Source organism: Cupressus sempervirens, chromosome 5 (genome assembly GCF_028749045.1).
Source record: "Cupressus sempervirens isolate cs-2001-9-10 chromosome 5, ASM2874904v1, whole genome shotgun sequence".
Classification (NCBI taxonomy): domain Eukaryota; kingdom Viridiplantae; phylum Streptophyta; class Pinopsida; order Cupressales; family Cupressaceae; genus Cupressus; species Cupressus sempervirens.
The window spans coordinates 833666649-833738737 of NC_143122.1; the positions used below are offsets into that span (position 1 = coordinate 833666649).

General features: G+C 32.6%; 1 pseudogene; it reads right to left on the reverse strand.

Moving 5' to 3' along the window:
* Positions 1–5716: 5716 nt before the first annotated feature.
* Positions 5717–53666, reverse strand: LOC149558469 (aldehyde dehydrogenase family 2 member B4, mitochondrial-like; annotated as a pseudogene).
* Positions 53667–72089: the final 18423 nt, after the last annotated feature.

The window sequence follows — 72089 nt, forward strand, 5'->3', positions numbered from 1 at the left end:
GCTAACCTATCACCATAGGATTTTTATTCTAATACAATTGCTAGAGAGTATTAGATACAATGAACCTGATAGACTACAATCCTTGAATTTTGAATGAAAGCTCCTTTTCTGCCTTCTCCTGATCTTGATCCTTTGTGATCTGATAACTCTTGCTTCTGAAAATAGATTTGCTAATGCACCCTTGTATGTCCTTCCATATATATATTTACAAAGAAATTTCATCTTCTTTATAAAAACTTCAAAGATTTAGGGTTTGATTTGGATCTATGATCCATATTGATTCTCAATTTCTCGTTCAATACTTATCTTTTACTGATTGGTTGCATGCCTTTATCATTTTTCTTATTGGTTGCATGCAAATTGCATGGAAAAATAAAAGATTCGATTATATCATTAAATCCCTCAAAGTTTACCTTCTGTGCACTGCAAAAACTGTTTGCATCATAATTTGTGCAATTTCAAACTTTTATGTTGATCTACTGAGTTACTCAGCTCTTGAAGTATTTTTGATACTTGACACATGTTGTTTTCTAGAAAGCTCAGCACCTGAACAAAACTGTATTACTCGGTACATGTTGTACTCGGCACTTGTTAACACTCGACACCTATTGTACTTGGCACTTGTTCACACTCGACAGTTGTTGTACTCGGCACTTGTTATCACTCGACACCTGTTACACTTGGCACTTGTTATCACTCAACACCTTATCTTACTCGACACTTACTCTTGATCTTGGTTAAGTGTATTGACACTCAGTTGTCAAATTTATTCTTTAAGCTAACAGAGCCACATGTCCTAAATTTAGAGAAAAAACTCTAGCACACACACCTGATGTTATGGTAACAGATATTGTAGATGAACTCTGACAAGCAAGGAATGAGTGGGATTCATTACCAGAATATGTACAGGATGGATGGACATTTGACATGTACCTGAATTATAGAGCTGCCAAGCAGAAGCAAGTAGATAAACACAGTGAGTTGCAACAGGTCACGAACAAGTTGGTATTACCCACATTTGATGGCAGTGGAAAAATGATTGCTCATGCTTGGATTCATAAGGCGGATACTTTCCTATCTCTAAAGACTATGATAGAAATTGAAGCACTCAAGTATGCCACTTTACACTTAGATGGGGTAGCACATGATTGGTGGACACATGGGATGATCATATTGCAACACAATCAGGTAACCACTTATCAAGAGTTTGTGGATAGATTAATAGAAAGGTTTGATAAAAAAAATCTTGAAGTTTATTTTTGGGAGTTAGCCCAATTGAGACAATCAGGAGGCTTAGAAATATTTATCAATGACTTCCAAAAGCTTGCAGTGATGGTGCCTGCCATTTCAGAAAGGAGGCTAGTCATTTTATTCACAGAGGGAATAACTAAACCACTCAAGGGGTGGGTAAAGGCCTTTGTTCCTCCTACATTATAGGAAGCCATGAAGAAAGCCCACAGTATGGAACTTGCAGCTTCAGCAAACCGGTTTAGTTCAAAGGGTTCTTCATCATTTAGAGATAACAAAGGGGAATTCAGCAAGGGTAAAGAGAAGGTTAGTGACACAAAAGACAAGCTAGCTGCACCTTGGGATAAGGAAACACTTAATGACTTGCGTAGGAAGAAGCTATGCTTCTTTTGCAAAGGTCCTATGTGTTTGGTCATGATTGTCCTATGAAGCCTAAGGGGAAGGCTAACTGGGCGATGTGGGCTTATTATGAAAGTTTAGATTTAGACATCTTAGAGCACCACGATAAGGATCTTGATGAGGTAGAGGGTCAACAAGAAGTAGATAGTGCTGAGAAAAAAGAGGCTCCAGTGATACATTTATAGGAGGCATGTCTATCTAGTATTCAAAGAGAGGGATCTTTCAGATTTCGAAGAGTCTTGGTAGGACAAAAGATTATTACTCTATTGGATATACGTGCCACACATATTTCATTGATACACGATTTGTGGAGAGCCGTGGACTCATTACTAAGTAGTTCAAGGGACTAAGAGTTAAGGTAGCTGATGGATATACTCTTCATTGTGATAGGATGGTATGAGATCTACCTTTGCGTCTAAACAACTATGATTTTAAGGCGGACTATCATGTGGTCAACATGGGTGACATGGACATAGTACTTGGGATGCAATGGCTACATTCTTTGAAGGAGATTACCCTAATATTGGAGGATATGGAGATACGATTCATGGTGGATGGTAGGACTCATGTGCTGAAGGCTATCCGTAATGGTGATGTTAGGACTATCTCATTTAGGCAGTTGGAGAGATTAGCTAGGCATAACAGCATAGAGTGGGCAACAATATGTGCCTTGATGCCTACCCAGAGGGAGTAACATAAGACTGAATATCATCCAGATATTCAAAAATTGAGTATCAAGTATGGGAAGGTATTCAGTGAGATTCCACCAGGAAAACCACCAGACAGAGGTATTGAGCACATGATCGAGTTGGAGGAAGGTGCTAACCCTATCATGATCACACTATACTGACACCCAAAATGACTCAAAGATGAGATCAAGAGGACCATCAAAAAGTTTCTAGCAAGGGGACACATTAGACCAAGTAAGTCACCTTTTGCATCTTCTGTTGTTTTGGTAAAAACGAAGGATTGAACTCTACGAAAGCGTATTGATTATAGGGTGTTGAATAAGAGAACTATAAAGAAAAAGTATCCCATCCCACGCATTGATGAGTTGATAGATGAATTGCATGGGTCTTGTTATTTCACAAAAATTGATTTGAGAACAAGCTATCACCAGATTAGAGTTCGAGAGCAGGATATTGAAAAAAATGCTTTCAGATGTCATTATGGGCATTTCGAGTTTGTAGTCATGCCTTTTGGTTTGACTAATGCACTTGCCACTTTTTAGTCCACTATGAACAAGGTCTCCCACCATCAGTTGAGGAAGTTTGTGCTAGTGTTCTTTGATGATGTTTTGATCTATAGCAGGACATGGCAGGAACATTTAGAGAACTTGGAGATAGTATTAAGCATTTTACAGAGCAAGTCCTTGTATGCCAATGAGTCCAAATGTGATTTGGGGATGACAGAATTGTTGTATCTTGGACACATCATTAGCGCAGAAGAAGTGTGAATGGATCTTGAAAAGATCTGTGTTATTGTTGATTGGCCACCACCAGAGAACCTTACACAATTAAGAGGGTTCCTTGGTCTATGTGGATTCTATCACAGGTTTGTTAGTGGCTACTCACAACATGCAGCGCCCATGACAAATTTTCTTAAGAAAGGGGCATTTGTGTGGACTTGGGAGGCACATGAGTGTTTTAAGTGATTCAAGGAAATAATGACTACATGCCCAGTATTAGCATTAACTAATTTCGCAAAGCCATTTGAGCTTCAATGTGATGCTTTTGGAGAGGGAGTTGGTGCTGTAGTCATGCAGGACATGCATCCCATAGCCTATCAGAGTAGAAAACTTAGAGGGGCTAAGAGATCATTTAGCATATATGATAAGGAGATGCTGGCCATCACGCATGCCTTGGCCAAATTCAGACAGTATCTTGTGGGTAGAAAATTTTGTATTAAAATTGATCATAATAGTTTGAGGCACTTTTTGGGACAGCAAGACTTGAATGATCATCAACAAAAGTGGGTGAGTAAGTTATAGGCATATGATTTTGATATCACATATGTTAAGGGGACATAAAATATTGTTGCAAATGCTTTATCCCGTAGGCCACACCTCACTTCTATGATTCAAATATCAGAAGATTGCGACACTTGATTGTAGCATAATATGCCAAAGACACGTGGGCCTCTACTATAGTGGAGGGAACAACAATTGACACCAGATAAACTTTCATAGATAATTTGATCATTCAAAAGAACAAGATTCACTTAGTCCCAGGATCAAAAGTGAAGCAATTGATTTTTAGAGCATTCCATAATTCACCTACAGCAAGCCATCCTAGATATTTCAAGATTTACAGGTTAGTATAGGAATGATTCACTTGGAAGGGACTTAAGGCTGATGTTTTGCAGTATGTGTGTGAGTTTCATGTTTGCCAGCAAAACAAACAAGAGCACACTTATCCAGCAGGGCTCCTTCAACCACTTCCTATTTCTGATAGGAAGTGGGAGTGCATCTCTATGGATTTTATTATGGGCTGGCCTAGGGCCCAGGGGCATGATTGTATCTATGTGGTGGTGGATAGGCTAAACAAATATGCTCACTTCTTCCCTATCACTATTACATACTCGGCAACTCGGGTGGTAGAGGTATTCTTTAGGGAGATTTTTACATTACATGACTTGCTTCAGAGCATTGTGAGTGATAGGGACAACTGCTTCATGAGTCACTTTTGGCAGGAGATATTTTGACTGTGTGGTACTAAGCTTACACCTAGTACCAGTTATCACCCATAGACTAATGGTCAAACAAATATTGTAAACAAATGGGTGGAAGGGTATTTGAAGAATTATGTGACAGATCAACAGCGAGCTTGGGTCAGAGGGATATATCTCTGTGAGTATTGTTACAATACTACATATCGTATGACTATACAAATGACACCCTTCATGGCACTTTATGGTTATGAGGCACCTAGTTTCTTAGATTTTTTGTTGGGAGACAGTCGACTACCCCGTGCAGGTGAACTATTACATGAAAGTAAAGATATAGTTGCTACTCTCAGAGACAACATTGCTAGAGCTCAGAACCAGAAAAAATAGTATGCAAGAAAGAAGAGGATTGAGCGTAGTTTTGAGGTAAATGATATGGTTTACCTCATGTTGCAACCATATAAGCAGTCCACTCTCAAGAAGAGTGGTACAGAGAAACTCAAGCCACACTATTATGGACCATTCAAGATCATCAAACGAGTTGGTGAGGTGGCTTATGAGTTGGAGCTTCCCATAGATAGTCGAGTGCACAATGTGTTTCATGTATCATGCCTCAAAAAGGCGTTGGGTCAGCAGATTCTTGTATTGGAAGTAGAGGGGCCTGGAGGAGGTGGGCCTAGAGGTAGAGAGAGAACTAGGAGTCCCCCACTGAGATAGTTAGAGGGGCAGGATGAGCATGAAGGTGAGTCAATACACCAGAGAAGACCCCCACTTGATAGACCTCCTAGACATATAGGAGATGACATCAAAGAATTGATTTGACTTGGGCCACCATTATTTATGAGTTCCACTAAGGGTACAATAGCAGAGACATGGTTGTAGAGCCTACAGTGGTGCCTTGGATTATGACCCTATGGAAGTAATCTAAAGGCATGCCTAGCAGTTCATCAGTTGAGAGGGGATGCCTCCAATTGGTGGCATCAGGAGGAGATCACAGGTGGAGTGAGAATGGACACCCTCACATGGGAGTCTTTTCTAGAAAGATTCTAAGAGAGATACTTTTTAGAGCATTTCTGATAGAAATAGATAGAGGAGTTCCATTCTCTTTATTAGAGAGTTCTTACAATGGCTCAGCATGAGAGCAAGTTTCTCGAGCTCCTTCCTTATGTGGAATACATGAAGGATGAGAAAATACAGGTACATCATTTTATCATCGGTTTGAATTTCTCACTTCAGGGTCCAGTTCGGATGGCCTTCCCTACCACCTTTAGACAGGTAGTGGAGATAGCACTAGTGGCAGAGGATACTCGGGGTAGACAGGAATCATGGGATCGGTCTTAGAATCAAAAATCTACTCGACAGAAACCCCCTTGGAAAGGGAATAAGAACTATACACTAGGGTCCTCTAAGGGCCAACAGTCTCAACAGTAGTAGGAACTCTCATAGGGTTACCAGGGCTACAAGCCCAAGCAGTGGCAGTTACAGTAGGATCAAAAAGTACATACCCCACAATCACAGTCAGTGCAGACTGAATAGTCTTCCATGGGTAGATACAGTGGGTCTAGTAGGTCAGCAGGCCCACAATAGTCTAGAGCACAGGATACACAATCTTATACCCGAGGACCATGCTACACTTGTGGTGGCATGGGTCACATAGCTAGAGAGTGTTCATAGGGACAGTCATCCAGTGGTCAGCGAGGGGCTTTTTCAGAGCCGACAGTTGGAGACATGGGTAGGTCCCACATAGTTTTCGCAGTGGTTGAAAACTGCTAGATTGAGCATCAGGCTATAGTTATTGAGGCTACAGGTGGATTTGGTCAACCAGTTAGTGCTAGAGATGATCCATATTTATTTCTCGACAGACCCTAGCTCCTCGAGGTCAAGAGCTGGACTAAGTTAGGGTCTAGTGGGAATGTTACGATGAGGTCACGAATTCTTGGGAGGATGCCACATGGATGTGATCTCAATACCCGTGTCTTTTAATGAACTCTAGGAGGAAGTTCATGGCTAGTGGAGGAGGATGTGAGGCCTCGCCCCGACCCTTCATAGCCTTAGTTGTTACTTTATCATTTTGATACTCACGACTCGAGATGTCGAGACATTATCTAATGCTTTGAACATACTATATTATTTCATGTTTTGTGATGTTACTTTAAGATATATTTGATGTTGTCATTTAATGTTTCATGTATATGTATGTTGATGAAATCAGTAAATGTAGGATTGATACTTTGATTTAAGAGTTTTTAAATGGTTAAGAATTAAGTAGGATGAAGAAACCCTTATTAATGTATGTTTCAATTTATGAGAATTTCTGATACGTATATATATATATACATGTGATTTTATGGGACTACTGATGTGTGCAATGAGCGTGCAGATATTTTAGTCGAGAAACCTTACGGAAGAACAGAACTGATCTCTATGTGCTAATTTTGGAAACCTTCTTGTTCGTAATTCTAGTATTTTAACTGTGAGATGTATGTATTTTGTTTCTGTGTTCAGTGAATGTTAATGTTCGTAACTATGTTCTTTTAGTGTCACTTGACACTCGTGAATTATTTGTGCTCTTTAGCATGCTAGTTAGGGTTAGCTGTGTAACCCATGGACCTAAGTCAGATTAAGTTAGTATCTTTTTCTAATTAGGTTCTTAATCAAGTTTAGTCACCCTTAATCCAAATTAGTGCTTAATCTACTTTTTAGAGTCGATAGTTGGTTCTATTTAATTCCTAGCTTTTGTTTGGCTCTAAACCTATTCCTGAGACTTTTAAACATGAAATATTTATACCCAAAGGGTATGGGTATGGGTTGGGGGTCTTTTCCAACCCCTAAGCCCCTTTTATTGACTTTTGAGGCCACTCAAAAAGTCTCATTTTACCTTTGTACGAAAATTGCAAGTGGTTACCATGAGTTGCCTTACCTCACCTCCATTTAGTGTTTAACCATAGTGTGAGTTGAGTTAGGAGATTCTAGATTTGTAGGTGGATGGGAGTAGTTATTGATCCCTTTGGTGGTTGAGTTTGAGGCTTATTTAGAGGCCCTTCTTGGACTAGTGGAGGTTGTTACCCAATCTCTACTTTAGAGAGGAGTCTTGAAAGGTTGAAGGCAAGGAAGGAAGGAAAAGCTCTACTCAAATTTGTTCATTTACCATTACCTCTTTGTGAAGGTAGGAGTTCTTCATCTCCCTTGTTAGATTATTCATGCTTGTTTCATGCATATGCTATTTTTGTTGTTGTTTGGATGCTTGTATGTATGTATGTTGGGTATGTTGGGAAGGATTGAAAACCATGTTCTTGAATGCTTTTCTTTCATGTTTTTGTTTGAATTTCAAAGTTTTCTTGTATGGGTTTTTTGGCATTACTCACCCTTGGAGAGGGCAGAAGTGGCCAATTTCGAGAAAGGTCCTTTTAGTTAGACTCCAATAGTGTAGAGTCTCTTCTTAGGACAAGAAGAGGGAGAGAGGGTAGGGTGTTATGGGCCCCTACCTGTCAGCAAAAACCACTTATGAGTTTTGGCATGTAAGAATGGAAGAATGAAAGTTTTGATTTATAGCCCCAATTGGGCACCTGGTTTGGTGTTGTGTTTGACATCTCTTGTTGAAAAAATCCACCTTTCCCTAGTTTTGATGCATTGTGAATCCTATTGTGAAAACCTTGGATGAATATGCATGTTTGAATTGTCTCTTGGTCATGCTTGTTGACACCTGATCAGATTTTGTTCTCTCTACGGTTCTTAGAAATGTGTTGCAGAAATTGATATAAGAACCCTTGATGAGGGTCATGAAGAAAATTATATTAAATTGTTGAATTTTGGGATTGATATCCTATGCAATTTGCATTGCAAACTTTGTTGTAATGGCAACAAAGCCAAGTTTTCTTCCTGGTTCTTTCCCGACTAAGCCTTTGAATCAGGTTTGCCAATAAATGGTGATTGAGTATTGTTGTTTCTCATGAGATTTAATTATAATTTTTTGTTAATATGGATGCACATCAAAAATAGGATGAAAACGATATTGATTCAATTAGGCAAAATTTCAAGTTTCCTTATATGTTGAAAGCAAAAATAATTATATTATGAATGAAGATTTAGTTTTCGTGATTATTGGAATGAAAACAATTCTTGCATTGTGGTTTCAATGGATAATTAAATCTCTTGGTTTATTTAGTTGCAAGAAGTCCTATTAGATTTACTAAAAAAAAAAAAAAAAAATCCCCTCTTGGTTAATAAATCAACTTCAAAATTTATCCTTAAAAAAATAAAGACAAAAAAAATTGTTTCAAGAGTATGGAGAACAAATTTACTTCCCCTCTTAGTAATAGAGAATCTTTAAAAGATTCCCTTTTAATATCTTGATTGAATAATATAATTTAATTATTCAAATTATAAATAAATACAACAATTCAAAAAAAAAAAAAACTTTTAAACATATTATACTATCCTAAATATCTTTCCTACCAAATAAACTCTTTGCATTTAACCTCCAACTTGACGTTAGTTTTGGATCATGTATTAAAAAGTTGTTTGTTTTACAAAGTAAAAAAAAACATGCTTTGGATGACATCACCCACTGCATCCACATAAATTCTGCAGTCCTGAAGACCCACGTGACATGACAATGGCTCTTCAAATGAGCTTGTATGAATTAATAAATTGCAGATTTCTTTTTAAAAGTTTTTAAAAACTTTTTGGTTTACACTTTTTACCTCCCTGCGTACATCATTAATATTTGTTTTGGGCTGTGTTTTCTTTACTTGGGTAGCATGAGGGGAGGATTAGAAATAAAGTAATAGGTTAGTTGTTAGTATTATTGTGTAAAGTTTTTAAAGTTAGAAAGTTTTAGTTGTTTTAAAATTTAGTTAAGGTACTGTAAGAGAACTTTATTGATACTTTTTTTAAAAATAGAAATAAAGTAGTATTTTGTTTTGTTTTGATATAAAGTTTGTGTATTAGTATGCATAAATTGTTAGTTTAGAATTCTAGTAATTGTTAAGTTCATATTTTACAATTTAGTTTTAGTTTAAGTTAGTTATTAATTAGTATGTGTTTCAATATTAGTTAATTATTATTATTATTATTATTAATTTAATTTATATATTTTTAATTTTTGTTTAGTAAGTATGATACATAAAGTTTTCTTTTAAAGTTTTATGTTAGGTAAGTTAATTAGTATATTTTTAAATGTTAGCAATTATAATTGTTTTAAAATTGTAGTTAGTATCATTTTAATTTATTAAAATATTTTTTAGGGTAGTTTATATCTTAATTAAAGTTTCAAAGTTAGATAGTTTTGTGTATGTAGTTAGTTTTAGATGTGTTAAACATTAGTCTTAGTATGTGTTAATTTATACAAAGTTTTAAATTTGAGTTAGTATTAGATTATTAAATAGTACTAGTTAAGGAGTAAATTAATTTAGTTAAGTATGTTTTAAATAGTTTTTTTTGTATTTAATACGTTTTAGTATTAAGATGTATATGTTTATATTAAGGGATCATATTTTATTTTTATTTTAAATGGAAGGTTGATATTGTTTTTTAGTATTTTTAGATTAATAAAAGTTTCTGTTTGAAACTATTAAGATGTAGAAAATATTTGATTAGTAGATAATGCTAATACGTTTTGTTTCTAATAAATGATAGAGTTAAAAGAAGTTGTTGTTTAGATTAAAGTCTAAAATTATTATGTTGTTTAAAGATAAAGGTTAGTAGTTAGTTATTTAAAATAACTTTTAAATTTAGTCTTGTGTACTTAATTATTTTTTTATAATTGTATCTTAAATTTGAATGTTTTATAAACATTGAATAAATCATTGTTGCAAATTATTTTATAAGTTAGAAATGAAATAATCAAACAAATGTCTATATCAAATTAATAATGAGAGTCAATTTAACGTTTTATTCCTCCTCAAAGATTTTAAAACTTAAGATGTTATGTATAGAACCTATACATAAACTGTCATCACAACCATATCAAACTTAGAGCATTCTAATTATTAAAAAAAATTGTGTGTTTTTGCCCTCGTAGTTTGGGCATGACATTTTTGTATTAGAGCTCGTGTTTCAACACTAGGAACCTTAAACCCTTACGTTTCTGAAAACTTAAAACGGAACATTTAATTGGGTAGGATCCCTCCTGTTACTCGTAGCAACCGACGAGGCAGAGGTCGTAGGGTGAGAGGTGGTAGAGTGGGACAGGAGGATGGACCACCTCCACCACCACCACTTCCACCTCCACCACAACCTAACCTAAATCAGGACATTTTGGATGCACTTCAGACATTGATCGGTGTAGTTCAACAGAGAGTAGTAATTGTGGTTCATCCAGGCCAGCAAATTCCTATAGTGGAAGCAAAGGGGCCCGAAGGAGGTGGGCCTAGAGGCAAAGAGAGGACTAGGAGTCCCCCACCGAGACAGTTAGAGGGGCAGGATGAGTATGAAGGTGAGTCAATACACCAGAGAAGACCCCCACTTGACAGACCTCCTAGACATATAGGAGATGACATTAGGGAATTGATTCGACTCAGGGAATAAATTATTGTTGGAAATTATTTTATAAGTTAAAAATGAAATAATGAAACAAATGTCTATATCAAATTAATAATGAGAACCAATTTAACGTTTTATTCCTCCTCAAAGATTTTAAAACTTAAGATGTTATGTATAGAACTTATACTTAAACTGTGATCACAACCATTAGATATTATAGGCATCTTCTTAGAATTACTTGAAGACCATTAAAATTTTTTTAAAGAAGTGTAATCACTTATCCTTTTCTATAGATGTCAAATATAAAATATAAAAATTGAAAATACTTTATCAAATAGAAGTTTTGTATGATAAGAATAAGAATGAAGCATCTATGCAACTGTACATGATTTTTTTGGAAAAACAAAATTGTTAGCCAAGTAGTAGTGCATATAACATTTTTGGGAGACATCTCTGGTATCCCTATATTGGCCATAAATTTAATATAAAATATAAAATGTAGTAGAAAATATAATATGTGATATTAATCTTACAAACAACCTATTCAACAAATGTCCATTTGAAAAATTTGCACACACAATTGATTCTTACATAGAAATACATAAAATTGGGTAGAAAATTGAAGACAATAGATATATACTTTATTATTGTGGAAGAGGTCAAAGTAAAACTCTATCTTTATCTCCTACCTTCATATTCTCCTTGAAATGAGGAAAGCTTCTTTAGTCTCTATGCTTTTTCTTAGATTTAAGCTAAAAAATTTTTACCACATTGTATATGTGCTTATTTATTATTATTTTTAAAGGAAAGATTGAACATAGCCTTTGAATATGTTCCACAGGGAAAGAGCTAGTAGTTTTCTCATCCAAATACTTAAAGAAGGATGCAACACTGGAACTTCCCCAAGCATAAGTTGAGATTGCTATTGCGTTAACTTGTATTTGGTCTCATATTTAAAGGTAATATGAGCTTCTTTGACTTATTTGAATGCTTTGCAGTCATAGCTTCAATTTCAATTTTTTTAAATGTATTATTTTCTTATTAATGACATTTCTAAATCTATATGCATAGTTAGTGACATATTTATATGTTTATGATAAGAGTATGATTAGAAGCAACATTAACAAATGTTTCTCATATCAATAGTCGATGGTCATTGCCTACCTCCTCTACTCCTCTATTTTTTCTATCAAAAAAGATTAGTCTCCACAATGCTAGAAGATTTAGTTGAGAGAAGACTATTATTGATTCGTCTCGTTGACTGGAACAAGGGGAGATAAGAGAAAAGCTTGTATACTTTGATAACCCTATGATTTTCACAATAGATTATCAACTAATAATTTAACTTAAATATATATTTTCTATTTTTCCTTTCTTAATTTAAGCCTAAGTTATTTTGTAAAAATTTAAACTAGATGCATACAAAATACAAAACATAGTAATACCTAGAAATATCATAGTGATAAAGATTAATTTTATTCTATTTTTCTACTAAAGATGCATTTATAATTAAATTCACAAATCTCTATTAAAAAAATGTTTGAAATCATTTACAACTTGATTTATTATACTTATTTATTCTTTCATAAAGTGGGACTCTAGCTCTACAAAGCTCTCGTTAATTTAATTGAAATGAATTAAATATTTATAATTCAATTTTAATTTATTTGAATGAAGTGATTTATTTGTGGCTGAATATATATTATATTTTGGTTAGAGTGATTTTGATTTAAATTCTTTATTGCATTTTCCCAAACTCAAACCTTCACAACTATCAATCTGAACAATAGTGATTGGTAGAAATTCTCTTGTACATCTACCTCTATATATCTCCAATTGCTCTCAAGCAGTGTAACTCTGAATACTTCTGATGATAAATTTGAATTAATTTGTTAAGAAAATCAAGACTACCCTATGCTTCCACATTTTTCATTCACTCCCCCTACGGTAAGAAGAAAACTTTACTAATAGAACATTCAAGCTTGTTTAACCACCTAAGCATTGTTGAACAACACTGGTGACTCCTTGCAAATTACAGTTGCTCTAAATTTTATAAATTTTCTAACCACATAAGTCTAGTGGAATGAATCAATGCATTATATGACCTTCCCTTGTGACATTCTATCAAACAACTCTCATGCTTGGTCTATGCTACCACAATTATCACTTGATTCAATTGGCAACTGTATCTCATTCAATAATATCTACTTGAGGCATTTTGTCAAATAGTTCAAATGTCACTGGCTATTATTTTACATAGTTGATTAATTTATGAAACCACAGGCATGTCATTTACAATATGCTCCATGAGACGTGGGTTTGATGTGTTGAAGAAGGAGATTGTTGAAACTAGATTGATATAAGTATGATAAATGTGTTTCAATCATCATTTTGTCATTGATTTCAAACCTACTATTTTGGTGGTAAGACAATTGCTTATATGATTTAAGTACTATTACCTATTTGATTAATGAAGAGGATTTGATCCAAAGATGTAACAATAGCACCTAGAGGAAAGGTTTAGTTATGATATAAAAAGGAGTATAGAAATCAGCTAAGACAGTGATATCATAGTGCATTGACAATATACTTAAGGTTGCAAAGGTTGGTTACACTAAGAAAGTTTAGAAGAATAAGTTAAACAATGTTTGTCTGTGAAGTTTGATAGAATGGATAGTAGGTTCCAAACAAAGTCAGTGCAAACCAAGTAGAAAATCAATTGGAGATGAGTAAAAGTTCATTTTAGTGTATGCTGAGAGAAACAATGGATAGCGAGAAAAGTTTAGTTGATGCTAACCATGAGTAAACTTAAGTTCGTCCCGAGTGATTTTTGAGAGCATGCTGAGAAATGTAGTGTGTGCTGAGCATCAAAAGCTAGTTAATACTAAGTGTTAGCATTATTAGAAAGATTGTTAATTTGATGGATCTTAGCTAACAAGCTTATTTTCTTGGATTGTGTGAACCAGGTGGAAGATAAGATTAATGAGATGGTGGCACAAAATTCATGGTAAACCATTTTGAGGAAAATTCAAAGAACGTTGAAGGAGACATTTCTAGAAGTCATATGGAATGAGGGGTAGATTCGTTGAATTATACCAAATCCATCCTAAGCCTAAATTAGATGATAGAAAATGAATGACAAAATATCTCAATTCTCTATTTATAAGGATGGTTGGTCAAAAACAAGTCTTGTAATGTGTGAGAACTCAAGGAAGAAAAGGAGTCTAGGGTTTTTCTTTATCAACTGACCTAAGTGAAGAATCTACATTGGCAAGTTAAGTAGGAAGGCTTAAGGGTATGGATGATTGAAGGGTGAACAAGATATCAGTGCTAAAATGTGTGGAAGCCAAGCAGAATGGTGGACTGAAAGAGAGATTTATAATCTACAAATGGAGTTGTAAGTTTTTATCAGACCAAGCCATATTCTTACCCTCTAATAATTGTATTAGTCCAGGGTAAATCCTTTGGATTAACAATTAAAATCAAGAAGTATTGTATCAAATCAAGAGGGAAAAATCAAACTCTTTTCTTTGCTCCTAATCATCAAGGTAAGAAGAGGAATTTTAAAGGAAAGAAACATGACTATAAGAAAAAATAAAAATTCAACAAAACTAATTTCTCCAAAGTTAAATTAATAAGTGTGAAAAATTCAAAAATATCTTTAGTAAATGTCATGAAATGGAAAAAATATGCAGCACCATGACTTCTCCAAGCATAAGTTGAGATTGTTACTGTATTAACTTGTATTTGGTCTCATCTTTAAAGGTAATATGAGCTATTCTAACTTATGTGAATGATTTTTAGTCATAGTTTCAATTTTAATTTTTTTAAATGTATTATTTTCTTGTTAATGACATTTCTTATTCTATATGCATAGTGAGTGATATATTCATATGTCTATGATAAGAGTATGAATAGAAGCAATATTAACACATGTTTATCATATCAAAAGTTGATGGTCATCACTTGCCTCCTCTACTCTCATATTTGTTCTATAAAAAATTATCAATCTCCACAATGCTAGAAGATCTAGTGGAGAGAAGACTATTATTGATTCATGTCATTATGTGGAACAAGGGGAGATAAAATGAAAGCATGTATACTTTGATAGCCCTATCACTAGTAAATTTGAACTCAATTTTCAATGAATTTTGTTCAAAATTTTGACCTAAGTTGGTCAAAATTTTGACCAAGTAGTTCATTTGAATTTTTCTTCTCCAAATTTTAACCAACTTGAAGGTTGGTTAAAATTTTGATAAATACATTCATCGAAATTTTTTTGTCTCTGCTAACTTTGATTTGTCATTTTTGGTCAAAATTTTGACCAATTCTTGGTGGAAAGCTTTCAAGAATGCTCAAAATTTTGACCAATATTTGGTCAAGAATTGGTCAAAATTTCAATCACTTCTTTATAGAAAAATTTGAACAATAGGTTGAAATTTCCACCAATTGTAGGTCGAGATTTTTTAAGAGATGGTTGAGATATCAACCAAACTAAGTTGTTTTTAAAAATATATAGTTGCTAAATCCCCCAATGAATGCCAAGTAATGGTTCTTTTAATAAATTGATACATATTTCTTCTAAAGTGATGTCGTTGGCATGTGTAAGATGACTCATCATATACTGTGATAAAATAAATATAGAGTTTGGAAGATGTTGATTTGGGAATACATCCGTAGTGAATGCTCATAGAGGCAAATAGATTTATACACTATGACAATAATAAAGACAAGCAACAATGATATACATGGAGCCATGTAAGATTTAGGACAACATCTAGTTTAGTTAAAAACATAAAATTGAATAGAGTGGGCGCAATGATATAAGGACACAATATGATGTTGTTTGTCACAAGAAATATCAACTTCATATGCAGACGTCATTAGGAGTTAGAGTTTGATGAGAACAAATAAATTTATCAACCTCTTAGAGCCATGTAGAAGAATTAATGACATAAATATACACATATAATTTAAGGTATAAAAAATAATTATTAAATGGATCAAGATTTGGTATAAATGATAGTAAGAGAATATTGAAATACAAATCAAGATGTTATAAAAAATGTATAGGTATGATCCACTAAGAATAATTAAATTGGTAAGACATGATCAAAATAAAGTTTTCCTAAATTACTAGTATTATTTTAATTAAGAAAAGACATGACTATTAATTTTAAAATATCTCTACTACTGGATCTAAAAACTAGGTGCAACAATATTTAGATGGTATTATGGAAGGAGTGTTTCTAGTGATATTTCCTCCTTGCTTTCATGTAGAAGAGTTTCTTTTTGAAGAGGTTAGTCATTGCATCAAACTTCAAAGTTTTAAATTGATGGCTCTAGCTAGGCAATATGAAGAACCTAGATGCACATCACTTATTCTAGTTTTAGTTTGTTCATTACTAAGGTGGCAAACATATTGTTCTTTCTTTAGGCTAACCCATAACATTTTCTATTTGATATCATTAAAAGCAGGATAATAAGCCAATCCCTGATATATTAACATTTTTATATTTGATTCAACTGCATTGCCAACTCTTTTCCCGTACTTTGTATCATTGATGTTCATTCCTTTGTTTGTCCAATATTTCTAGTACTAGGTTTTAGATTTCAATATTTACAATCAACATCTACCTTTAATAGGCATGCTTTATTCTTTCTCCATTTGAGCAAAGAAATTTCATGTTATCCTCTTTGGTCTTGACATTCTAATGGATGATACAAGAGAAATAGTTTTGTATCCAAAAGGGCATCAGATTTAATCTTTTTATATTGGCTTATTTATTGTTGAAGACCTTTGAGCTACAAAGGAAGTTTCTAAATTTGGATGCCAAGCTACTTTGCTTTGCTAGAAGCATATAACCAAGTATGTATATTGCATAGGCTCCAAGGAAAAAGATCCATAGAAGACAATAAGCTCTTACAAGAAATTAAGAAGCAAAGAGCTCATAAAATAACAATACCTTTAGATCCTACAACTTTTTATTCTTCAATTAGTTATGATGAAGGTATTAATAAATTGAGTTCTAGAGGTTCTATATTGCTCATGGGGTCGAGATACTATAGGAAGGATATGCTAAAAACACAAAAATAAGGTACTGGGAAGGATATGCTGGTGGGCACTTGCAAATCCAAACATACTCTATATCGATTCCCAAAATGGACCTGCTTCAATGAAAAAGGGGTTTTTCATCTTCAAACTTGGTAATAAAGATAGAAGGAGTTTTGACCTTCGATTACTGGGACACCAAGGGTTCTTGTCTTTGAATACATTGAAACTCTAAATTGAAAGGTGAGTGAAATTCTTGGTTTTGTTCTCTTGCCTCCTTTTTATGCTTGCATTTTCCCTAGACCTTCCATTTATTTATTTATTTAATTTTTCTCCAAGTGTTTATAACTAATTTTAAAATTAAAATTATTTTTAAATCTATTTCTAATTACCTAGGACTTCTTTTCTTATTAAGTGATTCATCCCAATTTTATTATTGTTTAATTCTAAAAATAAAGACATGAGAGTTTCACCTCTTTTAGAATTTTTTTTTCCTCAACAATTGAAAGCCTAGACATGCAAGTCTCACAATGCCAATGTGATGGGTCACGATGTAACAATTTCTATGGAACCTAGATCTTGTAGTTGTTAGAAGATGCATATCTAGCCAAAGATCATGATGCAGATCTTAATGTTGGAATGCCATCATGCCGATGTCTTGAATTAGATTGACATCTTCACGTTGCCTAGATTTTTTACTTTTCCATATCTAATTTGTATCAAACAAAAGGCAACCAATTCTCCATAACCTTTTTAAGATAACTAAAACTATTCAAAAATTCTCACAAGACCTATGGATGATGTATGGATTTTCCATGATATTTATCTACACCTATTTGACATAAAATTGAGTGTGATGATGATTACTCGAGCTCTAATGGATCCTACCAATGTAGCTGCAACAATCTAAATCTACTCTAAGTAAAAGTCAAAACAAAAAGAAGTAGTTAAAATTTATTTTTTGCTGCTCTAATGGTTGAAACCTTTTATAGGCAGTATGTTGCACTAAAGATTTCTACAAATCTGCAAATAGTAGCTGAACATGACTCACAATAACAGTCTAAAATTTAACATCCAGAATATCAGAAGAATTAAAATGGTACAATATTGTAAATCCCTTGCAAAAATCAGCAACATAGAGGCCAAAAACATCATACCATGATAGGGGACTCTACAATAACAACAACATTTTGATTTTCCCTCAATCCTAGAAGTGAATAGATGCATATGGCTGCAAATGGTGGAGCATGTGTTTGGGTAATGGTAATGTTATAAAGTACAAGTTTTCCACTAAATTGACAACAATATTTATCATCGTCTTTGTGCAACATAATTGAATAATGTGATTACTAATTCTTCTTTTTATACCTTGTTTATATACTATTGAAAACAAATCTAAATTTGAGTGTCTTCCATCAAACTCATTGACATCATTAAAGTGCCTTTATATTATATCAACATCTTTCTCTAGATGAAAGATATCTTAGAAACAATATCTCCTTTTCCTTGGGCTATACCCAAGGCATGCATAAAACTTGCCTCCTTTCTCATAGATCTCTACTTCATTAAATATTTTGCTGATGGATCTCATGACATTTCCTTTAAATAATTCTAGTCACTGATGAATTTTTGTAATGTCCCTAGTTATGGATATCTAGATATTACTTCAATTTCTTATACTTGCACTATCTCTCTCAACTTACAATTAAACTAGTTTAGAGAGATCACAATATCTTAATGGAGGGATTGGCTTTGTAATGTTAACATTTTTGGTATCATGGACGAGTTGGATTCCCTGTCAATACTTATATACTTACAAAATGATAATGAGTTCCTTCAATCAACCAATGTTGATTGTATATTTAAATTATGTAGAATGATAAATGTATGTAAAACTCTCTTGAATATTAAATGTCAGGTCTAAAATCAAGATATATTCAAGACGCTCTATAAATTGAGTGTAATTTAATTATTACTGATTTATGACTAAATGAGGCTATGAAACTTGGTATTATACAAGAGCCAAGGAATGGATTGTATTGGTGTATAAATATATTGATAAAGTCATTGTTTTCTATAGAGCTCAAATGCTTACAAACTTAACTATGTCACAATTTTTAGACTTGCCTTTAGTCCATACAATCATAATATTATTCCTGATCTATAATGTTTAACTTGTAATCAAAGAGCTGCAATAGCTATTCTTCTTGGGAAAATCTTGTATGGAATTGGATAAGATGTGTTTGACTAATAAAGGTTCTCAGTATCTCCAATTAGTAAAAGAGGATTTTAGTTCTTGAAAAAGCTAACATAAAAGTGCATTGAATATTTGATGAAAGAAAAGCTATGTACAAAATCCAAATCAAAAGAAACTCAAGTATGAAGGAGGTCAAATAAATACGTTTTATATTTAATAAAATATAGTTTGCAAATAGAGATCAAATCAAAAGTAATTCAACTATGAAGCCCATCAATAGACACAATGTACAAATCTAAAATACAAAAAAATGACATACTTTTATGAGTATCTTGGAATCCCAAAGGCTGAAAAAAAAAATTATTTCTCATGTTTTCCCCACCAAGTTGAAGCTTTAAAAGCCATAATACCTCAATTGAATATAAGAAAAAATTTCTAGTTTATTCAAGCACAACTATTGACACTTTAAGAGCCATAATACCTCAATTGCATAAACATAAAAAGAAAACAAATGACAAAACTAGGTATCTTTTCAAGCTACAAGGTTGAATAGTTCTTGTGTGTACTGATTTTTATTTTACTTTCACATTAAAATCATTCATCCACTTGAGTTGACTATTAGAGAAGCAATCAAGATCAAACAATATAGACATAATAAGTAACAACTACTATGTATTCTTTATGATACAATATCACAAAGAATACCTTCAATCAAGTTATTAAATATTGCTCAATCTATTTCATGTCTTGTGAGCTCAATGTATCCTTTCAAATCCATCCATAGAGTTTCTCTAGACAAATCATTTGTTAGAAGGTTTTCTAAAGTGTGGAAAATTTTTGCCTATGGATAAAGTGATAACTAATTCTTCTCCATGTTTCTTTCAATAGCTACTCACCAGTAGCCATAGGCTTAATATTTATTTTTGTTGGTCTCACCCAAGAATGATAATTAAGGAATGATCCTAATATTTCCAATACTACTTCATTTATGCAATCATATAGGAGATGGCATTCTGACTTGCTTCTGTGAGCCTTTATTCCAATGGATGCACTTACCTTAACAAACTCAATGTCAAAAGAAAATAAATATACTCTAGTAATGATATCAAATGAAGGCTACCTTTAAACATCGCATACTCACATGCTACTTTATCTCCTATCATCTTTAATAGCAATACCAATTCTGAGCACCAAAAGTGAAAGAGGAGAAATCAATCTAATAAAGTTGGAATATGAAGATAAGATTACAAGTCTTTCCGTGGTATACAAAAACAAAGTAAATGGGTTACCTTGGTTTGAATGTAATAATGAAGGTTGCTCCAATTGTCCTCATTAACTATGGTTTGTGATTTCTTATGGGGTCGAGGTTGTTTAGAGAAACTATCAAATGACTACTACAAACTATAATACTAAGGAGGGCTATAATTATCTAATTACAAAATAGCTAAGACTAGAGACAAACATATATTGAAATTAAGGACTATTTGTATGGTGGCTTGTGGACTACAACACCATCTATTGTCATATAGGAGTTATGGTAGGAGAGAAATAAACACATTTAAAAAAAAAAAAAGGATAGGATAGGAACAACAACTATATATATTAAAGCATAGTAGACATACTCATTATACATATACATATACATATACATATACATATACATATACATATACATATACATATATATATACATATATATATATACATATATATATATATATATACATATATATATATATACATATATATATATATATATACATATATATATATATATATACATATATATATATATATATAATGAGTATAGACACTAAGATTTAATATATATACATAGTATAATAGCAAATATTTATATACAAGATTTAAGTTTTAATATTATACTATATTTATATTATATCTTAGTGTACACACACACACACACACACACAAGTTGTATGCTATGCATAACTTCCACACACAAAATATATTCTTTCTTTTTTCCTTTGTGTTTAGGTTAGCTAGCTTTGTTTTCTCAACTTAGTCCCTTGTTGTTTTTTCCTTATGTTTTTTTTAAATTTTTTAATCCCCTTCTATTGTTTGACTTTTTATCCCTCTTCCTCAGTTTGTGTACTCACCCTTTCCCTTCTTTATGCTTCTTCAGTAAGGCTAAATCTGCATTGTTACCATTCTATTTTGGCATTCTCTCATCCTGATGACGGATCACAGAGTGTGATCCGAAATGTTGATGCTAAAAATCACATACACAATCAAATCTAGAAAGATAATTTCAATGCAAAGAAAGTGGCTGAAGAGATAACTTGTTGGGATGAGAAGATGAGAGGTAGATGGATTGGGGTTTTGCAATTCCTTGGTATGGTAGTTTGAGCTTCACTTGATTTTGAGAATACTATAATATTCTCTACTTAACAAGGCCAACCACATGAAGGTGGAAGCTCATCTGGCCTCACCACCTTCCCCCTAACATCAGTCAAAATTACCCATTATTGTCTAATTACATACTTCATTCATTTAATCATGCATTTATGAACTATAACATTCAATCAATACAATCACATAACATTCATTAATATGATATAAAACTCATTAATACACAGTACTAATCAAAACTTCATTAACACATAACAATATCCATTAACATAAAATAAAAATTAATATTAATACACAACATTCATAGATAATTACTTAAAACAATGTTCTTTCATTATCCAACAAGGTTTATCAAAGAGCATTTTTAAAACATCATTTATTCTTTTTGTTTTTCTTAGCTCTGTTAAGGAAAAGGCTAATAGGAGCATCAACATCTTCCTCATTCTCCTCCTCTTCTGGCACATGTAATGTCAAATTACGATGGCTCCTCCTCTTTGGAGGAGTAGGAGGTTGCTGCACTAAAGGGGGCTCTATTGCAAGAACAAGTAAATGGGTTAAATTGGCACACTCTATTTCTTTTTCTTTGACTATTACAAGTCTATAATTAAGTAATAGTACAAGATAACATGAATTTTTCTTGCCTGAAAATGCCACATCATGTACATTAACATTTTGATTTGCAATCATCTCAACATGCTAAACACTTGGAACATGCTCTACTCCCTCACCATGATGTTCAACATGTTCTAAAATATTCAAAAAAAGGATACACGTCAAATTTCAATTGAAGATGTTAAATTGTATTCATAATTGCATAATTAATTTCCAATAGCAAATTAATACCTCCACCACTATAATGCACATCATGGCCTTCATCATGAGTAGGTTCTATGATAAGATATGAAGGCTGCAATAAAATGTTATGTGCATTGTTATGTAGTCAATTTATGTTCAAAAATAACACCAAAAAAGAATCTTTCAACTATTCAATTTCATTTAGTTTTCATCTAACCAATTTCCATGTATCTCATTTGGTGCACTAGATTATTGGGCAAGGCTTTCAGATTCTTGGTGTAGGCATGTAGCTACGACTTTATAGCCTTCCTTCAAGGCAATTTTTGTATCTTCATCTATGAGGTCCAGATTGAATTTTGCGCCTTGTATTTTTTTCTTAATATCGTCAGGTTTCCATGTATGATTTCATTAAAGAAAATTGTTTGCAACATTATACAAAAAAAAAAAATGAAATTCCATTGCTGCTACTTACAAGTTGAGACTGAAGATTCATATAGCCACTAGATCCAAGTTCGTGTAGACCAACCTTTTCTAGTCTAGCCTTTGTAGCCATAGATGTATCCTTCAGTTTATGAATAGTTTCAAAAATGTTAGATTATATATTTACAAAGATCACTAATTAGTGCATCATTACAATGTACTTAATACTATCATGACATACCTTCCTTTGCCCTGCACTATTTCATTTACTCTATTTTCACATAGGCTTTTCTCCTTTGCATCTTCTATTATTTCATTCCACTCCATCAGTGGAATCATAGGACGATTATAATACTTTTGGTTCTCCTTAAGACCCCTTTTATATTGATCCCTCATAGTCTTTATATGCCTCGATTCTCTTTTGAGAAGTAAGGCGGTGTCAAAAATGTTTTTTCCAAATATGTCCTTAAAACATGTAGTCAGCTGATGCTTTAGTTCAGAAGCTCGTAAATTCCACATTTAAAAAAAAATAAAAATTTGTTAGATAAATAACTTTAATATATTATAATAAATGGAAGAAAAGAAAAATTACGTAGCAATGATATGAAACTACGTAACTTTTATGTATGGTGGGTCCAAATAACCTCAATGTCATATAAAAAAGATGATCAAAGTAAACATTATTACCTACAAAAACATAAAAGGATTATCAGTCCAAAACAAGTTATGTATAAGAAAACTAAATTTACACTTTAAATAATAACAATTTTAAAGCACCTAGAAACTTTTGTAATTCTAATGGAAACATAGGTTTCTTGTTTAGCAACAATGTCCCTACAAATGAACCAATACTACTCACATAGATTGCTCTAGGAAATGGATCAACTTTAGTAGTATTGGTCTTTGTTGCTCTATCAACTGAAGATCTATCTATTAGTGCACAAAATAGGTACATGAGCACAAAATCCACCCAACAAAAAAATAATGCATGATTAACACATTACAAAATATAGCAAAGAAAAGCTTTGTTGGTTATAGTGGGCATAGATGAGGATGTATACTCCTTGTTGCTGAAAATGCACAAGGAAATATTGGATCATCGACCAAAGGAGGCATCTGCACTTCATCATGAGCTAAAGAATACAATATTGTTAACAAAGACATTTGTAATGGATATATTAAATGAGATACTAGCTAGAAGCATCCAAAAAAAAGTAAAGTGTTATAATGTTGATGAAAACAAACAAAGAAAGTTTTTCTTACACGAAAGTTGTGTGTTACAACCCTCACCATGTTCACCACAAGATGTCACAACTATCACATATTTTTGTACAAGAACACATAATAATTTAGATTACGATCCATAAGGTATTATAGAATATTAACATTTATTGAACTTCTAGTATTGCTTTAGATTAATTACTGCTTACCTTCAAAGATTGGACCCTACAGTCCAATTCTTTTTTAGTGCCTCTTGCTCCTTGCTTGTGTCACACTTGATGATAATGATATCAATTTCACTAGTGTATCTTTGTTTTAGCTTTTGGTCCATAAAAATAGGATTAGCACTATGGGCGATGTCATGTAGAAATGATGCCCATATTCTAGATCGCATTTGATTTGCTATCATTCTAGCTTTCTCCTATCATTTATGACATCAATATCAGTAAAATTTTATCAAAACAACTCCAAAGCCATAAAGAAAAGAACATAAGAATACAACATTTGTTTCTATATAACAAAAAAAATTACAATAATTAATGTTTACCTCTGCTAAAGGTGTGTGAGATGATGCATCCCCACTTGTGTGTGGTGGTCTACACATGTTGTCTTATGAAAAAGACTACTTATTCATAGAAATTGGTACTGAAAGGAAAGTATTTGACATGTTGTACTTAATGATTGTATCTACACATATGGTTTTGAAAGAATTTTTTTCTATAACTAATGTGTATATTTACAAAATTCAAAATCAGCAAAATTTCATCACAATAACTCCAAAACCATAATGAAAAGAACTTAATAATATGACATTTGTTTCTATATAAAAATTAAAATTACAATAATTAATGTTTACATCCGCTGAAGGTATGTGAGATGATGCATCTTCACCCATGTGTGGTGCTCTACCCATGTTGCACTATGAAAAATATTAGTAATTATTAGAAATCAACAGTGAAATGAAAGTATTTGACATGTTGTACTTTATGTTTGTATCTACACATATGGTTTTGAAAGAAAATTTTGGCATAACTAATGTGTATATTTGCAAAATTCAATATCAGTAAAATTCCATCAAAATAACTCTAAATCCATAATGAAAAGAACATAATAATATGACATTTATTTCTATACAATTTGAACAATTACAATAATTAAGGTTTACCTCCATTGAAGGTGTGTGAGATGGTGCATAGCCACTTGTGCAACGTGGTGGTCTATCCATGTCGCTCTGTGAAAAAGATTAGTAATTCTTAGAAATCAATAAGTAAATGAAAGTAATAGACTTATCAAAAAAAATATTAATAGTAAAGTAGATTGTATATTAAAATCATTTATCTTAAGTTTGCCAAAAATTTGGTGTAACTAATGCGTATATCTAAAAAAATATTTGACATGTTGTACTTAATGTCTTTATCTGCACATATAGTTTTGCAAGAAAAAATAGTTGAACATGACCCCATCATAGTCGACATTGATCATACCTAGACAGACATTTCTTTGATCATCATCTTCATCCATTTCATCATCATCATCACCATCATTGTACTTGTCACTTTGATCATCATCATCACCACCACCATCTTTATCACCATCATCATTGTCTTCTTCATCACCATCATCATCATGATCATCATTTCCATGATCATCTCATCTTCATCAGCATGATCATGATCATGATCATCACCATTATCATCAACATGACCAAAATCATCACCATCTTCTTCTTCTTCTTCATTATCATTGAGTAATAGTCATTCGTGATAATCATTTACTTCATCTTCTACTTCTTCAATATCTTCTTGTTCTATCATATTATACTGTACTAGCCTTCCTCTTGGATCATGTCTAACAACAAATGACCAACCTGGTTTGTGTGGAATTCCAAAGTAAAACACTCTCTCACATTGGCTTGGAAGAACATAGGGCTTATCTCTAACCGGCTCTAATGACCATGTATTAATCATTGCAAATCCACTATCATGTTCAATAATAGTCTTATCAGGATCATTTTGATTCAACCATAACCTATACCATTTATGATAAATAGAACTATTTTGAATGAAATAAAGTTGCACTCAAGCATATCATCCAAAATGTCATAGTATAAATTTTTAGATTGTTGGGGATATATGTTGGTTCTCGATGAAATATTGGTGATTGTGAAGACTGCACTTATCCTAGAATCACACATTTTCTTCTTTTTGTCTGACTTTTTTATGTGAAATTTATAGCCATGGTAGTGCATAGCTTTGTGGTGTTTGACCTACAATTATTTAAATATGTCAAGATTGTTTGTATCGATCTGTGAGTTGATATTAAACTTATGGCTTATGATTGGTAATCTTTTATGTACCTTTCACTAGTACATTTGCACTTGTTTTTCTACCAAAATTTTTGACCAAAGCTATGAATCCTTCTTTTTCTTTGTTTTCATTCCCGCATTAATTGAAAATCAAAATTGTATGCCTGCTTTGGTCAAAATTTTGACCAACTTAAGTTTTCCCAAGTTGGTCAAAATTTTCACCAGCTTGGGTCATAACAAGGGAAAATCAGGCTTACAGTCATATCATATCATGCAAAAGGAATTTTATTTCATTCCCATGTTGGTATAATGGAAATTCAAAGCTAATTTTAGGGCTCATTTTTGTCCTGTGTTGGGTATCATGGAAACTCATGGCTAGTGTTCAAGAGGAAGATTAAAGGTTTTAGCATCCATTACAGGTTAGTGTTCCTTTTGATGCAATGCAAGGTAGGAGAATCCCTAAAGGAGATGTCCTAGCCCCTAGCTATATAGCCACACAATAGAAACACAACAACAAGGAGCAACAACAATGCAAGATATGATACCAAATTACAATACTTGATTTATAAAATATAACTGATTACATGCAATATGTCAGGCTGTAAGGCCTTCCCAGTTATGGCCAAATAAAAAGCAAGTAATAATTATGCAAGATCCCTCAAAATCCAAAAAAAACACTACCTAGTCTAGATCCACACTCTGGTAGAAATCTCCAAGGAAGATCTCAACTTGTGCTTGTAAGCCTACCAAGCAATGTCCTTGTTTTCCAAGCCGCAACTACTAGCTCGTCTCCAAATTCACTCCTCTACCACTTCCTCTTCTCCATAATGGATGAATAATGGAAAAATACTTCTCCACAACCCCTACTTATACCAATAAAATCCACAAGTTTCCCTAGAACATAGATTAAATACAAATACATAAATTAAATGCCACAAGTCAGCCTGCAACTACAATTAAATGCCCAAAAATTGATATTCGAGTAAAATTGTGATATCTCTTAGCTCCAATTGAATTAGAACTCGTGCTTCAAATTGTAGGTATAAGTATAGTTCCTCTACAACCTCCTAAATTCAAAAAGTCCTATTACCCAAGGAAAAGTGTGAATCCATCATAAAATTCACACATAGTAGACTATCATGCAAAACTACCAGAAATTGATAATTTGAGAGAATTGCCATATATCTCAACCTATAATAAATTATGACTTGAACTCTTGACACAAGGAATTAATCAAAGCCCTATTCAACCTATAAATTTAGTAGCTTCTCATTCATTAAGGAAAATTAGTTACACACTCTGTAACAAGCACCAAGAAACTAGAAAACAAATGCAGTTCTAGTCGTAAGGTTCAAATAGTGCAAACTTCACCTAAATCCATCCAATCTCTATGAAGTCATGAGGAAAGGTTCTCTAATGTGTCTCCAACACATCTCTAACTATAAAAACATATATCCTCCAAAATCAAAGCTTGATGCTCCTCAACACTCAACCAAAATCCCTCCAACCATATAGGATTGCAGGAAAGCCTAGGATGCTCTTGCATCAGACACCCCAGGTTCAAAAATATGTTCTAGTAATTGGAACAAAATATTATAGGATTTAGCACATAAATCCAAAATTGGTTCTTCACATACACATCCTCTAATTCTTCAAATTCTACACTCTTTCCCTTGTTGTTGTTTTTGTTCTTCTTCACATCCACCATAGGTGTTCCATAAGTCTTCTTTCCATGCTGATCACCAACCTTCTCAGACTCTACCAACTCAACTCAACTGCTAATACTTAGGTTCCTCCTACCAAGCTATTCATTTTGCAAAGTAATTAGAGAAAAATTCCTAACACCTTTCTCAATAGTAAACACATTCCTAACACAATCATGAACAACCCTGCAATCATACTACCAAGGTGTGACAAGTAACACATGACAACTGTTCATATCCACAATATCACACAACACTTAATCCTTATACTTCCCATTCTAGAAATAAAAAAGGAATTTCTCCCTCACTTCCAAAGCATGCTCGCTTTGTAACTAGGAGATCTTATAAGGATAAGGATGTCTCACTCTCTTCAAACCAAGCTTTTGAACCATCTCTTCAGCAACAAGGTTCTGAGTACTATCACCATCCACAGTCACCTTGCAAAATTTACCACATGACTTATAACAAGTCCTATAAAAACTATTTTTTTGATAGCAATCCAAGGTCCTCTCACTAATCAGTACTTTCTGAGCCAACAAACTTTCTCTTTTCTTAGGCTGACTACCTTGGACTTCAACCTCATTCACAAAAGTAGTTGTCCTACCAATAAAACATTCAAAATATCTATGCCCCACTTGAAAAAATTACCTTTGAACACACCTCCACCTATCTTTTTCTATTCAATGGTTTTTGATTCAGCTTCTACTTTTGGTTTAGCTTGTGCCAAACTATCCTATTTCTCCTTCCCTCAAGAACTACCTTGTTCTTCCTTCTTAGCTTCTCTACTACTCTCAAAGCATATTGTTAAGCATCCTCAACTGATTAAATATTTAGTGTACCAACCTCATCCTAAATATTGAATCTCAAACCATTAATGTCACATGATACCTTCTCTTTTGATAATTCTCTATGCCCAGACCAAATAGTCAACTTGTAGAACTCCACTGTATATCTTTTACAATCATATCCTTCTGCTTTAGATTCTATAGCCTCTTTAATAACTCAAGTTCATAGTTAGTACGAATGAACTTAGTCTTCAATTTAGTCACCATCAATTTCTATCTAGTGATCTTCATTTCACCTTCCTCTTCTCTATCTCTTTGTAGTTCATTCCACCAAAGAGCAGCATGTCCCTACAACTTAGTTTGCGCCAACCTCACTCAAAGTGGATCCTCAATATCCTCAAGCTCAAAGTAGTATTTCAATTCACCAATCTAATCAATTAGGTCTTCAAGATTCAAAGTACCTAAAAAATTAGAAACCTCCATCTTATGCTTTAGTTTCAACTAAGATCTAGATCTAGCAAATTGACCAGCCCTAGTTCCAATAGGTCTTTCCACATGATTACTTCTATCCTCACCACTAGATCTAGAAAAATCAAAGTCTTAAAAAACTTCCTCATAATGATCTTTAATACCCATATTTTTAGGTACACCTAAAGCACTTACAATTTTAGCAATCATGTCACTCTTCATCAATGCAATCTCAAATCTGAACTCTATTCTCATCTTCTCTAAGATTCGTTCTTCTATAGCATCACTAAGATTAGAAATTTCCCTAGGGTCCAATATTCTTGGAGGCATAGTCCAAAATTTTTGCAAACCCTAAGCAAAAAATCCACCAACAGATCAAGATAAACTCTAATCTACTTATTTAACCCAAATTCTAGTGCAAACTACCTCAACTTTGATGATCTGTCAACACACTCAGGAACAAGCTTCGCTCTGATACCACCTGATGCAGCATAAGGCAAGAGAATCCCAAAATGTAATTTCTTAGCCCCTAGATATAAAACCACATAATGAAAGCATAATAGCAAGAAGTAACAATGCAAGATCTGATACCAAATTACAATACTTGATTTATAAAATATAACAACTGATTACATGCAATATGTCGAGCTGTAAGGCCTTCCTAATTATGGCCAAATGCAAATAAAGTAATAGTTCTACAAGATCCCTTAAGATAAAATCCAAACACTAGCTAGTCCAAATCCATAATATGGTAGAAATTCCTAAGAAAGATCTCAACTTATGCTTGCAAGCCCACCAAGCAATCTCATTGTTTTCCAATCCCTAGCTACTAGCTCTTCTCCATTTTCACTCCTCTGCCACCTTCTCTCCTCCATGATGGATGAATAATTAAAAAAGACTTCCTTGAAACCCCTAGTTATACCAATATAAGCCACAAGTCATCTCAGAACACAAATTAAATACAAATACATAAATTAAATGCCACAAGTTGGCCTACAACAACAATTAAATGCCCAAAAATTGATAGCCGAGTAAAATCATGATATCTCCTAGCTCTGATAGAACTAGAACTCGTGCTTCAAACAATAAGTAGAAATATAGGTCAAATACAACCCCTTAAATGTATGAAGGCTTATTACCCAAGAAAAAGCGTGTATTCATCCTAAAAGTCACACAAAATAGACTCTCATGCAAAACTATCAAAAATTGATACTTTGAGATAATTGCCATATCTCCCAACCTATAATGAATTAGGATTTTTTCTCTTGATAAAAGAAAGTAATATAGGCCCTCTTCAATACTTGAAGTGAATAGCTAGTCATTCATTAAAAAAAAATTATTTACACACTCTGTAACAGGCACCTTGAAACTAGAAGAAATGCAGTTCTAGAAGCAAGGTTCAAACAGTTCAAATTTTAACTCAATTCATCCAATCTCTATGAAATCATGAGGAAAGGTTCTCTAATGTGTCTCCAACACATCTCTAACCATAAAAGATAGCTCCACCAAAATCCAATCTCGATGCTTCTCAACACTCAACCAGAATCCCTCCAAACATGTAGGATTGTAGGAAAGCCTAGGATGCTCCTACATCATCTTCCAATCACATTCATGCTACTCCAATTGCATTTAAAAGATCACAGATTACATTCATGTTTCCAAAATAATTCCATCTCGTCTATAGTGCCTTCTCACTTTTCATCTAATAATTCTATCAATTTTGAGGCATGTCCATAGGGGAAAGTTGTTTGTATTGTATGTTTTATGTTGTTTCTCAGTTGTTTCATATATGTCAATGTATGCTTGGGAAAACTACCCTTGCTTCTATAGCTTATGGCTATGGGTATTGATCTTTTTTCTTATTAACCTGATCCCACTCCCATGAGCTTCTCTTGCTTGTACCTATACATATACTTATTCTGTTGCCTATGTCTTTTTCATTGTCCTTAGACAATTCTACTCTTAAACTCTAGAAATTTTTATTACGATAGTCAGAGTCCATCTATATAGAACTTTAAATAACTTGGAGACATGTTAATTTCTATATTTTGAAATGAGTTTTATGTACAACTAGGTTGAGCAAAAGGATATTAGTCATAACTCAAAAAGTATACACTTATCAGGGACAAAAAAGTAATCATAAATCCAAAAGAACTACAATGTAGTGCTTACTATGAATTTTCATTGACCTATATTTTTTTAGTAGTAATCTCTTTAATAAAAGTAAATGAATAGAAAACATAACATGACTAGATCAAATGGCCTATAAACTATGTGTGGATATTCTTAGATTGGTAATCTTTAATTGAAAGTGAACAACTGATATAATATTTTCAGTTTAAATTGCCCTAATTGGAAGATGATAGAAAATACAAAGAGAATTTTAGAACACTTAGTTATGACAAGCACTAAGAAAGCCTAATACGACAATGAAATACTAACGAAAAATATTGAACATCAAAGGCAGACTTAATAAGCTAAAAGTTGCATGGTATTCAGTGAACTCATTTTCTTACTTAGGCAAGTAGCTATGAACAAAAATTTCATAGCTAGGTGGCTAGTCCCTCAACTTGAAGCAACTAGAATTGTCATGGACTTTGTTGTCACCAAGATTTATACTTTTGGTTGATCTAGAAAATGCTACACTAAGATCGTGTAGTCATATCAAATATGGGTGTTGTTTAAATGCTGCTATGTTCTATCCCTTGTTCTAGTTGCTCATCAAAGTGGAATTTGAGTTCTAGCAATAGATAGTTTCCTTGCCTTAGCAATATCTACAACTCAATAAATCAATGAAAAATTGTTTCTTAAAGCACTTTAGAAGCTCAACAAGTAAAGAAATTCATATATACATCTTGACCTATAGAATCTTGATGGAAATGGTCTGCAATTACTACATCATTGATGGAATTTATTTATTTTGCTACTACTAATTCATTACCTTTGATAGAAATATCATGCTCTAACATATTTTGGGACATCTTGTATTTGGATTTGGCCTAGTTTACTTTTTTACCAAGTCTAAAATGGTTTTGAGAATTGGTCCCAAAACTATGTGAAATATCTAAGCTTGTTTGTTCTTTGGATGATTGGATGAATTAGTTTGTCTATCCATGGATCTATGAATGCTATATAGTTGAATTGTAAGTTTGTGTCCATTCTTCCTTGACACTACTAAAACTGTATCAAGAAATTTGGGTTTGTATCTGATGTTATACTATTAGATTTTCCATTACCTTTAGTGTAGGGTAGAGAATGTGTTATTCTAGAAATCCTATTAACAATAATAAAATCCATTATGTGTCCTCTATAATTTTAAAGAAGGTATGTATGTTAACGACAAATAAAAGACTAATGTTACATGAATGTTTTATTAGATAATAGATAATACTATTTTTTGCATAATCATGTTGATCTTCATGGGATTACCTATCATCATGCTTGTTTGGGAAATATTATATACAATTCATTATTCTTATTGTCCCACCTATGTCTAATGTCTTCTATTTGGCTAGAGCCATTTGAGTTGGGGTTTTGCAGTGGAACTGTAATGAGAAATGAAAGACTTGTGTTATGTGAATATTTTATTACATAATAGATAATCTTATTTTTTGTATAATCCTATTGATCTTCCAGGGATTACCTATCACCATGTTAATATTATATACAATCCATTATTCTACTTCTCCCACCTACTCCTAATGTCTTTTGGTATGATTTTATGATGATGCTCCACAGATTCATTTGAGTTCAATTTTTGTATTAACTTCATGTTGTTGGGATCATAAGTTTTTAATTAAAATTCTATCAAGTAAATAATTTTTGTTATATGTGGGCTTTAGATGCAAGGCTTCATCCACAAGTTTTTTATTGTGCATATTAGAGGTTCAAACTTAATATGCAAACATGTTGAAGATTTATGGAAACCTAATCATAAAAATAGAAGCAAAGAAGGTATCTTTGAAATAATAATTTTTTTCACATTCAACATCTTTTACTGTTTCTCAGTCTATATAGTAGGATAGACAGGGCTTTTGTGATTATGAAATGTATCTATCTATTTAGATGCTTCATTTGTCATGTCAATATGGCCATTACAAGTTCTCATCCTATATAATAGGATAGAGAAGGCTTTTGTGATTATGAAATCTATCTATCTATTTAAATGCTTCATTTATCATGTCAATGTCATCATTACAAGTTCTGATAGAATTGAACCATAATGCACACATTATACATTAGAAGGAATCCCATCTTCCCTAGGACCTCATGAGATCCGTTACACCTTTAAAGATTTGGAATTATCCACTTCTACAAATATCATGAAGAAAAAATATTAGTATAAATACCTTCAAGTAATTTCAAATATAGGAAAGCATAAATTCATTCAGAATGATCAACAATGTTCAAATAACTAATTAGTTTAGGTGACATCTATATTATTTAATTCAACCTCCTTATCCCTATTACTCTACTCCATTTTTATAAATCCTCATAAAAAAATCCCCTTGGGAACCTGAATCCAAAACCCTATTTCTACATTTACAAAGGCAAGTATACCTATCTCTATTTTCATATAGTTTATTGAATGTTTCTAACTACTTTAGACAAATGTTGGATAATTGTGGTATGGCTATTTTTTAGCCAATTTAATGCTTCAAGAATCACATTGAGGGGTTTCAGTGCATGTCATGTTCATTAGTGGGCTTAGATGTCAGGTATGGTGGTATTTATCATAACATTGTTAACAGGACCTACCTTGAACATATCCCTTTGACAAAAATGACTTTTGGGTAGGTATATTACTTCTGTATTGAAATATTTGAGTGGGATTCATTAGTTGTGAAAGCACTATTGGTACATAGCATCGTTGGTTTAGTTTCTAGTGGGCAATTTGGGATTGTACTTTCTTCCTTTGTGGCATGTGTATCTATTTTTTCATTCATTACTTATTAGAATTTGTCAAACTGAGGTCATTTAATAATGGTGAGTAGAAATATAATGTGTCAAATAAAGGAAATTCATAGATATACATTTTATTAGAAAGATGTTTTCAGTATGGATTTAGTTTTAAGTTTCTATAGATTTTGGGAGAGTAGACAACCATTTAAATTGGTTATTTGACTGCACAACACCTTCAATCGATTTTGTCCTCTCAGAGTTTGGTGTCCTCATTGTCTAAATCCAATCCATGGCTACTTCTTTGCACTATAGACTATTGTATGGCTTATTGCTTTTCCACAAACAAATGGATGAAGTTATCTCTTTCTTTCCTCCCAACTCCATTGTTGATTGCGTTGCTCAATGACTTTCATATTTTTGTTGCTAAAATAAATAATTTGAATCATTTTTATTGCATAGAGTGCTTCAAAACCTGAAACAAAAGATATCTTTCTATTTTAGGTAGTTATTAACTATTATTTCTAGTAAAGTTTTCATCTTCATCTTCCTTTTTACTCCTTTTATATAAATTTCTTTAAAAATTAAAAGCAGGTTCCCCTTAAAACAAGAGCATGGCTAGTCTTACAGACTATTGTTCAAAATTGTACTTTTGAAGCACTTAAGGGAGAATAATACCTTTGGTTAGTAGATTACCCATTTTTACATAAGTGCCTTGAAAAGGTTACTATAAAAGTCTATGATCTTTTCTTTATCCTCCAAACCATGTTAGTTTTAGTTCTATTTTAGTTTATGCTACGGGGGAGCATCACATAATAGTGTGATGACTATGTTCGTCATTGATGAAAACACAATAATAAGTTTGGAAAACACTAACAGAGAAGAAAACTAATATTTTTATATTGAGGGCAATATATTGTGTATCTACTTATGTGCATTTACTAGCATATACTACAACATGTATGTGACATGTGGGCAAGTGCAAAAAACCTGAATTGACAGTGTATGAAATATATTAATAATTTATAAAGAACCATAGGGAAATAGAGTATTAGGAAAACTTCTATTGTATGACTGATATAGCACATTATGTTTGGAATGAAGGATTGTGCAATTAACTAGAGGTAGCACACTAACTACTAATGACATCATCAACTGCATAGGTATTGAAGTCACATGAGTAGAAGGTTGTGTAAAACTGTGAGTTGATAGCATTAATTAAATGTGTATTTAATCTAATTAACTTATCATAAAGTATGGAGCTGACTCAAGGAGTTAATATTGACTATGGTATAAATAAAAGATGTTTTTCTACGTTTTAGGGAAAAGGGAGATTATGAAAAAGAGAAGACTTGCAAATTGCAAAGTAAAGGAGCAAAGCAATTTGCTATGCATGTAAGTGACCTCAAGGATTACTGTTGATGGATACATGTTTCCAGATCTGATTACATGATCTGACGGTGAAGTATTTTGACGTACTAGATAGAAGAAGAAGAAAAATACTATCACACATCTATTATTTTGAAAGGAATAGTACCAAGGTAAACTGGACAGTGTGTTGGTTGATTTGATCCTAAAGCTATTTGGATAGTGAGTTCAACTGCCTCCTTCAACTCCTAATAGGGTTGGAATCTCCTAACAAGGATTCAAAGTCTCCTAAGAGGTACTCTTTTCACTAAGCATTGTAATAGACTCCTAATAGGGTACATCCTCTAACAAGGAATATTCAAATTAGTACATTATCTTGTGGGCATCATTCCCACCGGGCTTTTCCCTCTAATCAAGGGTTTCCCTAGTCAACATATCTAGTGTAATTGTGTATGCACATTTCTTTATGGTTGCTATTTATTTTGATGATTAAGAATTGTTTTAGAACTTTAATATTTTAGATTGCTACATAATTGATTCACCCCCCCTCTTAGTTATACTAGTGAACTACTATTTCTAACAATTGGTATCATAGCTTTAGGTGCTTGAAGGAATGTTTAACAACTTTGGGAGATCCATGGTGAATCTATTCATGAAGGAAAGTCCTAGATTCAATGGAAAAAACTATGAAAATTGGAAGGATAAAATGAAGACTCACCTCTTATGCATGGGTCCAAGATATTGGCTTGTAACCGAAACATCAAAGAACATTCCAAAAGAAGACAATCTTGAAACTTGTACCTAGGAACAAAGAGAAGTGTTTATTTGTAACATAAGGGCAAGAGAAGTAATACTATTAGAATTACCTAAAAGTGACTACAGTTAGGTAAAACTACTCAAAAAATCTCATGAAATTTGGAAAAATTTAGAAGCTAATTATGAGGGTGATACACACGCAAAAAGGTGTAGATTGCAAAATTTGTATTGCACATTCCAAGATGCTAGAATCATGGAAGATGAATCTATACGAAGCTATGTTGGGAGAATATTTGAGATTGTTGAAGGAATCACATCTCATGATTGAAAGAAGTTTGATGATGAAGTGATATAGAGGATTTTGAAAAGTCTGACACCACCTTTCAAGATAGTAGCACACATGATTCAACTAATGATACATTGTACTACTAATTTCACCAAAGAAACATTGCTTGGTAGATGGAAGCTGTAGAATTTGATATAAAACAATCTAGAGAATTGGCAAAAGTTGAGACAGTATTTAGTTCACTAAACATCAAACTTACTTTAGTAAGGAACACAAAAATGTAAGGAGACATTACTAGTAGCAACAAGTTTATTGAAGAAAAGATCCAAGAGGGAGTAGCTCATTTTATGGAAAGAGAAAAGGATGGTAAGAATATCTTCAAATGTTGGACATGTAATGAATATGCTCATTATGCATCTAAGTGTCCTAAAAGAGAAAGAAACTTTAAGGGGAGGTCCAAGTCTAGAAGATCTAGAAGTTGTTTATATGCTAATGAAGAAGAAGAGAAATCTAATCAAAACATAAGTGAAGACAGATTAGGGTCCATAGCTATAAAGGAAAATGATCTTGATAGAGAAATAAAAGAAGAAAGTGCACTGATCTTACAAGTTGAAAAGAAAGATTGGATCATTGGTAGTGGTTGTTCACATCACCTGACTGGTGATATGAACAAGTTTGTCAAATTTAGAAGTCATGATGGAGCAATTGTCAGATAGGAAATAATATAGCCTACCATATTATAGGAATGGAATCTATCACACTTGATGGTGAAACATACACATATGATGTTTACTTTGTTGATGTACTGAAGCATAACTTGTTAAGCGTTGGAAAACTTATGGACAAAGAATACCAATTATAGTTTGGTAATAACACATGCATTATCAAGAAGAAGGAAAACTACTTGGTAGTGGCACTAAAGCTAGAGGTAATTTATTTTTGTTAAACTCCACTAAAATAACATGTTTGGTTGCAAATATTGACAACAGTTGGCTATGGCACAGAAGATTTTGTCATATTAACTTTGATAACATTGTGAAGGCCAGTAATACACTTGTTGTAAGATATTTACCTAAAATTATTGAGCCCACTAAAACTATTTTTAAGGAATGTATTTTGGCTAAGAAAAAGAGTCTTAATTCCAAGCAAGTAGTTTTGCACTACACAAAAGTTGGAATTGGTTCATATAGATCTGAGTGGTATTGCAAGAACAAGAGGATTCTATGGAGAAAGGTACTTTATGATTTTTGTTGACGATTTCACTAGAATGATGTGGGTAGATTTTCTTAAAGAAAAATCAGAGGCATTTGAAAAATTCAAGATATTTAAGAACAAAGTCAAAATCAAATGTTCTAGATCAGATAGAGGAGGAGAATTTAGATCTAGGGAATAAAATATCTATTATGAAGAGCACGACATCAAAAGATAGCTATCTTTACCCCATACACCTAAGCAGAATGGGATTTCTGAAAGAAGAAACAAATTAGCTATTGAAGTAACAAGAGATATGTTATTTGAGAATGATGTACCAAAGACTTTTTGGAGAGAAGTAGTCAATACAATAGTATACACACTAAACATAATGTAGATTAGGAAAGGTACAGACAAAACACCCTATGAATTATGGTTTGGTCACTCACCATGTATCAAGTACTTCAAGATATTTGAGAGATGATGATATCAGTAAGTTTGATCCAAGGAGTGATGAAGGTATGTTTCTTGGCTATTCATTAAAAAGAAAAGCCTACAGATGTTTCAACTATGGAAAAAAAACTATAGTAGAGTGCACAAATGTTAAAATTGATGAAAAGTTTGGCACCAAGAAAAAGATAGTGGATTATAACTCTGATGGAGATGATTACTCTGGAATGACTAATAGAAGTAATGAGTTATTTCTCAAGACTAACCATGATTTGTAGAACAGCGTGCAAATTGAAGATGGAAGGGAAGAATAGAGTATAGTGCCTAATATTAGAGTTGAAGCAACAACTCCTACCCCAAATAGGAACTTGGTAAGAAATCATCCTGCTGATTAGAAAATAGGAAGTAAAGAAAAGGGAGTAATGACAAGGAGTAGAATTAATGAATAACTATATATGATATCTCAAGTAGAACCAAGAAGTGTAGATGAAGCAATCAAAGATGATCATTAGATAAAAGAAATGAAGGAAAAAATATAGTATATAATTAAAAATGACACATGGGAATTAGTTCCTATACTCAAGGATAAAATTGTGATTGGCACAAAATGGGTATTCAGAAATAAAATGAATGAATAGTGAGAAGTGATAAGAAAAAAAGAAAGACTTGTATGCAAAGGCTACTCTCAAAAAGAAGGAATTGATTATGAAGAAACATATGCACCTATAGCAATGATGAAAGTAATTAGAATGTTCCTAACATATGCAGTAAATAAGAATTTTAAGGTATATCAGATGGATGTTAAGTAAGCATTCTTGAATGGAGAACTAGAAGAAGTATACATTGAACAACAAAAGGTTTTTCTTTTAACAAAAGAGAACGATATAGTTTGTAAACTAAGAAATCATTGTATGGATTAAAGAAAGCACCAATAATCTGGTATGCAAGGTTGGACAAATACTTCGCAATGCTTGGATCTGCTAAAGGAATAGTAGATAGTAACTTGTACTTGAAGAAAATAGGAGATAATTTACTAATAATCATTATATTTGTTGATGACATCATCTTTGGTGGAATTGATGAAGTTAGTAATAAATTCTCAAACATGAAGAATGAGTTTGAGATGAACATGATAGGAGAAATGAAATTCTTCTTAAGACTACAAATTATTCAAAAAAAGGAGGTATCTTTATCTATCAGACCAAGTACTTAAAAGATTTTCTGAAAAGATTTGGTTTAGAAAATTGTAAACCTTTTGGAACTCCTATGGTAACTGGTCATAAGTTATCAAGCAAAAATGAGACCCCCACTATTGAAAAAAAGAAGTACAAATCCATGATTGGAGGATTAGAATATCTCACTCATAATAGACCAAATATAGCTAATGCAGTTGCAATGGTGACAACATTTAAAGCTGATCCTAAAGAATATCACTATGCAATAGTAAAGAGGATATACAAATATCTAGAAGGAAAATAAAATTATGACATTGGGTATGATAGAAGAAATTACTTTACTCTTTATACTTATACATATGCTAATTGGGCTAGAGATAGGGATGATAGAAAAAGCACTAGTGGAGGAGCATTTTTCCTTGGAGGAAAACTAGTTTCATGGCTCAACAAGAAACAAGGTTGTACCTCATAGAGTACTGCAGAAGTATAATATGTTTTAGTAGCAAACAACTAAATCAAGTCATATGAATGGAGCAAATGATGAAGGATAATGGAATTATATCCACAGAACTTGTTATCATTTATTGTGATAGCATAAGTACTATTAATATATCTAAGAATCTTGTTTTAACCTCCAAAATTAAGCACATAGCAATAAAATATCATGTGCTAAAAGAGAAAGTCACAGAGAAAGAAATCGAACTAGAGTACATTAACACCAAGGAATAGGTTGCAGACATTTTTCCAAAAGCCTTACCAAAAGATACATTTGAGTACCTAAGAGGTATGCTTGGGCTTATGCCCCTACCTAGCTCAGAGTAGAAGATGCAAAAGTGCATCAGTCTAGGGTACGTTGCACCATTTTTACACTAGACTAAATGCTAATGCTTTCCTCTATGGGGGAGTATATGTAATGAACAAAGTCAGCAAGGACTCTTGGTGAATGATAATTGGTGTATAACAGTGTCTTTAGAAACTAGTTTTTTTTATAGAATTATATGCAACAAACCTACTTGTGGTTGTAATTTTAGATTGTTGAATGCTCAATTTCTTGTATTACCTTTGACATTGATGTCAATGGGGAAGAGAGAGTGACATGGAAAAATATCAGAGAGAGTTTTTTACTATGGGGGACAAGTGTTGCAATAAAGGATTTGCATAAAGCAAGATTTTAGTGATGAAGAAACTTGTTGGTATTTTTGGAACTAGATGTTTTTCATCTATGTTTCAATCAATGCCAAAGGGGGAGATTATTACCATGAATGCTGATGCTATTGGAAGAATAAAAAAATAGTGTTATGGCTACATTTTTCATTGATGACAACATGGTAATAATTTTGCAAAACACTAATAGAGAAGTAGAAAGAGATTATTGTATAGAGGGCAATACATTGCCTATCTACTCATGTGCAGTTACTAGCATACACTATAGCATATATGTGTGATGTGGACAAGTGTGCAGAACCTGAATCGACAGTGTATAAAGATATTAATGATTTACAAAGAACTACAGGGAAATAGAACATTAGGAAAACAACTTCTACTATATGATTGATATAGCACATTGTCTTTGGAATGAATAATTGCATAGTTAACTAGAGGTAGCACACTAACTACTAATGACATCAACAAGTGTGAAGGTATAGAAGTAACATGTGTGAAAGGTTGTGTATAACTGTGAGTCGATAATATTAATTAAATCTGTATTTCATTTAATTAAATTATGATAAAGTATGGAGCCAATTCAAGGAATTAATATTGAGTATGGTATAAAGAAAAGATGTTTTTATAAGTTCTAGGGACAAGGGTGTTTAAGAAGTAAAGAAGAATTTTGAATTAAAAAGTAGAGGAGCAAACCAATCTACTAATGCATGTTAGTGACCTCAAGGGTTGCTGTTGATGGATACATAGTTCCATATTTGATTGGATGATCTAGTGTAATAGTTTGATGTATTGGATAGAGGAAGAAGCAAAAGACTATTACACATCTATTATTCTAAAAGGAATACTATCAAGGAAAATTAGATAGTGTGTTCATTGATCTAATCCTAAAGCTATTTTGATAGTGGGTTTAGCTATATTCTTCAACTCCTAACAGGGCTAGAATCTCCTAACAAGGATTCAAAGTCTCCTACTAGGGACTCTTTGTATGAAGCATTGTAATAGACTCCTAATAGGGTCCATCCTCTAAAAAGGAATATTTAGATTAGTACATTATCTTGTGGGCATCATTCCCACTAGGGTTTTCCCTTTGATCAAATGATTACCTAGTCAACATATCTAGTGTAATTGTGTGTGAGCATTTCTTTATGGTTGTTGTTTGTTTTGATGATTAAGAGTTGTTTAAGAAGTCTAATATTTAAGATTGTTGCATAACTAATTCACACCCCCCCCCCCAAACACACCCCCAACACTCTCAGCTATACTGGTGAACTACTATTTCTAACAGCATCATGGGTTCAGTTTCCAATGGGCAATTTGGGATTGTGATTTCTACCTTTGTGGCATGTGTATCTATTTTCTCATTCATTACTTATTAGATTTTTTGAAAATGAGGTTGTTAGATAATGGTTAGTGGAAATATAATGTGTCAAATAAAGGAGATTCATAGATATACAATTTATTAGAAAGACTTTTTCAGTATGGATTTAGTTGTAAGTTTCTATAGATTTTGGGAGAGTGGACAACCATTTAAAGTGGTTATTTGACTCCACAATACCTTCAATCCAATTTTTCCTCTTGTAGTTTGGTGTCCTCATTGTCTAAATCCAATCCATGGCTGCTTAAATGCACTACAGAATATTCTATGGCTTATTGCTTTTCCACAAACAAATGGATGAAGTTATATCTTTGTTTCCTCCCAACTCCACTATTTATTGCATTACTCAATGAATTTCATATTTTTATTGCTAAAATAAATAAGTTCACTCATTTTTATTTCATAGAGTACTTCCAAACCTGAACCAAAATATATCTTTCAGTTTCAAGTAGTTATTAACTGCTATTGCTAGTAAAGTTTTCATCTTCATCTTCCTTTTTAGTCCAATTATTATATAAATTTCTTTAAATAAATAAAAAGTAGGCTCCCCTTATAACAAGGGCATGGCTAGTCTTACACACTATTGTTCAAAATTGTACTTTTGAAGCACTTAAGGGAGAATAATGTCCATACCTTTGGTTAGTATATTACCCATTTTACATAAGTGCCTTGAAAGGGTTATCATAAAAGTATGTGATCTTTTTTTAATCCTCCAAGCTCTATCAGTTTTAGTTCTAGGATGAACGCCTTAATGCCTCCTTCTTGTTGGACATGTTAATGCCAACCAATTGATAAGTTAATGAAAATTTCCTATGACATAAGTACCTTTAAAGGTTTACCACAAAATTTTGTGGTCTTTTTTAATCCTCCAAGCCATGTTAGTTTTAGTTCTAGGTTGATGGCCTTAATGCCTCCTTGTTGTTGGACATGTTAATACAACCAATTGATAAGTTAATGCAAATTTCCTATGACCACAAATAGTTTCTATAAAATTCATTCCTATTGTAGGTTTGTCACCTCTCGATCCTTTACTAAATATTTTAGAAGGTCCTTTTTGGTAGATTATGGTCTTCTTATTAGAGTCCAGTAATGCATTTTTTGTTTGTTGAATAATCATTGGTTGAGTTCATATTGAATGCACTTTGTTGGTACACATGATGTGATGTTTGTCTATATTAGATAATATTGCTTCATAGTCTACCAACATTCAATATATTCAAATATTTAGTTGCAAGCTCCATAAATTTTTGACTTGGTATATTTTATAGTAATTTTATAACCACCTTAGAGGTTTCCTTGAAATGAGATGTTTAACATGTTGTTTCATTCTACTTTTTTAATCGTTCCAAATCCTTCAAAATCAAGCTACATATAGTGTGTCAAAAAAATTGCCTGTATTAAGGGATGACATAAGTAAAATAGGAAATGATGACGTAGCGATGACCCTTGGTTAATACAATTTATCAAAACTGAAGATTATGTTTACTTTTGCATGAGACTAACATTTATAGTTAGAAGCTTCTTTCATAATTGGAAACTCTTAAATATGAATAAAAAGTATTTTTTTTTTGTAACATCTTGATGTAGGAATGGGATTCATCCTCTATTCTGATGTTTTGTTCAGCAATAATATTGAACAATATTATTGAAGCACTATTAGTGTCTGCCATCTTTTACAATAGTAACCAATGGTCAGTTGAGTCCATTTAGTGCATTACAACTTAGACATAAGTTGATACTTAATTTTTTTGGTTACTAGTTTGTAGTATGTTCAAGACAATCTGAATTTCAAGAGTTAGAGTAATGGCCAACTTCTAAATTGATCATTTGACACTATTCATTCCTTCACCTATTTCTGGCAAAACATTCTTTTTATTGTTCTAGATTCTTTGTGTTGAATTTAGTCCTTTAATTGATGCTAGCATTTGGTTTCACATACCTCATTTCTTTGAATAGGTCTTACTAAATAGCCTATTTTTCGCATTATCTAGCAGAAACTTGAGAACTAGAATCTACCTTACATACTCCTTCTAGTATTCTAAATACTAAAGGCAATAGTACTACAAACAAAATAGTACTTCAAATAGGTATTTTGAAATTTGGACAAGGGTGTGCTTCATCAATAATAAAACTCAGTAATTCATCAAACCAATTTCATTTTGTAAAATTTGTGTATCATGTTTGAAAAAATGTTACCTTTCTACTTTGCTAAAATTTATCATGATACAAAGGCCTAAGCCAAGATGAAGTTAAAAAAAAAAGCTATAATTGCAATACAATTTCATATTTCCTTTGTAATTATTTGTAGATAAGCAAAGAAGAAGATGATAGAATCTTTAATATTACATATTAGATAATCTGTTTGTCAAGTTGAAGTATTATTTGGACATAAATGGTACATTTCATACAAATACATAAATGATACAAGTCTTTGAGCCATTTTATTGGAAACTAGAAAGTATTCATCAATATGTATTTATAAACATCTATATGCAACAGCGAAAAATAATTCACACATACTTTAATAAATACTAGCTCTAAGATAAAAAATTAAAAATAGTAATGATTACTAGCTCAAAATAAACTCAAACTCTATTATTGTGTACTTGACAAGTTCCCTTTTGTTGTTGTTTACTTAATGCTATACTTCTTGATAGAGTTGGGAACTCATAGAAAGTTATAGGTTCATATTTATTCTCACCAAAAAGAGTAAGATAATTTTAGCTAGGATTTGTAGAATGTGCAGGGCAACACACAATCAAGACAATTTAAAATCCATGGGCAAGTTGCTTAACATCTTTATTGTACAGTGTTCAAATTCAAAATATTGCATTGCTGAGGGCATTTGGCTGCACCAAATGGGAGTGATAGATTGAGACAATTGCTACAAAATGAAAGAGTTTTCCACCCCATCCCAGTAGTTATTGAGTAATGTTGTTTTTGAATGTCAGTATCAATGTAGTAAGCTCATTTGGACAATATTAAGGGGGCATCATATTTAAAAGGAAACATTGAGTAATTTTTTTCCTAAAGAAATTGCATCTAATGCATTGACATGTTCTCTTTGCCTTCTTGTTTTGTATACCTTATGAACTCTCTTCTTCTCATTAGCCATGTTGTTGACATGACCCATCCCATCTTATTGTCCTATAGTGGACTCATAAAAAACTCTTTTCCATTATTGTTATTAACATAAGTGTTCTTGCTTCCATCATATAAGGATCTAAGATCAACTTACCATACTTTACCCAAGATTACATGATAATCACCAAAAGACATAACATCACATAGGATAGTATCACAATATGAACCAATACTAAAAGAAATATATTCTTGTTCTTTGATATCAACCCAGTGATAATTAGTCATTCCATAAACTTTATAAGTTGTACCATGTGATATCTTTTTAATATTCAATTTAGAAACCATTTCATTTGAAACAATATTAGTATAGCACCACTAGAAACAGTAGCCTTCCATAGCTTACCCTTGGATTTGCATGTGTTCTAAATATGGATGACCTCTAAATACATTTTGTATCATCATTCTTTGCCATGTTGACCACTATACTTACCATCAAATCTTTTTGCACTCAGCAACCTCTAATCCCACTTTCAATCCAAGATCTATCAGCAAAGAGTCACCACCTTGGAACACTCCCTGAGGATGATTCAACTCTAAGTAGTGTGATAGTGGAGGGCTTTGCATAAAGTCTTGTTCATGGTCTCTTATGCTTTATATTCAGGGCATCTATAGATAATAAAATTTAGAAATTGTTTATATCTCTTATGGAAATGCTATTGTTTATTCTATGACTACATAAAATGGTTGAACTTATTCAAGTTGCTAGTTTAATATCATGACTACATTTCACACAATTCAATGCATTGAATGGTATCCTAATTAAGAGTTATTTCTCCAAAACATTTGTATCCATATGTTTACTATCTTTTTATGTGCTAGATGGTTGGAGACCTAGGGAATTGCACTCAAAATTACAAAAACTTCATTATATTATAATGTAAAAGTGTTTCTTACAATTAGAAAATGCATTAGTTACACCAAATTTTTCTTTCAAAACCATATTTGCAAATATTAACATTAGGTACAACATGTTCAATTTTTTTGCAAATAATATACACATTAGTTAGATCAATTTTTTCTTTAAAAACCATATGTGTAGATATAAACATTAAGTACAAAATGTCCAATTTATTTGTAGATATATTTTTCTATAAAGAAAGACCACACCTAAAAACATGAACCCAAAACAAAATAGTGAGACAATGGCTACATTGTGGTCTCAGTTCTAAAGAAAATTTGATAAATATAATTGTCCTTGCAAAATGTGTAGGCTTAAAGAATCAAAGAATTCTAATCACAACAGCCTAGAGTCATTATAGGCAACATGGTCATGTTTAAGCGGGACACAATTTTTGTCTATTTTCGAGTGTGGATTTCTTACTGGAGGAACATGGAGGTGTGAATATCCAAGTAGAGGATAACACTCCCATGGAAGAAGATGATAATGTGCCAAAAGACATGATGAAGGAAGATGATATTGGAGTAGGTGATGAAGAGGCTCATGATGATGGTACTAGTGCATCTGATAATGATGATTAAGATGGTCTTGATATACCTTTACTTGAGAAGGCACACGAGCCCCTATACGAAGGCTCTAAAACAATTCTTCTCTTTGCTATAGTGTTATTGGTGACTTTAAAGGTTATGAATGGTTTATCCAATGTAGCATTGTCAAGTAGGCTAAGGTATGCCATTTTTGTCATCTTCAATGTTAGCATGCAATTACTATTCATTATATAACAATGCATATTTTTTGTTGTAGGTTGATAGGTGAGTTTATGTTACCACCATCAAATATTTTGCCTCGTTCATACTACAAATTATCTACTATTATGAATTAGATTGGAGTGAAGTGTCAGATAATACATGTATCTCCCAATGATCACATTATATATCATAAACAACATGAATTTGCAATAGAATGCCCTGATTATCATATTAGTAGATATCAGTCAAATCAAATAACAAAAAAAGTGCCTCACAAGGTTCTTCGATACATTCCCATTATTCCACATCTTCAAAAATTATTAAGGTGCACTAGCTTGGTACAATTTATGGATTACCATGCACACAATATAAGTCAAGATGAAATAATGCAAATGCCTGTAGATGGTTCTGCATTTAAAGAGATAGAAGAAACATGGTCACACTTTAAAGAAGAACCTCACAATCTAATACTTTCATTACTAGTCAATAGTGTCAATCCATTTGGAGATATGAGATCTGTTTACTCAGTGTGGCCTATTTTTGTTATTAGCAATAACATTCCTCCTTGGATGTCCATAAAGAGGGAGTACATAATATTTTCAATGATTATGTCAAGTATTTTTTTCATTTAATATTTATCTAAATTAATTTATAAAAAGTGCATGAAAATGTTCATAATAATTAGGTAATGTTTATGTTCATTCAATTACTAGGTAAGTACAAAGTTAAAGATATGAATGTCTATATTGAGCCCCTAATTGATGAGTTGTTGAAGTTATTGAATGTTTTCACTATGTATTAGGTCTTTAGACCAATAGGACATTGAAAATTTCAATTCCATACAATACTTGCATGGACATTACATGATGCCCCTAGGCTAACTCATTTTTGCGGTATGTTAAATTGTTAAGATCACATATTTTTGGTCTATTATAGTGCTTACTGTTAGGATAAACCATGGACAGAAATAAAAACTACATGCAAATATAACCAATAATAGAAAATAATAGAACACACAGAAAAGAACACAAGGCACCAAGATTTAATGTGGTTCACCCAATCCCTGGGCTACATCCACCAAACAGCAAGTCCGATCTTATTACAATCCAGTGATTACAACCTGATTACAATCCGTAATCCCTTACAGCTCAATACCGCCGCAAGAACCAATTTCGTATCACAACATTATGAAAAATACCCAACCCTAAGCCCTTTTATACAAGTATTAAATCGCTTTAGGGTTATAACATGTCGGCCATATGTTGGCCATAATATGTTGGCTACCATGTTGGCTACTGCCCAAAAAAAAAATTATTTATGAAGTATGTACAACACTTTCCTGATCAGTCACCACAATCTAACAATCTCCCACTTGGGGACTGATCAGGCTCCACACTAAACAACAATCTCCCACTTGGAGACTGATCCTGTAGCAATACCACTACCACATGGGGCTCCCACTGGATCAAACCATCCTGGACTCTACTGTTCTTTTATTCATGTTCAGTCTAAAAGACCAACCGAAGCTGAAGAGGAGTTCAGCTTCTCCCTTGTTACAACCTTTGTCAACATATCTCTTAGATTGTCATTGGTATGCATCTTCTCCAGCTTTAACTGTCCATCCTCCAAAACTGACCGAATGGAATGGTATCGCAATTGTATGTGTTTGGTCTTAGAATGTAGAGCTGAATTCTTAGCAAGATGAATGGAACTCTGACTATTTGTGAACAAATAATTATCCTTCTGAGGATGTCCCAATTCTTCCATTTGCATCTTCCATAACTGGAAGTTCTACCCATTAAACCTATCAACCCTCAACTTACCCTCATCTGCCATTGCTCCCACTCAACTGTGAGACTCCCACTTAACCGTGAGACTTTCCTACAGAGGATAACTAAAAGACAACCTTGCTCTGATACCACAATCTAACAATTACACATTACTATTGTATGCTTAATTTGTGCATAATAATTGTACATGATCTTTTACGTCTTTAGACAAAGGAAAAATATGCATGTCTAGTTTGTGGTTCGAAGATGAAATCTCATCATTCAAGAAGTTTAGGAAAGCAGTTGTATACTATCTTTGAATATTTTAGAGCATGTTGAACATCATGGTGAAGGAGTGGAGCATGTTCCAAGTGTTTAGCATGTTGACATGGTGGTAGATAATGTACATGATGTGGCATTGTTAGGTAAGAAAAATGCATGTTATGTTGTACTAGTACTTAATTATATACTTGCAATGGTTAAAAAAAGAAAAAGAGCATTCCAATTGAACCATTTTACTTGTTCCTGCAATAGAGCCCCCTTTAGTGCAATAGCCTCCTACTCCTCCAAAGAGGAGGAGTCATCATAATTTGACATTACATGTGCCACAAAAGGAGGAAAATGAGGAAGATATCGATGCTCCTATCAACCTTTTTCTTAATAGATATAAAAAACAAAAAGAAGAAATGATGTTTTAAAAATGCTCTTTGATAAACCTTGTTGGATAATGAAAGAACTTTGTTTTAAGTAATTATCTATGAATATTTCATATTAATATTGATTTTTATTTTATGTTAATGAATATTGTTATGTGTTAATGAAGTCTTGATTAGTATTCTGTATTAATGAATTTTATATCACATTAATGAATGTTATGTGATTGTATTGATTGAATGTTATAGTTCATAAATGGATGAATGAATGAATGAAGTATGTAATTAGATGATAATGGGTAATTTATATTGATGTTAGGGGGAGGGGGGTGAGGCCAGATGAGCTTCCACCTTCACATAGTTGGCCTTGTTAAGTAGAGAATATTATAGTATTCTTGGAACCAAGTGAAACTCAAACTAACATACCAAGAAATCGCAAAACCCAAATCCATTTGTACCTCTCATCTTCTCATCCCAATAAGTCATCTTTTCAATATTCTATTATTCACAATCTTGATAATGGTAGCCTCCATCTTGTCGATCAGTTGCTCCTATACTATCCTTTTATTTTTAAAAATGTGTCTATTTCTCTCCTAGCATAACTCCCATATGAAAATAGATGGTGTTGCAGTCCACAAGCCACCATAAAAATAGTCCTTATTTCAAACAAATGTTTTTCTTTGGTCTTCGCTATTTGTAATTAGGTCATAATAGCCCTCCTTAGTATTCTAGTTTGTAGTAGTAATTTGATAGTTGCTCTGAACAACCTTGACCCCACAAGAAATTTGCAAACCATAGTGGATGGGGACTACTGGAGCAACCTTCGTTACTGTATCCAAACAAAGGTAAACCATTTACTTTGTTTTTGTATATCATGGAAAGACTTATAAACTTATCTCCATATTCCAACTTTATTAAACTAATTTCTCCTCTATCTCTTTTGGTGCTCAGAATTGGTATTGCTATTGAAAGATAGTAGTACAGAAAGTAGAATGTGAGTATGTGAGATTTAAAGCTAGCCTTCATTTGATAATATTGCTAGGATATGTTTAGTTTTATTTGTTACTTTTGTATCTAATTTTAAGTACCTTTCTAAGTTTGCATATATGTTTATAGAATTCAATAGAATGGTCTTACTCGAACATAATTCATGTTCATTTTCTGTGGTTTTTGATATTAGCCCATAGAATTGGTTTAATGTGACTCTAGGCAATTTCATCAATAGTGCAACTAGAATTTCCTTCACCTTGTAGTCCAAGCTTGTTCTCTAACACCTAATTCACTAAAATTCTTATAAAGGTCTTCTAGGGTCCTACACCTTTCCCAAACTCTATGATCCATAATCAAAATGAAAAGAGAGCTAAAATAATAAAAATGAAATATAATAAATTACATTTAGTAACAAATTTCAAGTAGAAGATAAATTCAATATCTGTAGCTAGATGTAAACTCTGTTGTGATGAGGGATGAATAAAATAAAAGAATTTTACTTCTCCACTATACATATTTATTTTTTATTTAGTTATAACTTTTCTCCTTTTAAAAAGATCTATGCACGAAATGAGATTTTGAATATGGATTATTAAAATAATGAACATCAACAAAAATATCATGTTGTAGACATCTGGCTCTGAGTTTAATCTTAAAAGGTCCTATCAATTTATTCAAAATTGAAGTTACATACCTCTCTAGAAAAATGAGCACAGTAAGGTGTAGTTAATGGGGTCTGCTCTATAGATTTGATAACCATTGTGCATCCCGTGGTGAAAGTGAGACTCATCTTACAGGAAAAAAAGATGAGGGGAAAGTTTCATGGTATAATCTGACCAGACACTCCATTGGGCTCATGCAATGTATATACTTAGTACTGCCCATTCATCTTCAATGTCAACCCATGAATCTTATTAGCATACCCTACAAAAGTATAGAATTGGTCATGCTTTTAGGAACTATAATTTCCAACCCTAAATAACATAGTAGAAGTAAAATTGCTAATTAAAACTAGTTATTATCCTTTACTAGCATAGTATTGCATAATGGCAGTTGAGCCGAGAACATCCCTCATCTTGACCATATCCAAAGGTTTTCCACTGTCCCATGTCTCTAATGCTGCAATGTCATTTGAATGCTGAAGAAGTAGATCTGTATATTTGTGTAGTATACCACCTCTTTCCTATAATTAGAAGTAGAAACATGGGTCAATTATTTTGATTCAAAATATATATATCTAAAATATGATAGCTAATATCATCATTTGATTACTGAAAAAGATATTGCTTAACTTATTATGGATGTTAATGCTCTCAAAAGAACACAAATTTTGTTATGTCTTGTAGTTGAAAGAGACACATCTTCTTAAATCAAAATTATGAACTTGGCCTTAGACAATGGCATTTTCTATAAATGATCAATTACTGGTGATTAAATAGTGGAAATGGTTCATAAAGTACAATTTTACAATTAGGTTTACATGCTAGCTGTGCATAAACTTGGAGAAAATTCCATGGCTAATTGCATTCAAGTTGGAATCGTATTGGAATAAATGACCTTCTTAAAAGATCTAATGTTTCACTTCTATGAGCATCACCTAGATGCAATGAGTGCTAAGCATATTATTCATTTTTATGGGAGATGGATTCTCATGAACCACTACTTATGAAATATGAGTCAATAAATTTGACTTACTTGACTCTGTGAATTTTATCTCCTACTTATCAATGATGCATTATAAAGGACTTTCAAATCAAAAAATGGGTGGGACAGTTAGGTAGGGGTAAACAAAGAGACCACCTACCCAAGTTGTACAAAAGAGCTTGAAGGCATGTCAAGGTATGTGTCCTAGATTATAAGGGTCTTATCTAAGGGTAGAAGGGCAACCTCATTAGGCAAGAATTGTTTAAAACTTGTTACATTGAAAATCTGTGGTGACAACTCTAAAGGATTCATTGATAATCTATGATGGTGTCCCCTTTTGAAGGAGATGTGGAGGACATGGAATTGGACATTTGCTAGGTTCCTATCTGAGGGTAGAAGGCTTTATTTAGAAAAATTACTTGTTGAGAGTGTTAACTTGGTGGTCAACAAATCTTTAGAGATTTGTGCTATGGATTTTGATAAGTTTGGACATTTGTATTGGGCATTAATAGTTCAATTTTTTCATGCAACAACAAATACTACTACGAAGTGGTATCAAAGCCTTAGGTCACAAAGTTTGATTTTCCCTTCAAAATTTGTGTGATAGAATGCTACTAACATTACTTGCATTAGGTAGCTTTGTTTTGGTATTAGTTATGCATTCAGAGAGGCTATCTGTTGAGGAAACTCTAGAGGCTACCTGCTCATCTAAGCCAACAATGTTAATCCTTCTAGACTTTTAAGGTCACTAGCTCAAACTAAATAAGTTAAAAATGACTACTGAACCCTAAGAAACAAAATCAAAATCATACCTGGCCTGACATACAAGGCCATGGGCCATGATCAAAAGGAGCCCTCACTTCTTTAATAGACAAATCAACATCCTCTCTCATAGCTTTTGACACACTCATTATAACTTACTCTGTTTGTGAATAAGATGTCTCAAATGTTTTCCCTACACATAAATTCATTGAGATTAAATGCATGCAATTCTCTACAATCTATGAATCTATAAAGATAGCTTTTATTAATTGTTTGTCAACTCTTTGTATTATTGTTTTAAATCACTCTTTCTCTGATCTATTGAAAAGATGTAGTAGTGCAGTGCTAGTGCAGTAAATCTTTACCCTATTGCTATTACTTAATTCTCATAAAGGTTTTCTATTAGAATAACTTATCTAAAAATGGATCATATAGTATGATTTAATAGTGTTGATATAAAAATTAAGAGTTGTCAATCACTAATTCATTTTATGATGATTCATAGAATATCATTCAAAAAATGATAGATCAGAAGATGTAATCTAAAATGATGCAAAAAATAACAAAATTAAATTTAGAAACTATTTCATCAATTTATTAAGATTCTAACTAGAACTACTAGTTAAATTTATTCTATAGTCTATATATTTTTATAATTTTAAAGATTTGGTATGATGAGCTAGAGACTAGTAGAGTTAGATTTACCACTTGAACCATGTTCAATCAGTTACATTAGTTTTTCAAATTTTATATAGTATTAATATTAACATTTTTTCTTGAAATTATAGTGTAAAATTTTTACATTCAACAAATTTGATCACGGTTGGTCTTATTCAAAACCAAACAACTTCACTAACAGACCAAAGATCTATTTGTATTTTTTGATTTCCTATTCCATTCTCTATTTGACATTAAACTAATGACTATGTTCATAGATGTTACATTGAAAATATGTAGACATTGAATCTAGGAACAATCTTAATATTAATATCAAGACAACCAACAAAATGTTTTAAAATATTCTCTTATAAAGAAGAATTTTGGGCATGCAAGGTTATGAAAAATTGTTTTCCCTATATTAAGTGCAAGATCAGTAGAACCAAAGGCTTTCTAGGTGAACCAAATCCTGTCATGAACTACTTACATGTTCTGAAATTCAAGGAAAAATAAAATGTACAACACAATATTATATTACTTGAAACTAAATCCACAAACTCTCCATTGATGAAGAGCTTTGTTTATTTCATAGTGGTTGAAGGTTTTATGGGTCCTCCTTCGTCCATCATTAACTTCCAAGGCCCTAGTTCTGCTCCATTAAATCTAGTGGATGCCATTAGCTACTTTTCTTCTTCCCTTCTCTATGTAGATCGAAATCCCAAAAAGTTCTTAGGAAATGCTGAGCATACCTCTCCTCCTTTATGCAAAAGCAAACATATAGAAAACCCCACACCAACATGACAAATTGAATTTCTTCACATTCACCAGCACTAAATATTCCATAGCTAAGAGATGAAAAAATGCACTTCACGTTTCAAATATTTTATTACTACTTCCAAACAATTCCCAGTTTTATATTTTCAATTTGTAACAGCATTTTAGCCGAAGGCAGGAAAAATAAAGTTTGATGCATATTCCCTGACAAAGCCTGTTGTCATGCACATTTAAAATTATTTTTTCCTACTTTCCACCATGGGGTTGAATAGAGATAAGAAGAGACAACACACCATTATCTCTCAGTTTATGATACATGGCATCCATGTGCGAGAGCATTGTAGAAGATATCTGATGCTGCGATCCAAGTCTTGTTAAAGAGAAAACTCCAGTTCCACCACTGTTCATAGCAACTAAAATTATAAATTTCATGCATAATTGTTAGATTGCATATTTATTGGTATTCTTTTCTAGTTTGTTAGTGGTCTTTTAAATTGCTAAATTTTCTCTTTAGTAAGGCACGTAATCATGCTAAAACCACTGTATACAACTCTGAATCTATGTTTTGATTTATATGTTAGGGAGTAGTTTTAACATTTTCTTCTTGAATAAATGTATTGGCTGAACAACAATTGTTGTTGGAATAGAATATCAGTTTTTCTCTGTATTAAAACAGAGCCTCCTTTGCTCTGAGTAATACTTTTTTTAATTATGTTGCTGCTATTCTTTAAATCCTACAAGAATCCTTTTTTGAATTTCAAACTCTTTTGATAGACGATGTTTGTGTCGCGGATTGGAGTTTTCCATGGAGAACCTAATTTATCTACATCCCTGTCAGTTGCAACTAAACTGCTATTCTGTTTAGCAGTTATTTACTGATTAAGTAAATCTTCTACTTAGACTCCCTATTTCCTAGCCAACGGTTAAGGAAAGCGGGATAATAAGCCAATCATTTATAGATTAACATTTTTATATTTGATTCATGCATTGTCAATTCTTTTCCTATACTTTGTATCATCCAGTTTCATTACTTCGTATGTGCAATATTTCTAGTACCAGGCTTTAGATTTCAATTTGTACAATAAACATCTACCTTTAATAGGAATTCTTTATTTTTTCTCCATTTGAGTAGGCTACAGAATTGGTTTATAGGAAATTTCATGTTATCCTCTTTGGTCTTGACATTTTGATGGATGATACAAGAGGAATAGTTTGTATCCAAAAGGGCATTAGATTTCATCTTTTTAATATTGCCTTAGTTATTGCTGAAGACCATTGGGCTATAGCGTAAGTTTCTAAATTTGGATGCCAAGCTACTTTGCTTTGCCGGAAGCATATACCCAAGTATGTATATTGCATAGGCCCCAAGAAAAAAGACTCAGACAGTAAGCTCTTACAAGAAATTAAAAAGCAAAGAACTCATAAAATAACAATACCTTCAGATCCTGCAACTTTTGATTCTTCAATCAATTATGATGAAGGTTGTAGGAAATTGATTTACGGATGTTCTATATTGTTCACTACTTCTTCCTGAAATCTATCTTTAAAACACTACTTCTACACACTTCATCGCATAACACCCCTCATTCTACAACTAAGAATAAGTGATGTGCATCTAGTTTCTTCAAATTGCCTAGCTAGAGCCATCAAGTTGAAACTTTGAAGTTTGAAGCAATGACTGGAAACACTCCCTGCTTAAGACCATCTGAATATTGCTGCATCTAGTGTTCAGATCCAGTAGTAGAGACTTTTTAAAATCAATAGTCATGTCTTTTCATAATTAAATTAATATTAGTAAGTTAAGAAAACTTTATTTTGATTATGTCTTACCAATTTAATTATGTTTAGTGTATCATACCTATACATTTTTTATAACATCTTGATTTTTATTTCAATATTCTCTTACTGTCATCTATGCCAAATCTTGATTTATTTTAATAATCATTTTTTATAGCATAAGTCATTTATGTATATGTATGTCATTAATTCTTCTACGTGGCTTCGAGAGGTTGACAAATTTATTTGTTCTCATCAAACTCTAACTCTATTTAATTTTGTGTTTTTAGCTAAATTAGACATTTTACTAAATCTTATGTGGCTCCCTGTATATCATTGTTACTTGTCTTTATTATTGGTGTAGTGTATAAATGTATTTGCCTCAATGAGAATTCACCGTGGATGTATTTCCAAATCAACATCTTCCAAACTCTCTATTTATTTTATCACATTATATAGTGACGTGTCTTACACATGCCAACATCACTTAAGAAGCAATATGTATCAATTTACTAAAAGAACCATTGCTAGGCATTCGTTGGGGGATTCACCCGCTTTATTTTTATTTTTTTAAAAGCTTAGTTTGGTTGAAATTTTGACCAATTCTTGATAGTTTTCTACCAAGAATTGGTCAAAATTTTGACCAATTCTTAAATTCTACCAAAAATTGGTCAAAATTTCCACCAATTCTTGAAAGTTTTTGACCAACAAGTGGTGAAAATTTCTTCTAATTATTGATAGTTTTCTACCAATTCTTGAAAGTTTTTGACAAAGAACTGGTGGAAATTTCCACCAATTCTTGAAAGTTTTTTACCAAGAATTGGTCAAAATTTCCACCAATTCTTGAAAGTTTTTGACAAAAAATTGGTGAAAATTTCAACCAATTCTTAATACTTTTCTACCTTGAAATTTTTTGACCAAACATTGGTGAAAATTTTGCCAAATTCTTGAAAGTTTCCCACCAAGAATTGGTCAAAATTTTGACCAAAAATGACAAATTAGAGTTGGCAGAGACAAAATTTTGATGAGAAAATTTGCCACCAACTACTTGGTTGAAAGTTTGACCAACTTGGGTCAAAGTTTTGACTAAAATTCATCAAAATTTGGGTACAAATTTACTAGTTTTTGTATCTCTTAAGCCATATACTAGATCAAGTAACATTGGTGTAACAGTAGAATCTCCATTACAATGAGCTTTTGTAACAAAATATGCAACACCATCCCATGTTAATGAGCATTCATTTTCTTGAGATTATTCAATACATACCATCATTCAATCAAGATCATTTGCAATATACTAATATAGTGCATCCCACTCATGACCAGCTATAAAGTAAATAATTAGACCAGTTAGAAACAACTTATATTGATGATGGATAAGAATTAATAAACTACAAAAGAAAAAACTTATAATTACCTCTCACTCTCCTCAATCTACCTTTCCCCATCAGGTACTCCCCTTCAAATTTGTCATTAGAGTTGAGATCCCAAATGAGATCTACATTGATATTTGCTACAAACTTTGGAAGATATTCAATAATGTACACCATGGTCTAGTATACCATATATCCCTCTACCATAGAACCCTCAAGACATGCTCTTTGTAAAATCAAGCCCTTCATAAATTTTAAGTGCCTCTCAACCATCCACATTGACCTAGTTTGTAGAGGTAGTGTTATTGAGCATTGAAAAAGGTTGAAGGTAGACATTTTCGCATTTCACACATAAGCTGTGGAATTTTTCTCTTCTAATATTCTATATCTTTTTTATCAATTTCTTTGGATGATAACAACCTAAAAGAGATTCAACATGCAAAAATATATAAATGAGATTTTAGATAAAATTATACAAATATAAGAAAAGCCATTTCTAACCTCATGTATTTTTCAAGATCATATATTACTTGTTTAATACTATTGTCAAGCTGGTGTGGAAGGGATAGAAGTAGGATGTACTATAATAATTAAAGAATGATCATTTTAATATATTATTCAATAATGCAATAAGTAGTTCATTCCATTTTACAAATATACTATAAATAGAAAACATGACTTACCTTGATGAAGGTATGTCAATCATGTGTTTTCAAATTTGGCCCAAAATCACCTTTTTTTGATAGAAGAGTGCTTATATTTGTAGCAAATCCTATTGGAATTTTTTTCTTTTTTTAAGACTTCTTTTAATGCATCACTTTGTTGCTCTGTTAATAACCAAAGAAGGGCCCTTATATTTATGCAGTCTCCATTGCTATTTGATTCAATGAAATCTTTTAGTGCCTGCTTAGATTCATGAATGTCAATACAAATTTTAACAATTTTTTCTCTATCATGTATTCCATCCAATACTTTCCATAGTGTCTTTGTTACATTCTTTCCAATATGCATAGCATCAAATAAATGCATGATTTTGACATCCTTGTAGTACAATACCTACTAAATTGAGTAGAATAACTTTTCATTCATCTAGGAAGTTGGTCATTAATGCCTTGATGACCTTCACAAGAATCAATTACATCATTAGTAAATATAAGACAATATCAAAATAAAAATTTTTAACTTCGGACAACAAAGTAGCCATTACTTGACAATTTAGGTGATCATATTCTAATTTCCATAAATGAGATTTCATACTTCATGGCCTTGATGATGTTTCTTCTTTCCCATTAAAAAGATATGTTTTGGTAATTTGATACTTATTATTACTGTGGAGAAAGTGTCTAAACTCATCGAACACCTACTTTCCTAAACTTCTCGAATGATGAGATTTCATCTTCAAACGACAAACTAGATATACAAATTTTCTCTTTGTCTTAAGACCTAAAAGATAATGTAAAATTATCATGTGCAACTTAAGAATACAATAGTAATGTGTAAGCACTATAATAGACCAAAAATATGTGATTCTAACAATATAACATAACGCAAAAATGAGTTAGCCCAAGGGCATCACATATTGTCTATATAAGCATTGCATAAAATTGAAATTGTTGATATCCTATTATTCTAGAGATGTCATACATAGTGACATCATTTCATAACTTCAACAACTCATCAATTAGGGGCTCAATATACACGTTCACATCTTTAACTTGGTACTTACCTAATAATTGTATGAACATAAACATTACATATATATTATGACCATTCATGAAATATTTATAAATTAATTTATATAACTATTAAATAAAAAAATACCTAGCACAATCATTGAAAATATAATGTGCTCCCTCTTTATGCACATCCAAGGAGGAATGTTATTATTAATAACAAAAACAAGCCACACTAAGTAAATAGATCTCATATCTTCAAATGTATTGAGACCATCTACTACCAATGAAAGCTTCAGATTAGATGGTTCTTCTTTAAAGTGTAATCATATTTTTGCTATCTTTTTAAATGTAGAACCATTAGTAGGCATTCGTATAATGTCATCTTGACTTCTATTGCATGCATGATAATCCATAAATTGTGCCAAGCTAATGCACCTGAATAATCGTTGAAGATGTGGAATAATGGGAATGTATTGAAGAACCTTGTGAGGCACATTTTTTGTTATTTTATCTAACCAATATCTACTAATATGACAATCAAGGAATTCTATTAAAAATTCACATTTTTTATAATATAGAATGTGATCATTGAGACATGCATGTATTGTTTGATACTTCATTCTAATTTAATTTATATTAGTAAATAATTCTCGATACAAATGAGGTAATATGTTTGATTGTGGCAAAAAAAACTCACCTATCAACCTACAACAACAAATATGCTTTGTTAACATGATGAATAGTAATTATATGCTAACATTGAAAATGACAAAAATGGCATACCTTAGCATACGTGATATTGCTACATTGGATAAAGTTTTCATAACCTTTAAGTTCACCAACAACACTATAACAAAGAGAAGAGTTGTTTGGGACCCTTCGTATAGGGGTTCGTGTGCCTCCTCAAGTAATGTTATATCAAGACCATTTTCATCATCATTATTAGATGCGCTAGTACCATCATCGTGAGCCTCTTCATCACCTCTTCATCAATCATGTCCTCTGGCACATTATCATCTTCATCTATGGGACTGTTATCCTCATCTTTGATATTCACACCTCCATGTTCTTCAAGTAGGAAATCCACATTTAGCAATGGACAAAAATCATGGCCTCCTTCAATATGACCATGTTTCCTACAATAAATTTGGGTTATTGTGATTAGAATTCTTTGATTCTTTAAGCTCTTACACTTTTTGGAAGGACAAATACATTTATTAACTTTTCTTTTGAATTGAAACCACAATATAGCTATTGTCTCATTATTTTGTTTTGGGTTCATATTGTTAGATGTGGTCTTTCTTCATAAGAAAATATATCTACAAATAAATCAAACATTTTGTGCTTAATGTTTATATCATCACATATGGTTTTGAAAGAAAAAATTGGTGTAACTAATTTGTATATTTGTAATTAAATTGGATATGTTATACTTAGTTTTTATATCCTTGCAAGGTGAAGATGGGTTTGACAAGGTTAAAGAGGGAAATGCTAGACTTCTTGAGGAATGATAAGAAGAAAAGAGAGGAAGAAGAGAGAAGGAAACAAGAAGAGAAAAGGCATGAGAAAGTGAGGCAAGAGGAATTGAGAAGCATAAGACAAGTGCTACAGGCAAACATGAGGAAGCTGGATGAACTTATGGAGTAGGATAGGAGGAACACTGAAAGATGGGAAGAATAGTATAGACCATCTTGAGGAGCCTAGATGGATATAGAATACAATTAGAGAAAATGCCAAAACCCACACCTATCATCTTTGAAGAAATATAAGAATGTTGTTGGTTGTACCCACCCAACCAACTATATCCATCTAGGCAATTCAAGAACCAACTACTTAATCAATTTGCATTTGATGGACACCTTCAAAACTCATTTTCAAGTTAATAAAGGTATATGTAGAGGAAGGTCTAGTAGTGATGAAGAGGAGGAAAATTTGTTAATGAAATAGACAATAGAAATGATTCAAAATAAGAGGATAAATTTTAAAGGAAACTTTTAATCTAATGAATAATGATAGAATCTAGTAATAATGATAGATATGATAAATGATTTCAATGAGTTTTTTTAGTGTGATTGAATCACTAGACAATTTACTACGGGTTTCACTTTATAGCATAATGTAGTTGTTGAGAAGAAGAACTGCGCCATCATGAACATGGCTTAGACTATGTTAAAGGGGAAGCATCTTTCAATGAGTGTTGGGGAACAACTATCATTTGCTTAATTTATATTCTAAATAAAGAATGTACTAGTGCTTTTAGAATAACAAAGTAATCTTGCCTTAAAACCAAGAGATAATTGTAGTCTAATTAATACTTGAGATAATTGAGGTCCAATTATTATGTAGACTACAAGAAGATATAAAGCATGCATACATTTTGGTGAATAGAAATTAGATTCTAGTCCAATGGTGTCTTATGTGCTATTAATGCTGCAAGAAATCTTCTATTTTCTTAATGTTACAGACAATCTCTTCGTAATAGAATATGACAAATTGTCACAATAAGTAGTATAACATATGTACATCTTTGATTGCCTTATCTTTGTGTATTCATATTAGAGGGGCTGTCAAATATCTACAATGAATGCAATATAAAAATTTTTAATCAATGATCAATAACAAAAACAAAAACTCACGAGACTAAAACTACATGTGTTTTTATGAAAAAAGGAATCTATCAAAATTACAATCAATGACCTATAATAGAAAAATAAAACTTAGCACACTAATATTACATGGGTGTTTATTGAAAATTGAATCCAACAACACTTCTGCATTATAATACAATGAAGTCTTTGCAATTTTGAGTGTAATTCCCTGGGTCTCCAAGGATCCAGAATATAAAAAGACAATAAACATATGGATACAAATATTTTGGATCAATAACTCTTAATGAGCATACTATTCAATGCATTGAATTATTTAAAATGTAGTCATGATATAAAACTAGAAACCTGAATAAGTTCAACCATTTCATGCAATCATAGCATAAACAATAGCATGTCCATAAGAGATACAATCAATATATAAGCATCTGGTAGTGACCAAAAAAAGAGAAGTTAACTGATCTAAAAGATTTTGAACTTTCAATCAAGCAAAATTTTGATGAAAATGGAAATCAGTAATATTTGTAGAGAATGTCATGTCCCCTTTTCAAATAATTAAAAATAATAATCTTTTCTAAGGCAGGCGGGCCCAAAAGGTGAAGTTTCAGAAAAAGGGGATAATATTTGGAAGCTAATGGACTAATAAATGAAAATTATTATTAAAATATTTTTTATTAACCCCTCTTGGATGTGAGTTAGGGTTATGCCCTCTTTTAAGGAGTTTGGAGGCATTTTGGGCTCATTCCAGAACTTGATTTTTGCTCATTTCTTTGTTATTCTTCAAATGCTGCCCAACCTATGGATAAGGAGTCCTAAGAATGGGAGTTTGAAGCCATTCCATGTGCATGCTCATGCAGAGTTTTTCTTTGCGCTAAACAGTGTAGATTTGTGAGTTTTCGGGTGTGTTTTTGTAAAAGTTTGGTGTTTGTAGTTGAGTATTTTATATCAGTTTGGGTTGCTGCTGTATGTCAGACTTTTAGATGTTAAAATAGAGCTGAATATATGTATTTTTTCATGATTATACTTTTTTGATAGATTATTAGTGTTTCTGTGGTGTTTCCGGGCTATTCTATGTTGTTTTTGGGAGCACAATGAGCATTGTTTTTATCCTCCGTTTGGGAGCTGTTGTGTAAATGTTATACAGATCTAAAAATGTCATTTTTTAGGCTGTTATGCTGCTGAAATTTTTATAAAAATGTCCACTTTCATATTTACTAATAATATGTGAAGCTGTGAAGTTTTTGGCACTATTTTCGGCATACCCGATTTGGAGTTTATTGAGAAATTGGTGGATCTTTGAAATATTAGTTGTTTGATCTTAAAAATCTGATTAGAGGCTTGAAATATCATATAAAATTAGAAAAGGGACATTTCAGTGGTATCAGAGCTATGATCTTGCCAGCCTGAGGGTTTGTAGAAGTTTGCATGTCAGTTTTGACAACTACCCAAATCTTGCATGTCAAAATTTATGGTTGCATGCTACTTCTAATCATTTGCATGTTAGTTCTTGGTGAATTTGGTGGTTGCATGTTGCTTCTAATCAGCTGCATGTCAAAATCTATGGTTGCATGCTAGTTCTAATCATTTGCATGTTAGTTCTTGGTGAATTTGGTGGTTGCATGTTGCTTCTAATCAGCTGCATGTCAAAATCTATGGTTGCATGCTACTTCTAATCATTTTCATGTTAGATCTTGGTGTTTGAAGAAGTTATAAACTATTGGGGTTACACTCTACTTTATCTAGAATGGACAGGTATAGTATAGAGTCTCAGAGGACATGATCTTGGACAATTGATATCTAGAGTTAGAATAGTAGAAAAGATGGTTATATAGACATTCGAGATAAACTTAGGAAAATAAGCCATGACATGTCTAAACAGTTGGTTGAGCACCACCGTATGATGAATGACATGTTGTCTGACCCAGCTAAGGTGGATAAGTTGACTAGATTTCTATTTGGAAAATTTTCTCACAGGGTAGATGACACAATTACTAAGAACTTGCATGAGGAGTTTGAGAAACTAGCTTATAGCTAGGCAGAGGTCTCAGATTCTACTCTGCCACAGGAGGCAGTGGGTTAAGATGATGATTATGAGGATGTTGTTGTGCATGATGGTGAGATACCTGATAGAGATGAGCAAACATTGAGCATTCATGACTTTTTTGAGAAAGATTACCATGCACAGTAAGATGATTCGTCACATGAGGTTGAGGCTTGTAGTACTTCACATGATTTGTCCAGCTAGCCAAAAGTGAACAAAGATAGTATTGTGACTTCATTATCTCATCATGATAGGTATGTGGAGTTAGTTAGTATTGGTCATATTACTTAGGTGAGGAGTTTGTTTGAGTTACCAGCTGATTCTAGTTTACAGATATGGACTCGAGATTGTTATATTGGCGTTTGGGATTTAGTTGATTGGAGATCTTTAACACTTTTTGGTAGTAGTGTTTGTTTGGGTGCTATCATGGATTTGATTAGCAGATTGCATGGTGTTGTCTTTTCTTGTGCTAGCAACTTGTCTGATGTTGGTATTAGTTTCTATACATTGGTGTTGGGCTTTGTTCATATATCCAGTCAACCATACTTGCTAGAATGTGTTGATGATCTTTCATATTTGGCAATGTGTACAAATGAGTCCCAAGATCATATTGGCATTGATGACTTCCAAGAGGATCCAGTGGGAAATTTTGAAGACTTAGTTTCCTTGGCAGTTTCTTTTGGTACAAAGGAGTTGGACAGCAGTGGTATAGTTTTTGATACTCCATATGCTGATATGAGCTTTGGATTTGATTCACAGGATATGGATGGTAATACTCTAGAGACTAGTAACTTTGAGGATATTCCTTTAGACAGTGCATCAGAGGAGGTTTGTAAGAGATAGTCTAGATAGTACCATCATGTGTCTAATCAGTTGAGAGTTAGTGAGCAAGACATTGCTATCGCTCTCCAGCATTTCGATGTTGCTCGTCAGTTGTAAGTAGTTTATGGATGGGGTTCTCCTACTAGTGATGAGTGGAAGGGCAGTTACCTTTCCTTGACAGAGATCCACTCTTTATGGGAGGCTATTCAGATTTTGAGACAGAATTATATGCAGTTGGTAGCTGACAGAGATTATCTTATGGAGTGGGGGAGTATAGCATATGATGCATTATTGGCCAAGGAAGATGAGGTGAGTGAGCTTACTCAGCAACTCGAGGTGACTTCTGAGATTCTTGAAAGTACATAGTTGGCTTTCAAGGAGTCACAATTTTATTTGGCTAAGGTGACCATGGAGTTAGAGCAACTAGAGTCTTTACCAGATTCTATACAGTCACAAGCTATGGTGTCTGGTGATCTAAGGATGTCCATGGTCGAGATTGTCAAAGACAGTGAAGATTGGGATGCATCTATCCTTGATACTAACATTATCATATCGGGTTCGTCCCCACTAGAGTCAGGTTTAGTTGAGTTGGGTGCTACAGCAGATTGTTGTGGTATGCCTGACATGGTGGTGACCTCTAGTACTAATGGCATGAAGACTAGAGATGTTGTATCAAAGACCATGTGTGATGTTGGTGAGCTGACAGTTGGCATGGTTCCTGCTAGTAATACTACTCCCTTGTTGATGTCTTTAGAGGTAGTAGTCAGTTCCAACCTGGTTAGTGATTGATTGCAGTTAGCTACATTTGTATTGTAGTCTGAGCCTTTGACTGGGATTAGCGCATTCTATCAACATTACATTGTGAGGTATGCTCATCAATTCACCTTTGATGACCATGTTGATGAGATGATGATACAAAGATGTATTTTCGTTCCTAGTGCTTATCATCAGTTATGGGATAGTTTGACGCCTTAGGATGAGAGTTGTGATGGGCACGACATGGCGATAGGTTTTGAAAGTGATAGCTTGATAATACATGACTTAGAGCAATATTTTTGGAGTGATGCTTCAGCGGGTGTTGTTATTGATTCTACTCCTTTGGCTATGACATCTCCTGACTTAGCTGGTGATCAGACACAGGGGGTTGTATCATTTGTTTATGGTGAGCTATTGAATGAGGTTGGTTTTTTTTATCAACATTATATTGTAGGGTATGTACATCATTTAGCATTTGATCCTTGTGTTGAGGAGTTGATGGCAAGAAAATTTGGTTTGGGTTCCATTTCTTGTTGTTTATCTTGTGATGGCTTTTCATCATCAGGGGTGCATGGGAGTTATGGTTATGAGATAGTGGCCGATGATCTGTAGAGTTGTATTCACTGTAGGAGTTGTATAGTTTGTGGATTCTCCATACTTGGTATAGTTTCATTCGGGAGCATTCACCATTGTTGCAGAGTTGGATTGTACATTCCATATAGGCCAGTGGGATGCGTTGATGGTATTTACTGTGTTGGCAATTTGATTTGTCCACTTTACTTGGGTTTTGATGTTCTAAGAGTTTGTGTCTTGTGGGTTTTTGATTGTGGAAGTTGTGATTTTGGAGTTTGGTTGAGCTATAATTGTCAGCTGGATTATGGATTCCTCTTGGTTATATTGTAGAGGATATTACAGGAGCCTATGTTAATTAACAATAGTATAGTTCATGATTGCATTTGGGATCCAAGTGGATTAATTGGTTTATTGTTCAACCATTGCTTGAGGACAAGCAATATTTGGAAGGGGAGGACTTGTCATGTCCCCTTTCCAAATAATTAAAAATAATAATCTTTTCGAAGGTAGGCAGGCCCAAAAAGGTGAAGTTTAGGAAAAAGGGGATAATCTTTGGAAGCTAATGGACTAATAAATGAAAATTATTATTAAAATATGTTTTATTAACCCCTTTTGGATGTGAGTTAGGGTTATGCCCTCTTTTAAGGAGTTTTGAGGCATTTTGGGCTCATTCCAAAACTTGATTTTTGCTCATTTCTTTGTTATTCCTCAGAGGCTACCAAGCCTATGGAGAAGGAGACCCAAGAATGTGATTTTTCAAGTTTCTAGGAAGGCTAAGGATGGGATTTTGAAGCTAGTCCATGTGAATGCTCATGCAGAGTTTGCCTTTGTGCTAAACAGTGCAGATTTGTGAGTTTTCGGGTGTGTTTTTGTAAGAGTTTGGTGTTTCCAGTTGAGTATTTCATACCAGTTTGGGTTGCTGCTGTATGTCATACTTTTAGATGTTAAAATAGAGTTTAATATATGTATTTGGTTGTGATTATACTTTGGTGATAGATTATTAGTGTTTCTATGGTGTTTTCGGGCTATTCTATGTTATTTTCGGGAGCCTGATGAGCATTATTTTTATCCTCTGCTTGGGAGTTGTTGTGTTAATGTTATACAGATCTGAAAATGTCATTTTTTAGGCTGTTATTCTGCTGAAATTTCTATAAAAATTTCCACTTTGAGTTTTACTAATAATATGTGAAGCTGTGAAGCTTTTGGCACTATTTTTGGCATACCAGATTTGGGGTTTATTACGAAATTGGTGGATCTTTGAAATATTGGTTGTTTGGTCTTAAAGATTTTATTAGAGGCTTGAAATATCATATAAAATTAGAAAAGGGACATTTCACAGAAACCTAAGATACTTGGGATTGCCAGGGGAAAGAAGAAGTGTTGATATGCCCATTCCAAAACAAAATAAGATAATCAAAATATAATAAAGATATTACTACTGAAGTTAATGTATTGAAGGAAGGAAGCATCTCTATTAAAGTACTTAGAACACTCAACATTACAAAAATAAGATGATGAAAATTTAATGAAGTGTAGAACTTTCTCTATATTTTGACTACAAAGACTTGAATATGGAAGCAATAGAATTTTCATAACTATTTTGAATGGTATTAAGTCAAAATACTTAACTAATTATGACACATATAACTAGACAATGCTAGAGACACATCAGTGATGTGCTAAAGCTTTTCTTTTGGCCATGGAACCAATGGCATCAACTACCCTTCAAGTGGAGTAATCATACAAGAGCTTGCTGCAATAGATGCATTTTCCATAGCTAAAGAGATGGAAAATGCAAACTAGAGTGTTCTTTTTTCTTTTCTTTTTTGATGCATTTATGTGATGAGGCACTAAAAGACACTATTAGATATCTTAGTGAAACTATTTTTTCCACCCAACTTCAACATTTTCAGTCACTAACTACTGATGTACACCATTGTCAATGAAATAAAGAAAGTTACCTTCTCAATATGTTGTTGAACTTTGCACAGCCTTATAATGATGTATGTTTGTACTTTTATAAAAAGTAACATATATCTAGACATGTCAACTAACAATTCAAGCATCTAAAAACCAAATGAGTGCTACATTAAAACCAAGGGTAGGCCAAGAACGTGGGAAAAAACAAGCTAACAGAAAGCTAAGTAATCAAAATAAGAGATAGGTGGCACTGACCAATAGGTGTTGTAGGAGTCTCTTGAGCTACACTAACCACATGAAAAACCCCTGAAGAGTCATACTTGAGATAATAAAGGATCTCTTTCACATTTCTTTTATTGATAATCTACTCAAATTTCTTGTAGGTCATAAAACCTAGGCTCTCATACGTCAGTAGTATTGATGAAAAACCCATAAAGAGGGTTATGGAGCTATACAAGGGCTTTAGCAATTGTTTTGAGAAGATTGAGACAATCTCCTAAATTCTAAGAGGGTTTCTACTTGATAGGGATTAACTAGGAGTTGATCAGAATGTGCATCAAGGGACCTTTGGGATCATTTTGGAGACTTTGTTTATACTTCCTTTTTTAAGGGAGTATAGGTGAGACTCCTATTTTGCCTGTAATATTCAAGTATCATCCATGGACTAGTGGCATCACTTAAACCTTATTTTATAGTCCAAATGATTAGTTTATGAATAAATTAAAAATGAATAAATTATTACCAAAGTTTGATTAAAATAAAATAAAAAGCCCCATCGCACAATCCCTTGGGAAATCGAGCTATAAGTTATATTTAAAAGAGAGCTACTCTTATTCATGATAAATAAGGCAATAGTTGTTTAACTCCCTATAGGAAATAAAATAAAATATAATAAAGTTAATCAAGATAAAATCAAGAGAACCCTTAATGGTTCAATTCACATGGAGCAAAAAGGAAAATGTGATAGGATTCAACGTAACCATTCTCAATTATCCAAGTTATTACTTTTAGAACAACATATTGAAGTTTCATCTTTGTGAAGGGCTTGAGAAACAATCAAGGTTCAAGGAATCAATTCTCTTAGAAGTAGAGGGAGATGGATGAAAACCTAGCTTTCCTGATACAAGTTTGTATCACTATTCAGAGATAGCATAAGCGTGTCTTCAAACTTGGAGCAAAATTTGTATTATATTGGGAAAAAAAAGACATATCAGTTATTTAATTATTGGGGACTATAAAGAAAATTACATACATTTTTTACTTCATTTCCTTTCCCATGCTACCTATAGGCCAAATCTAGGCATCCACAAGTTTGGTGTTAAGGCTTGAAAAAACATTTCATGAGCATCGAGTATCAGTTTGCAGATCAAATTTTTGTAGCTATGTATTAATCATTTTCTAATCAATTTGTGGTAGCTATACAACATCAATAGTGACTGCAATCTATTTCTAGCTAGACATTGAGCAATATGATCATAGAAAGTAGAAGCATCACAAAATCATAGTTTTCTAGTTTCTATCAACAGGACAAAAAATAACAAAGATCCAAGTTTTCTTTCTACAATCATGATCATTATCCTTCACAATATTTGACTAGCATTAGCTATGCATGATTTAAACTTTCTTTAAATAGCTAAATAACTAAATAACTTAATTATAACTAAATAACTTCATCAAAACCTTATCTATGGTAGGGTGAAGAATTGGAGAGTTAGGGGTTTTGCAAGGGTGTAATTCCCAAGATCCTATGAGTTTGGCCTTAATCTCGCATATCCATTTCATCATTTTTATCTTATTTTAATCTTTGGAATGCCTTCAAAGCTCATTCATTATGGATTTTAATATGATTTTTGAAAATCAAGATAGCTAATAGGAGATTCAATTAAATATAATTTTCTAATTTCTTTCTAGGGCATAAATTTGGAGAAGAGGGGAATGAAATTCTCAAGTTGTGAGAAAGTCTACTACTGAGGTCTTGAGGTAGAGATTGGGTGAAGTGGGGATTTTCTTGGACAAAATTCCCAATATCTTGGGAATTTCAGCCTATTTTTTCATTTCAAAACTCCAAACTTATCCACTCCATTTCTTAAGCTTGGAGGGTGAAAAGATTTATATAAAATATATTACTTGAGAAAAAACACTCTTATACTTCGAGTTATTGTTTATATAATTTCTGTCAGGATATTTGAAAGTGGTTTTAGATTCATAGGAACTATAATACATATTTTAGGTTTTGGGAGTTTCTAAAAGAATCTAGACTTAACCAAATTTCAAAATTCAATACATCTCTATCATTATTATCTCCCACAAACTTTCCTAACTTTCCAATATCAAATTGAAAATGGAATAAGGATTTTTGAAAGATTCAAATTCATTTCATCGTGCATCCCTTGATTTTAACTTCACCTCCTAAACCAACCCATATTCTTGATTGACTTGGCTTCCAAGCAAGCCAAAGTTACTCAAACTGATCCATAAGACTTGCAAACTTAAATATTGTCACCAACTTAGACAACCTAAGAATAATTCTTCTGTTGTCAAAGAAAAAAGAGGGGATCATATTTGCAATTACATGATCACAATGGGTACTAATCCATCACCTATTACTCTACCATGTTGGTACATAGTTTCCCTCTATATACTTTGACTGGGAAACTCTTAATATGATTTGTCAAATGAATAGATATAGAACCATGACTTATCAACACTAAACTTCAGGTTCCAAAACAAACTATCATGTACTAAATATATAACTCAATAGCTACCAGCATTCTAAAGGCTATTCATTCATAATCTAACATTCTTATACAAGATCACTAAGTGCAATCTAAAATGTTGATGAAAATACTAATGTGCAATCTAATTCAGATACAATTATTTGATCCAATTTCATGAATATTGGAAATTTGATGTCTTAATGTATAATGTACAATGTAGTAGGCTTAAATTAATGAAAATATTTTGATAAGTTTGTAGAATATAGCTTGTCAAAATTTATAATACTATTTAATTCATTAAAATGTTTGGTGGTTAAACAACTTCCAACCAACTCAGAATAACTAGTCCACCTAGTCCAAAACTAGTAAAGATAGCTTAGTAATGTTGCAACTTCCCTGCACTGCTTGAAAAAGTTTAACAATGCATTTAGTGGGTCTCAAAAATGATTAATGTCACAAGAAATAAAACTGAACACATATAATACTATGCATACCTAATAAACATTGATAATGTTACATCATCTGTATTTATTGTATGTAGACATTAAAATCTAAGATCAATAATTTATCTATGGAGATTCAGAGTTTGTTGAAATCAACATTAATTCATTGCTTGTAGTTATGTAAAATAACTAATTCTAATCAATAGCATTTAATATAAATTTGATGGAGTCCTAGTCCATATTCTTCATTGATGTTAATTTTGTGTGACATCGGGGTCATGACAATATTATTCAGTGTCATTAGATGTTGTAGGGGTAGAATATTGTAGAAGCATCTTGTGTACAAGTGTTGTGATGAAGTAGACACTTAAAGATATAAAGGTTGTAGATTATGAAGCGGTTCAATTATGTGTGATAATACAAGTGCTATAAATAATATAAGTTCTATTAGTATTTTAAAGAATCCAAAAGTGCATTGGAGGAAATAGTATATTTATGTCCAATATCATTTCTTGAGGGAGAAAATTACTGAGAAAGAAGTTAGGGATTACTGACCCTCCCTTGAAACTAGATGCATAAGAGTAGTCTATCTTCTTAAGAGGAGAATCAATGTCTATCTTTTGTTTCTTGGATTGATGTGGCTGTGACTCTCATGGGGAGCAACCAAGATTGTGTTTTTTGGTTGCAGGAAAAATGTTGCAAAGATAAGTTGTCCTTGATAGGATGAAAGTTATTTTGTGCAACAATAAGAATATTGTTAGCATGATGAGAGAAGTAGAATATAGAGATAATCTTGAAAGGGGGAGCAATTTTTTGGGACATAGTAAAAAAATTATTCAATGATTGTGCCCTTTCTCCTTGATGTCAATGTGGTGGAAAAAAAAATAAAGCAACAAAAAACTAGTAAAGCCCCTAGAAAATGTCACTAGTCAAAATCAAAGTTAGGCATCAAAAATTTCCAAACCAAGGCCAAGCAAGTGTTAAATATTGGATTTGAAACCAATGGTGAGAGGAAGCACATGTTTAGGGAAAAGTTACCTTTAAGAGGAGATAAATTTTTTGATGACACAAATTTCGATGACACAAACTTGGATTTTTTTGGTAGGCCTATACAAGATTGGTCAGAAGAAGAAGAAGCATTAGTTAAAATTTTTCAACGATGAGAAAAAGGTTAAGAGGTGGATATGCCAGATATAGAGGTCCAAGGTTTGAGAAAGCAACATGATAATAATCTAGAGATACTGGCAGAGATGGCTGGAAAGGAATCCCATGAAAATATTGATCCAAGAAGTGTACACAAACTCCCCATGTTACTAATATTATCCATGATTATCCTATGCCCTCTTGGCATGTAATTTCCCTAACTCTTTGGAAAGAGTTCAATTTTTATTGCTATAGGAAAATAAATGGTCAAAGGAAAGGAAAAATTTAAAGAAGAAGTATGAGAGCCACAAGATAAGGAGCAAGACATTGCTAGATTCAAAGGAAATATAGACCATATCGTTAAGATAATTGTCAATTGAAAACCACTAGCTAGGGTATAAACCATTTTCTAAGAGAGTGGCTATTAAG